At 45.0% G+C, this 72,089-nt stretch overlaps 1 long non-coding RNA gene across 1 annotated transcript; it reads left to right on the top strand.

The window, feature by feature from the left end:
* Nucleotides 1-24,228: 24,228 nt before the first annotated feature.
* On the top strand, nt 24,229-44,909 carry LOC121149366. The gene is made up of 4 exons (XR_005882643.1): nt 24,229-24,257; nt 29,685-29,688; nt 30,673-30,677; nt 44,842-44,909. It is a non-coding gene; the product is annotated as an uncharacterized LOC121149366 (long non-coding RNA).
* Nucleotides 44,910-72,089: the final 27,180 nt, after the last annotated feature.

Below are 72,089 nucleotides of genomic sequence, written 5' to 3'. Positions count from 1 at the left end.
AAATTTCAGACTATCCAATTCTTGATTGGAGTTTGGAAGGGATGTTCTTAAAGGTAGCTTATGCTCATATTGCACCTTTCCTCTGTAGTTTGATTCTAGCTATTTGACAAGGCAGAAGTATAGAAGCAAGTGTGTGTGTAACCGTCACTCATGGGGTACGTATGGAGGATGTAGATAACTGTATGAGGCAGCGTGACACAAAGCATCTGGCATGTCACAGTCGTGGAATGAATACCCCTTCAAAGTGTAAACCGAAGAAAATATACTGAGCTAGCAGGGTCCTACCTGACTCCCGCAGCCAAGGAGTCTGTGGGTGGTCTCATCAAATGGGGCCAAATGGGGCCTGGGGAAGGAGAACACCAAGACAGTCGGCAAGAATATGCTTTGTTCACTGGACACATCCTTATAAAGTGAAAGCAGCAGCCAAAGCATGCAGTGTGTGGGTTTAGCTTGTCTTTTATAAACTCCAAGCCGGCTGGGATTCAAGCCATCACCTCTCTCGGCTGTCAGGAATAGTCTGAGAGGCTGCCTGAGTGGTGTTGAATTGGCTCAGAGAGCCTCTTCTTTACTCTAAGTGTCAGGAAGGTGAACCTGTGAACCTACAGCCCGTGCAGTCTACAGCCTGGGAGGTGTTCTTGTTGCTGCTAGAGGCCACTGCCCGGGAACACAGAGCAGTGACAGGGCTCTGCCATTGTGAGCAGCAATCTCCACACTTCTAAAGATGGCAGACAGGTGTAGGAGCCTGCAGGACCCAGGGAGATAAAACCAGCCCCAAGAAATGACCAAAGATGTAACAACAGCCCAGGTCCATGAGGCTTTTGCTATCTGTCAACTCCTGCTGATCTCATAGTTGCCACGGCCCAGGGACAGGTAAATCCTGTACCTGCCTTCATCTTACAGTTTAGGAAACCATGCCCCCACAGAATAATGGAGCATCAATGAGAGGCAGAGCCTGTTTCAAATCCAAGTGACTCCAAAAAAGTGGGTCAGATGCTTCTGTATGTACAAGAAAAACCCTGTGTGATGCCTGCATCGCGCATCACAGTGCCTGGAAAAGCTTTGATGTACACCCCACTTTCCTGCTCCTGTGCTTGGGAAAGCAGAAGCAGATGGCCCAGGAACTTGGGCCCCTGTCATTCACATGGGATACCCAGATGAGGTTCCTGGCTCCTAGCCCAAGATACAGTAGATAAAATTCTCTGTCTTGCCCTTTCAAATTAATCTGAGAGATGGGCTGGAGGGAGTAAAGAGAAAAAGAACTATCTCCTAAGAGCTTACCGTTACTGTATGGCAATGGATTTCACCATCACCCCAAGTCCTTCTGAACCATGCCCTACAATAGGGTTCCATTGCAACTACTTGCATCACCCCAAGCAAACCCCAGATCCAGCACAACCTGGAGCAGTCCCTCCCTGGTACCTAGTGTTCTTACAGGAACCACTTATATCTCTAGACTATGTCCCTCCAAGACCCCGTGTTCATCTGCCTGTTGCCCTTGCATATGACATTGCACCAATTCCTCCCAGGACTGCCACTTTCCACGCTGCTCTTCATCTGGTAGATCTATACCTTTTTAAAAATGTGTATATTGTTTATTTTACTGGAAAGGCCAATATACAGCGAAGGAGAGATCTTCCATCCTCTGGTTCACTCCCCAGGTAGCCACAGTGGCTGGAGCTGAGCCAGTTTGAAGCAAGGAACCAGGAGCTTCTTCCAGGTCTGTGACATGGGTGCAGGGTCCCAAGGCTTTGGTGCATCCTCTGCTGCTTTCCCAGACCACAAGCAGGGAGCTGAATGGGAAGTGGAGCATCCAGGACATGAATTGGTGCCCATATGGGATCCCAGTGCATGTATGGCAAGGATTTAGCCATGAGGCTATTATGCTGGACCCGTACCTATACCTTCTTTGAAACCCACTAAGTCCATGCCAAGGATGACTGCTGGTTTTCCAGGCTCGCCCTCCTGCCTACTCATTAACAAATATTTATCAGTGTGCTGGCAGCATCCCCTATAGAGGTACAGAAAGAGCATCTTCAATTTGGTTCACATTACTGAAGGTCCATAGGCAGCATTTATATTGTTCCAGAAGCTTGGACTCTATTTTTTTAGTAGTTTTTTTTTTTTATGAATTGTTGACTTTGCCTTGTCTCTCTTCAGCTTTATGCTTCCTGACTCCTATAGAAAGAGGAACTAGGCAGAGTACCTTCTGCAAGCAGAAAACAGGACTTTCCCTGGCTCCCAGCAAGCTTTTATTGGTCAGATTTGGAGTTCATGCTTGGTCTTGAACCAGTCTCCAGAAAGTAGGGTAGAATTACCCATGTCCTGTTATGCCATAGTTGGAGCCAGGGAGTATCAGCAACTATGAGAACACATCAAGAATTTCACCAAAAATGACAGCAAGGGATACTTAATTTACTGCAAAAAAAGAACTTTGAAACCCATACACTATTTCAATGCACCTTATCCATGAACTTTTGAAGGACTTTGAATGACAGCTTTTAACTCCATACAGAATCTCTGAAATTACCTGACTCATAACTGAAGTGCATACATGCTCCGGTATCTTGTTCTTACCAGAGATCCTGCACTAAACAAATTCAGCTGGACTCTTGCTTGGTTTGCTTCTTTGTATGTGTGCACCTGACCCCACTGCCTGCATTTCTATTCTCACTGTGAATCCGAAGGACAGAGATTCCTGGATTGCCTTATCTCTCCCTTGTCATTTTCAGCCTCAGTGGTTGGCTAATGTAAGGAAGTAACATGACTAAGGAAAGCTATGGCCGGATCCCTTGGTCATCTGTACTTCATACGGTGCTGTTGCCACTTTAATGTTTGCAAAGCAAGTTTCTGGTTCAAATGCAAATGGAAACATGATCATGGAATTCCATGAGTGTCCCAATCCCTGCCCAGTGTTGGGAATAAAACAAGACTGAATGTGAGCACAAGGTAGGCTGGAGATGGGAGCTTTGAGCAGGGTGGCTAGGAGCAGCAGAGGGCTACATCATGTGTACCTTCTCTGCTCAGCGCCTGCTCCACTGGCCCTTTGGACTGCACTTGCAGATCGTAAGTTCAAAGAGAAAAGTACACAAAATGACGGTGACAGTAGAGCATTTATCTAAGCATGGGGCCCTCCTGAGGGATAGGACTGCCAGCCTTGGGTGGGCTGTTCCCTGCTGAGTGATTTCCCAGTCAGCATTGTCAACATCTTATTATGTAGATTAGAAATCAGGGGATCCTGGACATCATTTGTCTGGTTGTTATAAAGCTGATGTTCAAGCCAGAATCAATTTATGAAATGGGTATCACTCACACCACATCCTTCCAGCATGGACAAACCTAGAACAAGGAAATGTGTTTCTAGCTCCTATGCTTACACTCCAGTGACTTGTCACTAAGTAGGACCTATGGCCCTACTATCCAAGAAAGTCACTGGAATTTTGCATAAGCAGATACTTCCTAATGGTTTCTGGGGAGAATCACTTAAGTGGGCTTGTTCATTCGATGTTTTCCACTGTTGCTATTGCTGGGGGGTGTGAATGAAAGGGAGGTAGACTCAGATGTGACATCAAGGAATGTTCTTTGTCTACTTTCCAAGCAAGAGGAGTCAGATGCCAACTCTTGGGATGGCTCAGTTTTTGAAACATGCTTCCTTGCTAAAGTAGCTGAGCCTGAGAGCCCGAGAGTCTGCCTTTCCCACTCCATGCTCGTGGTTTTCCCGATGTACTCTGGTAGAGACGCAAGTGGAAGAATGGCATGCTAGTCTTGGAAAGTCAGTGATGAATGAGCACACATTATTTGGGCAAAGCACTTTCCAGACAGGGACTGTGAGACAATATATTTTTGGGTGCTTCCAATGGTGTTTAACTTGGAGACTGTAAATACAATAAATCAGGAAGGCCAATAATATGGTGCATAAAGGATGTTTTATGTCTGGTTCTGACAATGTACAATGCTTGCCTTAGCAGGAGGGGGTGTGCATTTACGATTCCACATTTGCAGGTGGTGGCAGCTAATGTGTAGCATGGTTCTCTATCCACATCTGGGAGTACTGATTTTTTGGTTCACCTGAGGCAAAGGAAAAATGTAAAGCAAACTATGAGCTTTTCGAAACAAGAAATACAACCTGCACAGTGAATGCATGGCTTTTGAAGAGGGGAGAGTATAATACAAAGCACCTGCTCATGATTCTTTGCAAAGTCATTTTCCTGGTGCAAAATCATACAGTAAAGCTCAGCTTCCTGAGATCGCAGTGGGTCATCATTTCATCTCTGTGGCAGAGCTGACTTTGCCAATAGGTACAGGAAACATAGTGCTGGGCCTGTCATGCTTTAAGAACTCATGGATGGGCCCTGGCGTGATAGCCTAGCAGCTAAATCCTTGCCTTGCACACATCAGGATCCCACATGGGCACTGGTTCTAATCCCAGCAGTCCTGCTTCTCATCCAGCTCCCTGCTTATGGCCTGGGGAAGCAGTCAAGGATGGTCCAAAGCCGTGGAACCAGCTACTATGTGCGAGATTTGGCCGAAGCTCTGGGTCCCTGGCTTTGGATCAGTGCAGCTCTGGCCATTGCGGTCACTTGGGGAGTGAATCAGCAGACAGAAGATCTTCCTCTCTGTCTCTTCTCCTTTCTGCGTATCTGACTTTCCCATAAAAATCAATAAAATCTTTTTTAAAAATTTAAAGCCCATGAATGTATTCAAATTTCTTTAAAATAAAAAAAAAAAACGAATGCAACAATGAGTGCACAATGATGGATTCAGCATATATTATACCTGTCGTTACACCAAGGCAGTCATAAAAGAGTTTCAAGGCATTTGCTAAGGCAGGAAGAATCTCACAAAGACCCAAGGTCCTTGAAAGCCACAAGTCTCTGCCAAGATCACAGGAAGCTGAAAATATAACTTGTTGCCTATCTTCCCAGGCATGCGTGAGACTGCCCATAGCATCAGGGGTTTGCTGAAGGTGAATGGTTTCTGATCTTGCTCTTTCTCCACAGAATTCACAGAGGGTTTGCTGTTGCTTTTGAACCTGTATCAACGTGTCATCTGTCTTGACAGTACTGTGTTCTCTTGACTCTGTTGTACCCTATTTCTGCATGAAACTGGGCGGAGCTTCTGGGCAACTCTGTGGAGCCCTTCTCCATCTAGCAGCTTTCTAGGGCTGTCCTAACAGAGTACCCTATGCTGGGAGCTCACACAAGGACTGGAGGCTGGAAGCTGCAGCCGAGGTGTAGGTAGAGCGGGCCCCTCTGGGGTGGTGGCTGAGAATCTGTTCCATGTTGATGATGGCTGACATCTGTGGCTTGTAGAGGAGCACCCTGCCCCTTCATCTTCACACAGTGTCTGTGTCCAAGGCTCCCCCCGGCACAAGGACACACATTAAACTGAGTTAGGGGCCCCTCTGCCAGGACCTCATGCCATGGTTTGGAGGCAGCTTGTGTGCACCTGGAACACAGGGTGGCATTTGATCGTTACCACATGGTGTGGAGAGGTGGACTTATTAAGCTGTCATTTGAGACACCCGTGGTCCAGTTCAGAGTAGCTGGGTTTGAGTCATGCCTTTATTTCCAACCCAGCTTCCTGTTCACGTGCATCTGGGGAGGCAGCACGTGAGGATTCAAGCACTTGCGTCCCTGCTACACACCTGGGCTTTGGCCTAGCCCAGTGCTAGCTGGTGCAGGCATTTGGGGATGAACCAGGAGGTAGAAGCTCACTCTCACTTGCTCTCTGTTCTCTCTCACTCTCCCTTTCTGGAACTCTACTTTTCAATACTTAGATCAATGTCAAGGATACATAAGGGATTAATGTTTTTCTCAATGGAGTGAGTTAATCCAGGATTAGCTTCCTGCAAAGCAAGTTTCTATGAAGCCAGGAAGCCCCTTGCATTGGTCTCTTTCCCACAGCATTGTTTGCGGTTCTGCTTGTCCTTCTGAGCTGAGGCTGCCCAGTTCCTCACTGGGTGCTAGGACCGTGACCCCGGACTCTCCCCTTCCATATCTGTCCAATCCATTGCCAAAGTCACCCTCTGGGTTTTATAAACTAGCCAGCATGTAGCATTTTGTGATATCAACTGCAAACAGATGCCTCATCTTAACTACTTGTATCTATCCTGTTTCCAGATGAGATCATGGACATTTTGAGATGTGGAAAACGGGGTTGCAACATAGGAATTTTAGGGGATGAGGGAGGAGGCATGCTTACACCTGTAACAGTGCTTGTTAACCCTGTGATCTTGGTGAGTCCCCTCAGCCGAATGCTATGGAAGATGAGCCACCTGCCCATCTCTCATTTTGTTCTCCAAGCTTCCATCATGTGGGAAGGATTTGTATCCACACTACCTGAGTAGAATCAGGGGTCCCTGTTCACAAGGTCAGCAGGAGTTTAAAGGAGAAAGGAAAGGAGCCACCCTCATGCTCAAAACCCTGCTTTCTTTAAAAAAAAAAGTTTTCTTTCCTTATTTAAAAGATAGAATTATAGACAGAGAAAGAGACAAAGAGATATCCATCTGCTAGTTCCCTCCCCTAAATGGCTGCAGTGGCTGCAGGTGGAAGCCAAGTGGCTGGAACTCCCGTGGGTCTCCCATAATGGGTAGCAGGATTGCTACTCCTTGACAGCTTGGGTCATCTTCCACTACATTCCTAGATGCATTACCTGGAAGATTAATGGGAAGCAGAGCAGCCAGGACATAAACTGGCACTCATTTGGGATGCTGATGTCACAGGTGGTGATTTAGCCTGATGTGCCACAATGCTGTCCCCCACTCACAAAGTCTGCTTTCTAGCAACAAGAGTGAAACATGCGCAGAAGAGACAGAGTGAAACTGAAGGTCAAGAGGCGTGAGAACAGAGTGGGAGGTGGCAGACGGGTGGGGACGAAGCCAGCAGGCTTTATCTGATTATCTCTGCATTCCTACACAACACTGTTCACTGTGAGGAGGAGTCAGCACAGGCCAGGGTCAGAACACAGATGCTGACTCTGAAGGGTGCATGTGAGTGGGGTGAGGGTGGGAGACAGTGCGATTTGTTTGGCTGGCATTGGGCCCAGGATGTGTGGGCAGAGCAGAGCAGTCCAGAAAAGCTGCTGTGGGCATGAACTGAGTTACTACATCAGCAGTGCAAGCCCCCATGGTTCAAGTCATCTTTGGGCAGACATCACAATGAGTGAGAGTGGGTGCAGAGGGAAGAGAGTGGATTTGGAAATCACCAGACCTGAATATAAATTCCAGATGCTGACTCTAGTTGGCCCTGAGAAAATCACTTTATCTTTCTGTCTTCCAGTTCCCATACCTATAAAAAAGGAATAAGAGTAGGAATCCCTATCTCATAAGATTCTTGTGAAGGCCCAAGGGTCCTGGCATGCAGGTGATGCATAGGAGAGATTCTTATACCAAGCAAGCTCTCAGGGTGTGTGTATGGTCAGAACCAAAGCTTAAACTTCCAGGAGCTGTTATTTAGGTGTTGGGCTTAAAATTAAGACACAAGGTCTGGAACATTGTCCCTGGCTTAAAATTCTTGTGAAAATCAATGCCATTCATCTCTAGAAGCTACAAGGAAGAGAGAAGGATTGTATTGAAAAGTTCGATGATTTCTATCATCACACCTGCTTTTTTGATCGAATCTATATCTTACAAATGAGAAAGGTTAGGGTGTACAAACACAGATAGCAAAGTCTGGTTCCAGGGCACTCCATGTCTGCGTCATTGTGCTCACTGCCCACTGTGATTCTCCTTAAGTGAAAAGCATCATGTATGAGTTTATACACCCATGTGTGGGCTGGGCTAGCCATGGGCACCCAGCCCTACCCTCACTACCCAGCGCCTGTGCAGAAGATGGGGAGTGGGCTATTTCATTCCAGCTGTCCTCTCTGCTTCTCCTAGAACCTGTTGTCGCTTGCAGGATATGAATGTCGGAAGCCAACAAGGATTTCAAAACAAAACTGTGACCTATTCTCAGGACTCTTAGATAAATAAACTGGTACAGCAATTCTCCAGTAGCAGGCTACTCTCTCTGGAACATTTGGTATTCCAGGACACACTAAAGAGCAGCAATGCGATGTATTTCCCAGATTGTGTTGTGGCCACCTGCTCACACACCTCCCTTCCTTTGCCCTGATCAGGGTATAACAACTGTAAGCACTGTTAGATCACCATGTATAATGGTAATGAAAAATTAATTTAAAAATATATAACCATAGAAAGAAATACTAAAAGGCTGGGGTAAGGGGTGTGTTGTGGCATAGCATGTTGGGCTGTTACCTGGGATGCTTACATCCTGTATTCAAGTGGTGTGAGTCCTGCCTGTGACCCTGTACCGGCTTCCTGCTAATGTACCGAGAGGGTTGTAGATGGTGGGTTGAGACCTTGGCTTCCTGCCACCCTTGTGGGAAACCCAGATGGAGTTACTAGCTCCTGGATTTGGTAATGCCTACTGTGGACATCTGGAGGAGTGAATCAGCAGATACATGATCTCTGTGTGTGTGTCTTTCGAATAAATAAGGACCTTTAAAAGTGTTTAACAGTGTGGGAAGCTTCTACAATATAATGTTGAGCAGAATAATTGTGCCTGGGTATGGGCATGGGCACGGGTATAAAATAAATCTGCAGGAGGATGAGGCTCTGGGAGAACACAGAAAAAGTTTTTTAAAAATTGGAGAATCCTTTTTCACACTTTTGTAGTTACATTTAAAATAGAAAAGAAAGCAAGTTATTTATTTGTGCCGCTTTTATTGGCCTCCTTGCATACATAATACATGCATGTAGACTGAGCTTTTGGGGAGGCCTCTAAGATTTTTTTTTAATGGCTGTTAAACTGGTAAGATATAGGGGATGTTGGAAGACCAATCTCAGGCTAAGGAGTGCTCTCTGCTGATCTTGTCTGGAGCGCCTGAATGGCTGGTGAACTTGTGAGGCGGGCAGTGATGAAGGTGAAGAGGTGATCTCTTCTTTCTCATGTCACCTTGCACAAGCCAAGGAGAATAAATGAGCAGCTTCACTCTCTTTCGGGAAAGAGGCAAGCCATAAATAACTAAAGGCGGATATGCCAAGTGTCACTAAAGCCATCTGCTTCAGGTACATTTTTTAATGACCCTAAAATCTATTGGGCATTTTTAGTTCTTCATTTTCTTTACTAACGTGCAGTTGTATTTGTCCTTGTTGCTTCGTTCTACCTTTGGTTTACTCACTGAATCATCTGTTCTCATCCTTGGACATTGGAGCTGCTTGGAGTGTAATGATGTTTTTATTCTTCTCTGTTACTGTAGCTTCTTAAAGTAGGTACCACACACACGCATACATATACTTTTTAATCACTTACTACAAGGTCAATGTTACAATGGGAGCTGTACTTTATTTGCTCTGCTGTGGTTTGGGGTTAACTAAGATTTCAGTGCCCCCCTGCACTGATGCATCAAAAACTAAAGAGAAATTTAATCAACTGCATCCTAGAATGGAATCTTAGGAAGCATGAAATCATTACCAAAAGAGACTTTTCCCAATTCCAAATGATGGCACATAGAAAGGAGAATGTACATGAAATGGCTCAGAGTAGTTCGGTCCATGGCTAATTTCCATTCGAAATAAACACATGGTTTAGGTTAGAACCAGACACATGAAATTATCTTCTGATCCTGGGAGGCCCAAGCCAGACACATTCATGAGCAGTCATATTGACCAAGTCCCTGGGACCAGGGCTGTGTGCAGAGTCTCCTGAAAGACTTCAGTATGAAGGGTTTCGTCTGGGCAAGTGGTATAAATGATGTGTGATATTGGAGTGAAAATCAAGGAGAAAGTTAACTTGCTGAGAAACAGCAAAAAAACCCTTTTTTCAGATTCTTGCGTTCCTCAATAAAAAAGACCCCCAGACTATTGTAGTAAAGAAACAGGGTTCCAATGGGGAAGAATAACAGAGTTTAGACAGGTGTATTGGTGTAGCACATAGCAGCATCCTACCAGTTGACATCTGTCGCTGCTCTGATCCTCTTGGAGAGTTTGAGGTTGGTGGCACATGCAGATTGCTTGTAAGCACTGTGAGTGGCTTTTGTGTGCTTACTTGCACATCATAATGCCTTGAACAGTGTCTGGTGCACAAAATTCCTGGGCGGTTGAATTTTCAAACCCAATCCAAAAATCATTGAAATAAAATATCTGATGTAACACCATGAGTCTAGGCTTTTCTGGGACGCCCAGGTGGTTCCTAGACACAGCTGAGTGCGAGAATAATTGCCCTATTGTGTGCGGGTACTGACAGTACCCCAGTACCAAAAGCTTTAATACTTCCCCTGAGTGCATCAGAAAATTAAAAGCTTGAAAATGAAAGACTCCCCTTCCCCGATCCCTACTGTGAAGATAACGACTGCTCCCCAGAATTGCATGAGGATACTTTAAAAAGTTCTTGGGAGAGAGAGTAAAATATATATATATGTTAATTTTGGTACCAAAAAAACCCTTGAAATCCGTGTATAATGCAGTTTTATTTCATGATGCTCATTTTCTATGAACTTTAAGACACCTCATGTAAAACCGCTATTATCTCTTAGATGTCATGCTGAATGGTTATACTCATTTTACAGTTGGAAGAATTTGGAAATATGCAAGGTCAAATAATTAACAAACTAATCATGGAAACCTGTTGCATTAGAGAATATACTTTTAGTTTCTTGGGCAAAAGGCATTACATGCACCCAACATTATTATTCCTAGCACTCTGCACCATCTTAGATCACTTTCCTCTAATCATTCCATCCTTTTTTATGAGTCTTGAGTTTTAATTGGAAGGTCCAATAAGAGATTTTATGTGTTTAATGGATTTGGGTATAATCGTCAGTCTGTAGTGCCAGTTGGAAGGCCAGCTGACTTCTAATGAAGCTGCACTTTGAACAGTAGGTTTTCGAAAATATTTTCCTAGTCTACACCGCAGAAGTAGGCATGGAAATGTTCAGGAAATTCTGTAAGGTGTCTAGTTACTTCTTTTTTTTTTTCTTTTAAAGATCCATTTATCTTTATTGGAAAGGCTTATTTACAGAGAGAAGGAGAGAGAAAAAAAGATCTTCTGCCATCTGGTTTATTCCCTAAGTGCTTACAATGGCTGGACTGAGCTGATCAGAAGCTAGGAGCCAGGAGCCTCTTCCAGGTCTCCCACGTGGGTGCAGGGTCCCAAGGCTTTGGGCCATCCTCTACTGCTTTCCACAGAAAGGTCACAAGCAGGGAGCTGGATGGAAGTGCTGCAGCCAGGATACAACCTGGCACCGATATGGGATCTGGCATACGCCAGGCGAGGATTTAGTCACTAGGCTATTATGCCAGGCCCATCTAGTTAGTTACTGCTAATCCTTGAGTTCTGACAAGTGTGTCTATTCCAACATGTACCATCCAGTAGAGTACCCAGTGCTGGACAGACATTTCAACTTTTCATTGGGCATCTCAATCTTTGGCAAAAATGGTGATGGCAATAGAACACTTCTCCCATTGTCCGCTTCTTGGACTGGAGTTTCTTTTCCCAGGATCCCCCATCCCAACGCTGCCCTCCCACCCTCTTCTTTCAGAATGGAGCTGACTGTCCAGGCCCTGTAACATCATCCCTTCCCTACTCTCTCCAAATTACACACCCACTGTAGTCTTTTATTTTTTCATTATTTAAGGAATCTTTAAAACTGGGCACTGAAATATAAATGGGATTAACAAGAAGAACCTGGAATGAGGGAATTAAATATTTGGGGAAATATTATATTTATAGCTACTCCAGAGCAATTTCCTCTGGAAATTTCATAGTGTATTGCTGGGTAGGCATTTTCTAACTCTCCTGGCACCTTTGGGAACATTTTAAATACCAGACAAGCACTCAGAGCACAGAGAAATATTAAAGTTAATATACTTAAGATCCTATATGCTGAATCTCATTAGTTCTTAGCCCATCCATGGAAACCAACAGTTCATAGGGTTCTTGCTCAAAGCCAGGGACCCTTTGTCCTTTCCAGGGTGAGAATCTGACACCTGGGTCCTCTGTTTTTTCCATCCAGGCCACACAGCTCCGGCCCTTGAACTAGACTGATTTTCCCTGCCTCTTACTAGAACGTAAGTGGCACTCACCAGTCTTTTTGATCCCTTTTCTAGACCTAGTGGCCAGTGAGTCTGAATGTGAGTGTGTATGAGGCACAGTTAAGATAAGTCTTCTAATACAAGTTTAGATGTTTGGTCTCCATTCTTCGTTGAGCAAAACTGAGAGGGGCTCGGGTATTTGCATTTGTATCTCCTTTGGTGATTCTGAGTACTGCTCCTAGGGACCCTAAAGTCCAGAGTGTGCCTAGAGAGGCACAGCATCCCTCCTTAGGGCCCCATTCAGTTCATTGGCTTCTCAAGTTCTCTGGGGTTGAGCTTTGGTGTTATGGATGAAGAGTTCTTCCATGTATGCAATATCCAAGGCTCTTTCTCTGTGGTTTGTACAACACTATGTAAATGAGGTATACTAATTAAGTTACTTTGTCCATCCTAAGGAGTCTTAGCTGTTTCAGTAGATTATTTAGTTTGCCAGCAACATTTGGCTCATAGTTTCAGGCTCTGGAACTTAATTTCTTCTCAGCTGTCGTTCTAGTACTTCTCTAAATTGGATGATGTATTAGCACACTTTTCATCATTTTAACCAAAAGAGGTGAGAGGAACTTCTTTGGAAAATAAGGGCTTGACTTCAGCAGCCCACAATTGGAGGTTTCAAGATTGGATGGCTCCTTAGTCCAGAGTGTGATGGAAGCTGATCGTGGTAACTGCAGAGGCATGATCACATGGTGGGGCAGGGATGAGAAGAAAGAAAGAGAACCTAGGCAGAACTGGGACTCAAATGGTCAAATCTCTCATGAGAACCACCCTTCCAAGCAATCCAAAGAGCTTCCACCAGCTCCACCTCCCCAGTGTCATCGTTTTATCAACTCTCTGCCCTCACTAGTTAACTGTTGACATTAAGACACCAGTGTGTGCAAACATTCACGTGAATTTCGTAGAGACAAGTGCTGCCATGCTCAGAACATATGGGAACCAGAATCACCTGCAGAGTTCATTGAACATGGGATGCCAAGCTCACCACAGGTCTGCAAGACCAAAATTCCCAGTGTGTGTATGCCAGGCATTCTGTGGCAACTGGGGGTTCTGATGCCACCAAGTATCAGGACCCATTTAAGCTGCTGATTCTCCAGTGTCCAAGTCAATCAGGGTTGCCTAGGGGATTTATATAACCATATGATGAGGACCTAGTCCCAAAGTGTCTCCATCAGTAGATCTGAGTAGATCTGCCTGGGAACTGATATTTAAGGATCAGGGTTCACACTTAGAAAATCACTAAGTTAATAACTAGAACCAGTTGTACTTGCAAGCATGTGTTTCCATCATACCAAACATCAGGTGGCCTTAAAATGGCTTCCTAGCAACACATACTTTTCCCTTGAGACACATTAAACCCTGCTTTTAGCCCCAGGGGCCCTTTTGCTCTCATATCTCCAGTGAGATAGCAGAGAGCGTATGTTCTGGGTTCCTTGTAATCTCTTCCCTTTGACTCACTTGGGAAGCAGCCCCGTCTCCTTAAAATTACCTCGGCCCTAAGTCTATCAGATCTATATGAAGCACGCCCCTCACTCCTTTAAAAAATTTCTTGGCATGTTCAGTTCGGGTGTAGCCCATTGGGCAATCCTTGCTCCTTGTACCTCCTCAAACACCTCCTTGCTCCTTGTACCTCCTCAAACACTTCTTGGACTGCATCTCCCCCATCCCAACAGAAACATCAAAAACATTATTTTTTGAGCTTGATTTTTTCCCCTGCTGTTTCATAAGATGATGGAAAAGACGTTGTACCACGCACTGCCTAGTGAAACTTCATCCCTTCTCTTCCTTCTTACTGCCCTCCCCTATCTCCCCACTCCCTAGCATGTAGAACAGTTTAGGTGTCATCCCTCTTTACCATGCATCCCTTTGCATCCCACCACCTGCATCAAACCAGCACTTCTGTCTTCCCCAGCTATAGACGGGCTCTTGTTTTGGGACCCTTGCCTGTCAGAAATCAGAAAGAGGTTGTGAAGCTGTCCTTTTTAGCTACAACCCCCCCCCCCCTTCATCACCACTCCAGCAGAGGGAGCAAACAGCTTCTCTTTGGTGGAGGAAGTTCACTTCTGGAGAGAGTGGTCCACTTCTATGTGCCCACCTTCCTTCTTCATGCACAGTTGGACCAGGGGCAGGTGGAACAGGAGATGGCCCCTTTTGTCTTGTGTGAGTTCTCTGAGGTTAGCATGCCTTTCTAGTGGGGGATGCATTTGATAATGCAATGAAAACACCTAGTCTTGGGATGGAAAGCACATTGGAGAGCAATCTACAATACCCCAGCTGTGTCCCTCACCACCCTCCCCCTTCAGGTGCTGGTTACCCCAGGTAACAGGCCATCACCTCATCACCCTCAATGGGGTTCTTGGGTGTGAACTTGAGTGAACCTGCAGGGCAGCCACAGAGGGTTGAGAGCTGCTGCAGACTTTACTGCTGCCACACAGAGTTCCATGCCACAGCATGGGATGACTCAGCCATGTCAAATGAGGGCAGATAAGGCAATCAAAGGGAACCCTTTTGGTTAGAATGATGATGAACTAAGGGTGTTATTAGAGAGCACCCACAGGGCTCCCATTGCCAGAGACCGCAGTGCCACCTGCAGGCAGAGAGCCCCTTTGAGTTACTATCATGTTGGTTCCAACTTGGAAGCTCTTCTACAAAAGATGGCTGGGGGTCCTTGAGATTACTGGAAATACCTGGCTGTCCCTTTGTGACTCTGTAACAGGTTATTCTATGTGTCTCTCACACCCTCCTTAGGGATCCTGGATCATCTAAAATATCAGAAAGATCTAAAACTGTTTAAAGGTATTAGAGGGGTTAATAGGAAAGAAAAAAATGTACTCTTTTGGATGTTTTGTGTGTGTTTAACATTCTTGAAGACATCATAAAATGATTCCCCAGCCAGACTGCTGATGTGACTGAGTAGCTGCTGCTGTCCTGCTCCCATGCCCCTGTTTATTATGGACCAGCACAACTATGGCTTTGAGAGATGGAAAGTGTCTCCCTAGGTTTTTTTCTGACTATATAAGTGACCTTTAAATTTGCTAATGCACATGGACCCCAGATTCCTTGAGGTTATCATTTTTGGTCAGTTATTTAGCAATGTTTCAAGCAGGGATTGATTCCAGGATCATAAAGAAAAGAGAAATGCAAGCACCTACTCGGAATGTGTTCCAAAATTCCAGACCCTTGATCTGAAGACTTTGCTGTTAGCTCCCTTCCTCTGCTGGATGAACCAGATACATTTCTGCTGGCACTAAGGCTCTGTTGCTTCTTTCTCAGCTCCCCGAAGTGTTAAGCCGCTGGACCTTGGTTTAACAGCTTCTGTAGAGCATGATGCTCTGACAACTCGCCTGATGGATGGAGCCATCAGCACATGCCCAGTGCAGAGAGGAGGTGAGCACTGCCCTATCAACACTGTGAATCAGACAAATAAAACATACCAAGCTAGGCCCAGGGATCCTTTCTTATTTCCACGTTCATTGTGGATTCTAATCTGTAGATTATGCACCAGGCTTGGAGAAGGGCATGGAAAGTAAGATCTTGATATTGTTTTACTCTCAAGAATTAGCATTGAGTTGCTCTGCTGGGAGGACTGCCTCTGAGCAAAACATCTGGAAAACAGTCTGCTATGCATGAGCCTGTCTTCTATGGTCGGAGGGCTGAGCCAGAAGTGCAATGAGGGAGATGGGAGAGATAATTTTAAACATCTGTCAACATTAAAGGGGCACTAGGCAAGTGGGCAGGGCTAAGTTACGAGACAACAGGAATTGATGAAGAGGGAGAAACCCAAAATGCTCATCAGTGGTTCTTTCCAGCGCTTGCAGGAGAGAGAGAGAGAGAGAGAGGGTGGGGGGCAGCGCAGGTCTACTGATTTCCATGCCCAGGTAGGTGCTGAACCCCTTGGCCTAGGAATTGAGACTTGCTCATCATTGTGTCCCCAGAATCCCAACCCCCTACCCTGCAGTGGGAACTCAATGTAAAAATCTATGAATGAATGAGGACCTGGCACAGTAGCCTATTTAAAGTCCTCACCTTACATGTGCCAGGATCCCATATAGGTGCCAGTTTGTGTCCTGGATGCTCTGCTTCCCATCCAGCTCCCTGCTTGTGGCCTGGCAAAGAAGTAGAGGATGGACCAAAGTTTTGGAACCCTGAACCCATTCTGGGAGGCCCAGAAGAAGCTCCTGGCTCCAGATTGGCTTCACTTTGCCATTGTGGCCACTTGGGGAGTGAAGCAGTAGATGGAAGATCTTTCTTTCTGTGTCTCCTTCTCTCTGCAAATCTGATTTTCCAATAAAAATAAATTTTAAAAATATCTAGGATGTGAGGGAGTGGCTCAGGGGTGTAAGCAAAATCATTAGAGCAACTCCTAGACCAGGAAAGAACATCAGAGTCCAGTAGGACAATGAAGAAAAAATTCCCACATCACAGATATGGAAGAACTGCACCAAGAAGCATGGGGCTGTGTTCTTCATTCTCAGCTAAGCAAACCAACTCCTTATCCTACAGGCAGATGCCACCCTGAGTACCATGTATCAAGTTCTTCATCCAGGAAGATAGGCTCTTCGGTTTCCTTGGTTACCATATTGACATTTTTCCCTGTTGCAGTCTTTCTCATCTTTTTTTCCCCCAACGAGTCCTGTGCCTCGAATGGGACTAGGGACAGTTTGAAGTCCACTGTGGAGGGGTTTTCAGTTCTGCCTGGTCCCACTGTGCTCCTGTAACTTGGGTTCCAGAGTCTCGGCTTCTCCATCTGTGAAATGTAAGTGGCAACACTCATACCTAGGCTAAGAAGGACTAGGATGAAAAGGAAGATGTTGTCAGGGTAGCCTGCACCTACCAGGCAACCCCATGGCACAGGGGCCATTCTAGCCAAAAGGCAGATAAAAACAGTCAAGGATTTTGTCATTTGCTTTACCTTAGCGTTTTCATGGAAAGGAAAAGATACCCTTTTGCAGTGGGACAGCTGCTAGGTGACCACAGGAAGCTGCTGTCTGCCACTGATAAACAAGTGGCAAGGTCCCTCCTGAATGAGTCCATATATTGCCTGCAGCAGACTTATGATTAATTTTTGCTGGCACTTTTTTTTAACCACTGAGAAACAGCTGGCTGTAATGGGTATATTTCCCTTTTGACCAAATCCTTTTAGGTGTTTTGAAAACTTTCCAAGTGAAAAAAATGAACCTTTTACCCAGCTTGAGTCAGATGCTCTAAATAGGAGATAGAAATAGCTGCCGGGAAAGCTGTTTCAGTGCTTTGCTCTGACCCCAGGACTTGAGCGGTACAGCAGATCTTCTAAGCACAAGAATGATCTCCCTACTGGCTGTGGCTAGAATTGATCCTTGCTTTTCATTTGGAATGTCCTTGTCATGATCCACGTGAAGTTGTGACCATGGACAGGGAAAAGGATCCAGATGCTCCAGAACTCTTTCCACCTTGTCTGCACCAGGAGCTGCCCTTCCACTGAGATGATCAGCTTTGGGACTTCGCCTCCCTTTCCTTCTAATGGCAGCCAGGCATTTCCTCTCTGTTTCCTGGACCATTAAGTGAAGCTGGTTCATGCATGTGTCATTTCTCATAACAACAGAAATGGCACTGCTGATATTAAAAGCTAGCGCTCAATGAATATACCCAGGTACTTTAGGCAAATGTTAACCATCACTTCGTGTCATCCCTGTAATAGATTAATGCATTAATAGGTTCCATTGTACAGATGGGGAAAATAAGATTTGAGGAAAAGCTAGGGGACTTGCCCCAAATCTCATAGCTCAAAAATGGAAGGCAAGAGTTTAGACTAAGGGCCATCTGCTCACCATCTGAGCCATCTGCCGGAGGGCCAGGCTGAGTGAGTGGTGTCGAGATTTGTCTGCTGGGACTATCCGCAAAGCAGCTCCAGATGCCAGCCTCTTCCAGCAGAACCTTCAGCTGTGGATTAGCTCAGCAACAGCTCAGCCCAGGCTGGGGCTTGAATGGATGCTGAGGTAGTGATGACTGGCTGTGACAGGTGTGAGTGGGAGGTGGCTTGATGTCTGTAACCCAGGCTTTTTGGAGTGTTGAGAGTCACCGCTGGGCTTCAGAAGTGTCAGTCAATAAGAAGAATGTGAGCCTGGGAGTCCCCATTGTGAGGGAGGTTTTACTGATGGTTTGGAAGTTTTTAGTGCCTTTTGGGTATTCATCCAATATCATTGGAGTTTCATCTGTTCCTGAAATGGGGATTGAGGGTGAGGATTAATCAAGTGGCCCAGTGGGAAGGAAAATTACAGCCTAGAAGAGGAAATAAAGTGCCAGGATATTTAATGGCAACAAGTTCCATAGCAGCCAGGACGCAGGGTGGTTTTTCCTCAGACATCTTCAGAATCAGTCCTTGCAGTACTTTTTTTTTTTTTTTTTGAAAATCTGAGTAACAGGGTAGGTAAAAAGCCAAAAAAGGCTGGGAATTAGTTTTCAGTCATCCAAGGCTGATCCGAGTGGATGGAGATGGATGGGTGCATGCGTGGAAGGGGGCATTCCTGCAGCTTGGAAACCATGAGACCCAGTGAATTGCTGAGCATGCACTGGGGACCAATTCACACACTTGGGAAGCAACCATGGTGACATCCCGGAGTCATGGTTGTACTCGGTGAGACCCTGGAAAAAGTTGGGTCTTTTCAGGATTCCAGGAATAAAACATGCCATGGGGTCCACCTGAAGCATCTGATTTAAATTTTGAAAGTGAAACTAGAAATCATATACTTAACTGATGCTCATAGAAGTGCTGTGATTATGAATGGAAAGCACGGAACACTGAGGGTTATCCTGCATGGGCCCGACTTGCCCATTTCCCCTCGTGAGCCCTGTAGTGCCATTGCCCGTGCAGTCAAATGTTAATCAGATTTTATGGTACCTCTTCTCTTGCCTTGATAAAATTCCAGATTTTAGGTCTGCAAGTGCTTTCCTCTGTGTGTGCAAATAAGAAAACTCAGTGTGTGCTACTACTGCTGGTCAACTTTAAATATCACTTACCAGCTTCCTGCCATATCAGATGGGTTGTTGACACTCTTAAACCTCCCCCTAACTTCCTCCCAATACTACTATGCTGTTTTTGTAAAGTTATGTCTCGGATATCTTTTCCATTCTGAATAATATGGTCAAACCTCTACTCCTAACTCCATTAGTAGCAGATAATTTTTCTTGCCCTTCTCACTTTAAAGTATGAAGGTGATGGAGTTGCATTTCATCCCTGTGGATGTTGCTAAATTCAGTCTGGTTTAAGAAGCTGGAGAGGAGGCAGAGGAAGAAGCAGGCTTGAAGGAGTGTGGACAATCACCTGACACAGTGACAGTCGTTTCACCTGCACTTGCATTTATAACCTTTCCTTTTCTGTACAGTGCAGCAGTACTTCTAACTGCATACTATCTGCCTATTCCTCGTCTGTCTTGTAGGAAGTCTGACAGCCTTCTTCCATTTCTTCCTCCCTAACTTTTTCATCTAAGATGGCAGCGTTTGTTTTTTGTTTGTTTGTTTGGTTTTGGGTTTTTGTTTTTTGGGGTTTTTGTTTGTTTGTTTGTTTTTTGCTGGCATGGGATTCTCAAAAAGCTAGATCTCTTGAAAATTTTCTTGGCATTTCTTTGAAAATACTTACTTCTCTCTGATTTTTTTTCCATCTTCATTTTCTTAACCTCTCAGTAGAATGTTGACAGTCCTTCATTAACATGTTTTCTGGGTTATCACTCATATTTTACATTTCTTTGCACGTTGATTGTATTTCAGGTGGTGTCCTTCCCAATCTTCTAACGCGTTATTTCAGTAATAACATTCTTAATTGATAGGATTAATAGTTGTTCTATCGTTACTTGTGTTTCATTACAGGATGTTCTTGTTTTACAGATGCAAGATTCTACCGACGTTAAGAGTATTTGAATTTGACTTTTCAAATACTTCATCTGTGTTCAATAAGATCTATGTTTTTTCCAAAAGAAAATGATCTTCTAAAGAAAGTGAATATTTTCCCTTAACACATGCTATTGTTTTTCTCAAATGTCTGTGGGTGAAGGCCATGAGCGTAGGTTGGGCATCCTTGCTTTGTCTCCTCTCCGGCTTCTCAGCGGAGTGGCCAGGCTGACTCTGGGTTCCATGAAAGTGGAGGTTGTGTCAACATATGGCCTCCATTTAGGGTGCCTGAGTGGAGAACATTGACAACTGTCAAAGCCCATTTCGCCTTGCACTGTGTGAGTGTGTGTCCATGGAGGAAGGTGGCGGTTCCTTTGTGTCTCCCTCTGCAGAATTGCCTTGCCTTTCCTCTTGGCTGTGGAGGCCTGAAGTCCCCTGGGGACCTGCTCTGCCCCTAGCAAGGGACCCTTCCAGGCAGAATCCCCATTCTGTTTCTTATCACTGCCTGCAGGTGGGGGCAGATGACCACAAGTAGGAAGAACGGTGTCTGCCTGATAGCCCTGATGTGGACACCTTGTCCTTACACACCAAGTGACCTTTCAGGCTGCATTCCAACTTCTTTCCTTCTCCTCTGATGCACCCATTCCCAAGAAAATCCTCCAACATCTAATCTGCTCGTGGCTCTTTGTCAGCTCAGGCTGCTATCACAAACTGTCACAGGCTGGGAAATTCACAGCCACTAGAGCTTCCTCACAGTTCTGATGGTGAAGAAGTGCAAGTTCAAGGCACCCATAGACTCCATGTCTGCTGTCTGTTCCTCTAAGCTGGTGCTCCCTGTGCATTTACAGGGCAGAAGGAAATAAAAGGATGCCCAGCTCCTGCACATCTGTTTCCCAAGAGTCACGACTCCTTGTATGTGAGGGCTTTGCGGTAGGAAGCCCCACCTCTCAACACCATTGCACTGGCAACTAAGTGTCAGCATTTGGATCTGGGGACTCTGTATTGAGGCTGGAGCAAGACTTTCTCTTCCTTTTACTCTTTCCTTTTCAATAGAACTTTCTGGAAGACGGCAGAGACTCACAGATGCTCTATTCACCATCTGGACATGAGTGGTTTCACCCAAATGCTTCATAATCTTGGGGTTTTTAAATCTGGGGCCAAGAGGAACCATAGTCCACATTTTGATTTAGGAACCTGAGCAAGACTTCTCCACTTGACCCTTGATTCGAATTCCTTGCAGGGAGCTGCCACTGAGCCTGCTACACTGCTACACTGCTACACTGAGCCTGCTAACACTGGATAGATGACTGTTTTCTGCCCTCCCCACTTTCTTTATTAGATAGAAGAAAGGGAAATGTTCTCCTCGCTCTGGGAGTGTTTGAAGATTAGTCCCACTATGTCTGTGGAGAAAGGATTGTTTTTCATTGATAGGTTGCTAGTAATTTGGGCTCTACTGATGAAAGAAAAGCAGGGATAAAGATAGAATAAAACTAGCAATTGGGAAAGGCTTGAAAGAGGTAGGGACCTTGGAGAGAATGAGATGACTTTATGGCAGGGCCTGAAAGGTGATACTAGAATGTCTAGGAATTAATATTGGGAGAGAGAGAGAGAGAGAGAGAGAGAGAGAGATATCCTTCTTCCAGGGAGGAGCTATGTGAGTAAAGGCATTTAATGTTCAGGGGATGCCTACATTTCGATAGCATAATAAAAGTTAAAATCACCACATAAATGGGGAGCATTTATGCGTTTCCCATGGTTTACCCATATCCCCTCATATGGCTCTAACAATGGGTCAGTGTGGCAGGTAGGTATCACACACTGCACATTGTTCATTGATACTTGGTATTCATTTGTACTCATTCCTATGAATGGTCTATGTTGATGGTCTTGGAAATCTAAAAAGTAGGTTCCCTCAAATCTAGGTTGCTAGGTACAAGAAAGCTTCACCAGTAAGAGGCAATGGCTCAAAAGTTGAAAAATAGTAGTAAAGCCTATTTGCTTTCCATCATGGGTGCTAGAACATATAAGTGGTCTTTAAAATGTACACAGAGAATGTGCAAGCTTATAAAATTTCGTTTTCCACAGATTTTAGAAGTGCCTCATCAGGTCAGATGGATGTTGAGTGCTTTCACTGGAAAATTCCACATTCCAACGCTGCTCGCCAGCCTTTGAGGGGTGAGGAGGCAGAGGCCATTGCAGCCCCAGCAGCTATGAGACCTGTGGAATTGAGGGAAAATCTCTTTGATGTGTACGGTCTTTGGTGGCTCTGTTGGCTGTCAGTACACCAGCTCTTCCAGGCATGTTCTACACATCCTTTCCTGGAAGTAGTGCTCAAACTACTTCCACTTGAAATACCTGGCATGCTTTTCTGCATTCAAACTCATGTACATGCTTGCCATTTGCATGTTACAGAGGAAGCAAGTAAGGCACAAAGAAGTGAACATGCCAAAGGTCACCAGCTGTCTCATAGTGATGAAGGTCTCAATGCAGACTTACCAAAGTGACAGGGTTGTACAGTTAGCCTCTATGCTTTATTGTCTTGTCTTTTTTTTTCTACTTGAAGTTGGCCCATGACAGTGCAGGTTGATCAACTCTTATTATGGAAAGGGTGTCATAAAATGGACCACCAACAATAAGCTGTAGACTTCCATGCTGAACGGCTTAAATATGGGCAATGGACTCCCTGGTCTCAAATTTTTATCTTGATCTCAAGATATCTGAATAAGGCAACACAGTCCCATTCAAACCACTCCATAGATCTTAAGAGTCCACTCAGTTTTAATCATTATATGAAGATGTAAGTGGAAGCCTGATAACCCTGAAATGAGATAATGTGTATATTATTGATTTCCAACAGAAAACTTCATTGTTTTGATATTCCCATAATTCACCCCAATGATCATTTATCAAAAAGGCAGAATGCACCAGAGGCAAATCAGGTTACAGCTTGTTACCATTAAGATATTTATCGTTTTAAGAGAAAGAATTTCTGAATAGTGGCAATTACACATTTTTTGGACTCAAATGTAGCAATGGTTAGGTTGTTCAGCATCACTTAAAGGGATTTGAGATTCATCAAGTCAGTTCACTTTCCGCCTGTGTTTTCTAGTCCTGCTGAGAGGAGGAGGTGCTGTGAGGATGTGCTAATGCGTGTTTCATTTTAAATGGAAATGCTTAGTTCCTGCAATAATGAATGACCTCATGATCCTGTGTGCATTTGAGTTCCTGGGCACAGAAAAGCCCAGGGATTATGTCGCTGGTGCCCTTAAGCCACACATCCATTCTCTGTGTATACAGTAAAATCACATACGCTGCACTTCTCTTTGCAAGAAGCAAGGTAAGCCCATTTTAATTGAGAAAAGCACTGATGTCATAGAATCACCAGTGTATTGTGGGGGAGATTTGATGAATTCTGATTATTTACAAACACCTGCTATTGATCTAATCTGGGTGGGCTTGAGGATTCCAAAGCTCTAATTGTAAGAAGGTGTGGCTGAGGATATGCGATTACTATACAGAGGACCTGAGTTGTGCTGAGTCACGCAATGACAGAGAGGGGAAGAGTGAGGGTGACAGGAGACAGGGTGAGATTCATGCAGGGCAGAAGGTCGAAGTAATGCACTTCAGGACCATCAGCCTCACAGGCTTACCCTAACTACATCCAAGTATTATCTCAACTGAGCTGAGAAAACTCTGATGAGTACATCATTCAAGAGAATTAAATACTCATGTTACCACCAGTCATTTCTATGTGAAGAAACCCTAATGTCTTCTTTTTTATCTTAGATTTTTTTCCTTAATTATTATCATATGATTATCATTTTATGATACAGTTCCATAGACCCTGGGATTTTCCCTACTCCCTCCCTCAATCTCACCCACCACCACTGAGTTCTCCCGTATCATTGCAACAGTATAGTTCCTCATAAACAATCGAAAGTCCATCATTGCAGGCATGGACAATGGCAGAGAGTTCAGCATCCTATTGTCAAGATATAGTTAATATTTTCACTGGAAGTCCATCCTCTATCAAGAAGTAGAGATGCACACTGCACCTTATCCTCACATCTGAACATGTAGGTCTCCACTACACAGTCACTATAAATCCCATCCAAGTGAAAAGCCACAAAGAAGAACCTACAACAGGAAGAAAAACAGAAATTTATGATGCTATGAAGTTAAACAACATGCAACTGGATATGATAGTATCCACTACACAGTTAATATACATCCCCTTAAATGAAAAGCCATAAAACAAAATCAACAACAGGAAGAAAAAATAGAAACTTACAATGCCATGAAGTTAAATAACGTTGTACTGAATGTGTCACTGAAGAAGTGAAAAAGGAAATCAAGAACCTTCTTAAAGAATATGACACTACTGTGTGATCTATGAGTCATTGAAGAATTTAATGAGAAAAAACATGTTTTAAAGAGATGAAACTGAAAACAAAACCATCAAAATCCATGAGATATAGATTCCACATATCTTTGTTGGTGAGATGTATCTTCTGTAGGCAACAAATAGATGGTTTTGCATTTTTAATCCAGTCTACTAATCTATGACATTTGATTGATGAGTTTAATCCATTTACATTCAGGATTAATACAAATAAGTGGTAATTTGGTCCTGTCATTTTAGTAATGGATTGTTCATCGATTAGTCTTCTGTTATTTTACTGGGATGTTCTTCACATTTGCCTTTGGTTTTGGTGGACACTATTCCTTTTCTCTGTCAAGAGAACATCTTCGGGCCCAGCGCGGTGGCGCAAGTGGTTAAGGTCCTTGCCTTGCACGCCTGGGATCCCATATGGGCGCCAGTTCTAATCCCGGCAGCCCCGCTTCCCTTCCAGCTCCCTGCCTGTGGCCCAGGAAAGCAGTTGAGGACGGCCCAAAGCTTTGGGACCCTGCACCCGCGTGGGAGACCCGGAAGAGGCTCCTGGCTTCGGATCGGCATAGTATCGGCCCGTTGCACTCACTTGGGGAGTGAATCATCAGATGGAAGATCTTCCTCTCTGTCTCTCCTCTCTGTATATCCGCCTTTCCAATAAGAAAATAATAAAAATAAATCTTTAAAAAAAGAAAACATCTTCAAGTATCATTTGTAGGGCAGGTTTGGAGGAGGCATAATCTTCTAACTTTTTTTTATTGTGAAAGAATTTTATTTCATTTTCAAAGACAATGGAAAGCTTTGCCAGGTACGTTATTCTGGGCAGACAATTTTTTGCTTTTAGAATCTGGAATATGTTGCTCCATTCTCTTGTGGCCTGTAGAATTTCCTTCATAAATTAATTTTGATAGGGCTCTGGATTGATCAGTGAATTTATTCAAACAAGAGCTAAAAAAATTATCCAATCTGTTCTTGCTTTAAAAAGGTTACTTTAAATCTGAGTTTGGGTTCCTGTGAGAGTACAGAGGTGCATTGCGAACTTAAGAAGAGCAGTATCCACTTTTCAGTGGGACTGAGTCATGTCTCCCTAACAGGAGTTACTGGAAGAGTCTGACTCAAGTCCACTCCACAGACACATTTTTTATCTTGTGTTTCTAAACCATCATTATTATTATTTTTTTGCCAGTATCTTTCACTCCTGTGAAGCACAGCTAATCATCTGAAAGACAATCAAAAATACCTCTTAGCAGCAAAGTCATGTTCACAAAGTGCAGCCGTCACGTGACGTGCCAAAGCTCACACAGGAAGCTGCTCAGGAAGACCTCTTCGCTCTCATGCTTTGCTCGCAAACCTACAAGCTTCATTCTCCAGTTGTAAGGCAAATTGGAAGCAGCGATGGAGAGGAATGACCGAGTGGCTACTAGAGATGCCAGGTAAAACACAGAAATTGAAAGAAAAACTTATATAATGCAGAAATAAGAATTCAAAAAGTGTTGCAGGCTGAACACATGGCACAGGTTGGAAAAGAGCTGATACTGTGTATTCCTCGAATTGGCCCCAGGGGCATGTACCAACTACATCCTGGCATTACCAGTGTCCAGAGTGTGGGCAACAAAGTGCCAGGGAACACGAGATCTAATGGCTGTCTTCAGAAGAGAAGGGGAGAGCACATTTAAGAAAGAATACTTTCCAGAAATGCAAAAACTCCAATTGGTGCTTAAAGAGGTCAAATCTTGACTTAGCAGGTCTCCTGTGCATCCATTGGGATTGTCGAATAGCCAGTGTTTTTCTGTGGGGAAAGTTGCCCAGGGGAGAGAATTCTATAGGATCATGATCTATTCATGCCTATGAGGTATGTGTGTATATGAACATATGCTAGTAAATTATATCAACGTGTGTGTACATAAAGAAACGTATAACATTGTCATACTGTTTAAGGTGAATGCATGTGGGCGTATGGAAGTAGCTATGGAAAATCTCTGCAAGAATTTTTCTTGTGTTTTGTGAAGATTTAAGAATGAGATAACCAAGTCTCACTGGACTCGTAGTTTTGCTGTTGACAGATGACTTCTGCACTTTGTTCTTTCTCTGAAGAAACAATGTTTTCTTCACCCTTTGGATAAAGTTTTTTTATTCTAGGCATGAAATTTAGAAAACAAAGGATAATATTTGACCAAGCCTCTGGTGAAGGGGGGTCTTCGCTAACTCCTCCTTAACCCTATGGCTTCTGTACTTATTGCTTCCCTTTGGTTCATGTCTTTAATGATCTCATTTGACTTTCTCTAAGAGTACACACGTCAGGCTCCAGTTGATCCTGAGTCAGGGCTTGCAACCAATCCCTCTGCATGATATAACCAATCTTCTGGAGTGTGCAAGGCAATTTTCATCCCCAGGCTACCTCCAAATACTTACAGCAAAAGAAGAATTTTTTTAAGCAGCTCTATACCCATAGATCAACTCTGAAGAAAATATGGAAGATGAACCATCAGCCATGTTTCTCCCCTAAAATTGTGGGTTACGTTTGCTTGAGCGGCAGAAGGTTAAGGTAGATAGATAATTATGAATGTATGTGTGTACAGGGGCAGAAGAAAAATGGGACTTTCTTTGTGACGAAACAAGGAAGCAAGCGTTGGAGGTAAGCCAGCATTTACATATCTTATATGTAAACAATACCTTATCATTGCTGAGTTCCTAGTTGGGTAGGTCCCAGTGCTCTCCCTGGGGGAGGCTTAGGGGAATTCCATCTACCCTTCACCAAAAGAACTATTTTGAAGTTTCAGGGTGTATTCCACACATAGAAATCCCCACACCAGAATATTCCAGAAAAATGTGAGGGGAGATTTCCACACAACATCCCTAAAAACTCAAGCTTGAGCATGCAGACTGGACTCTTAATTCTTTAAAATTTATCCATTTTACTTGGAAGTCAGAATTACAGAGAGGAGAAAGAGAGAGATCTGACATGTGTTGGTTGACTCTCCAAATGGCTGCCATGACCAGAATTGGACCAGTTTGAACCTGGGAGCCAAGAGCTTCTTCAAGGTCTTCCCGTGTGGTCATGAGGGTGCAATGCTGTGAGCCCTCCTCTGCTGCCTTCCCAGGCCATCAGCAGGGAGCTGAATCAGAAACAGAGTAGCTTGGTGTGTGGATCTCAAGTCTGGGCTGGTGGCTTGAGTGCTTTCCTTTCCTGGTTGCGTGACTGCAGTCAGGGGATTTCAGGCTGGGTCAGGCTTGAGGCTTGGGATTCCAGCTTTGTCCACTGGTGCCATGTGGTGGGCGGATCTTGAGCTAGTCCTGACTTGAGGCTCAGGAAATTTCTCCATCCATGGCCACAATGCTGTGGGCAGATCCCAAATGGATCCAGGCTTCACACTCAAGATTTTGGCTCAACCTACCAGTGCTATGCTATGGGTGGATCTCAAGTAAATCTAGCTTGTGGCTTGAGTGCTTTACGCACCCGGCTGTGTGGCTGCAGCCAGGGCAACTTGGGCTGGGTGATCCAGGCACTAATGGTGCTGGAAAAACCCTCAGACTACCTAATAGTGTGCTCTGCAGACTTGGAGACTGGATAACGGCCCAGGGAGGGGGCAGGAAGAAACCTGAGGGTTCATGTCCAGGTGAGGAATAACTTCTGAGGGACTTTCATGGACAAGGCCACACTTGATCCATCCATCATAAAATATCCTATGAAAAATGTACCTAGTGCTTTAAATTCTTTTTTTAATTTCAATATTTACATAGTGGAGAGGGATACACATCTATATGGGCTGCTGATAGGGAGAGGAGGGTCAGGATATGGAGGAAGGTGGGTGAGACAAATGTTTCCAATTTTTCTTTTTTTCCTATATCTGCAAGGGTGGGAAAGGGGAGAGGCTGCTCCTTGCTGTCAAACTACATCAGCAAGGGGGGAATGGGGGATGGTCATTTGGTGATACCTTAGGGGCCATGGTGTGAGGAAGAATGTTCCAAGGGAGTTACTTGAGTGATTTTGATATTTCTAAGATGTCAGTTTCATTGCACCAGGGTTAAGAAAATCTTTCCAAGGTCTATTGGTTGACAAAGTCCATCTTAGTGTATCCACAGATATGCAAAGCTTGACCAGGAGGATTGTCCAACCTGTCCTGCTAGCCGTCTTTTGTCATGGCACTCTGCTGGCCTAGATAAACCAGCTGTCGTGTCCTCCATGTGCATCTGTTTATGCTTTCCACTGCACAGGCATCAGCAACTAAGGAGGCCCAGTCTTAATATGTGCACTTCAAGGTTGGATCACATATCTCGTAATTTTCCTTGTGCTGGAGTTTGAGTCTAGTGATCCAGTTGGAGAATCCCTCAAGAAACCTTGCCTGAGATGACTTCAGACTTGACTCTTGTGGATGCCAGCTAATACAGGGTCAGGTTCAGTCTGTTACCTGCACCAGCCAACGCACAGACTGGTGGATGAAGCTGCCTGTTCAGTTCTGCTCCCAGCCCTGTCTCTCACACAAACCGATGGTTGCTGTGGCCTAGCCCAACCCAGTCTGCCACAGACTCGGCCCCCTTACACACTCCAGCAGAAACTGCAGCCTAGTTGGGGCAACCCCTGAAAACTCCCACCAGCCACAGTTTTCGCATATGCTAGCAACACCAGGCCTATTATGCATCCCATCTGACTCATGTACATCCATAAGTGCTGCAGTTTAGTGAACCTGACCTGTCCCCAGACCTGGCTCAAAGGTACACCAGGTGGATGCTGTCATCCAGCCTTGCCCATCGCCTTTCCTGGTTTTCTTGCTTACCAGCAGGAGTTGCAGCTTAGCAAAGGAGTGCCCATAATTCCCCTACCAGGCCCACCCCAGGCTTGCCAGGAGGTATTGTGGTCCAGCCTGACATGACTTGCATCCAGTTCTGGCATTTGTCACCAAATGCTATGGCAGAGCCTGGCTGGCCTGCACTTATTCTGGCTTTTTCATGCGCTAGCATGTGAGATGGACCTCCCGCAGACCCAGCCCACATGCAGGCTGACAGGTGCTACAGCCCTACCCAGCGCAGTCTGCTCCTAGTCCCAGCTCTCATGCTCACCAGTGGAAGCAGCAGCCTAACAGGGGGTCCCTGAAGCTCCCCTATTATCTGTGCTTTGAACAGTCATTGATAATTGATTAAAATAACCCATTGTTTCACTGGGCTTTCCAAAACAATAATGTTCTAATTCCATAATTTTGTGTGACTTCATTGGCCATAGCTCCATAAGAACTTGCCCTTTTTAACTAGGTGTAAGAGTTAAAAAAAAAAAAAAAAAAAAAGACCATTGAATGCAAGAAAGAGAAGTGAGCCATCAAGTCCCAGCTTTCACCACCATGTTATCTTGGAAAGATGTGTGCCTTCCTACATGTGTGATCTGTCAGGTTGAACCGACAGAGAACAAGGTTCTGGTTCATGGAATGCCTCATCCTTAGGTCCCAAGAGATTCAATCAGATCAAAGTAGCACTCCTGCTGGAAGATGGAGTGAAAAAACAGAGCCAAGAACTGAGTAGGGAAGAAGGGGCAAATTTCAGCAAGTTTTCAGGTCCCAACCTAGGAAGCCAAAACAGGCACAAAGCTGGAGTTTGATGAAGAAACAAAACAGACCCTGGAGTATGGACCAGACAGACACACTGGGTGAAGGTAAAGGAGGGAAGGGGAAGAACTGCACTAGGGATGAGCAAGTTGAACCTCTTAACTCTAGGAAAAGTACCTAAAACGTAGCTGAGTTCTTTGAGGAAAACGGAACTGAGGAGTGAAAGCAGAGCTTAGCCATGGAATGATTGTCTGAAGGTGCTTGCAAGGACCTGGGCTTCAGTGAATGAATGGTTGTTGCCCCACCTGGGCCTGGAAATGATAACGTCTCAACTGTTTTATCACCAGCCTGTTCCAAATGAAACTGAATTAGAAACTCCTCTTGTTTTTAGGACTGAACAGACATTGAATGCAGAGAGCATGCCCAGATGCACATGGAGGACATGACAGCCTGCACATCTAGGCCAATATGGCATGTCAACTGCCTCAACAGAGGATGGAAAACAGAACAGGTGAAGTAATTCTGGCCAAGCTTTGCAGCATGTTCCTGGGTCTGTAGATGTACTAAGGTAAACTTTATCAACCAATAGACATTGGAAAGATTTTCTCAACCCTGAAGCAATGAAGGCAACAACTTCTCGTAACAATCAAAACCACTCAAGTAACACCCTCGGATGCTCCCCCCCATTGGGGTCCCCCCCATTGGGGTCATCACAGGACTGTCCCCTATCCCTGGGTGTGATATAATTTGAGAGCAAGGAGCAGCCTCTCCCTCTCTTCCCTTGCTACACAGAAGAAAATAAGAAAATGTTGTCCCACCCACCTTCCTCCATACCTGACCCTCCTTACCCTAGTCAGAGGCCCACATGCATGTGCATTCTTCTCAGTTATGTAGATAATATTAAATAACTTTTTTTTTTCAAATGGCCTGCTTTCAAAAGGGACAGAGCCAGAGGAAAGAGGCCAGTGCTGAGCTAAATGGCCAATACATCCACCATCAGTTCAAACTAGTTCCCATCCAGTGATTCCTCCATTCTTTGTGTCTATGTATTCCTGTACTCTCATTCCAATCACATCAATTCCTTAGAAATAAAAGTTTGAGTATTCCTCATTCTAGCCAGGCCAGAGCAACTAAGTGCTGGCAAAGCAAAGACTTGCCAGCACTTCTGCCCAGCCCCACAGCCTCTGCTCTCCACAAGGGCTCCAGGTCCATACTCGCTGTGATAAGCAGGAGTTGACTGCTAGGAATCAATCTACCCCAACCGATTAAACTAAAATTTCTCTTCTTCCTGCTGTATTATAAGGGGACAAAGAATTATTTTTAGACTTAAAAAATAGCAGTTTCCAGGCGCTTGCCATCCAATTTGTAACAGATTTCCAGAGATTAACACTTGCTAGGTTTTTGGCCACATTTAATCACAAAAGCAATTCTGCATTCCATCAGTATGCTCAGCTCCAAGGATAAAAATAGCAGGGCGGTCTGGTTTGGGTGAGTTTCAGCCATGGGACTCTGCTTCCCCTGTGCTGCTTTCACGCTGTGATGAAGTCACTGTCCACCTTCAGGGGGGTGACCTACAAGGGAGGGATGCTATGTGCTGTCAGGCTCTTACTATGCTAGAAAAGAGATCTTTTCTAAGAGCAAAAGCACCAAGTAATTGCATCTAATTATCTGGCCAGATTTGCCACTGAAAAAAAGTGTATGCTTTTTTTTTTTTTTAATGACTTTTGATAAGAAATATCTTCAGTGAGTGAACACTACTGGATGACAGCCTGACACAGACTGGTCATTAACCCCCACCTTCCCAACCAGGGAAAGACTCCCCAGTGTGAAGTGTAAAGAGAAAACTGCACGTATCCGCACCCATTTGGATCTGTGGTTTTCCTGTGTAAATGCACCTGTTCAGACTTGTCCACAGGAAACTGTGGTGATCACAGGACAGAAATGCCACTGCAATGAATTTATGAGTTGCCCAGTGAAGGTTTGTTTCTGCAGCCACTTGGGGAGTGAATCAGTAGATGGAAGATCTTCCCCTCTATCTCTCCTCCTCTCTGTATATCTGACTTTTTGATAAAAATAAAATAAATCTTTAAAAACGTTACTTATCTTCCTGTTTCCACCATTAAGTTTATTTCACAATTTTAAAAAAATTACTTCTAGAATGAGAAATTGGGTAGTCTTTTAATTCCCTTTCTATGGAGAGCACTGTATCAAGAAACAAATGTTACCATGAAAGTGGCCTTTGACCTCCATCTTCTCTCCACCCAAAGAACTCTGCCACTGTTCTTGCCGTTCCCCACCTGCCAACTCCTAGCTAATTTGTATTAAATTCTCATAGGGCATAGTTTATAAACGCTAACCCTACTTATCACCCACCTAACAAATGAGTAAAGGGAGGCTCAGAGACTCCAGTGACTGGGGTCAGATAAGTTTGCCAAGAGCTAGAAGATACTAAGCTCTTACCATGGTAGCTCCAATCTCAGCACTAAGGTGCATTTCAAGGAACCCTATCCAAGAAGGAATTTTATCTCCTTAAATCTGTTTAGGGAAAACCTTAGATATTCCTCCCTCAGTTTCCCCACTGTGTGGCACATCAGATTCCTAGGAGCTTGTCAGTTACGCATGACCTCACTGCAAAAACACCTCCACCTGCCTAGGTCATGAAGCCACCATGGTCTCTCCTCTCACTCTTGTCCAGCTCTGCATGATGTATGATCTAGGCAGAGGTGCAAACCTCACTCTGATATTAATGATGTAAGGCATTAGCAATGGGGCAAACTGGTGTGGAAGAAATGGAAACTCCCTTATTTTCCATCTCCCCCGTCATTCCGAGTGACTAGTTCTGATCCAACATCTGAAACACCAGAAGAACTTGTGCTTCTCCCTCCAGTCCTGTTCTCTTGACTGTGGCCGAGCACTCTATGCATTGTAAGAGGAAATTTCGAGACTGCTTCTAATTATTTCAGGAATGAGTAATAGTGTGTTCACTAAAAAACAAACAAAAAAGCTTAGAAGTCCTCTTTTAATAGTGAACCAAATATTCCAAGTAGGAGCAAAGAACAGGAAACAGGTGATTTCACACATTTTTCTCCTGCTTATATTCCACCTTGCAAATTTGACAACTCCACGTAATACATTATCCTAAAGGAATCCTAAGCTAGAAAAATAGACAATTGGTAAAAACAAAAGAAGTCTGAATGAGGTATGGACTTCGGCTAACAAGATTATCAACATTGGCTCATTAACTGTGATGAACGTACCCCAGTAATCAAGTAAGATATTAAAAGGAGACTGAATGTGGGGTACAAAGGAACTCCCTGTACTTAATAATTTTCCTATAAACCTAAAACTATTCTAAAATTACAATGTTATTTTTAAAAAATCTTCTTGCACCAGATTGGAATTTGGAACCAGTAACAAGTCAACATGTGGCTGTTCTCAGAGCCCTGTCCCGGAGGGGTGACATGCACACCCCATCCCAGAGACACATGTCCTTATCTGAACTCCCCAAAGCTGAAGCTTGCCTGTACCGCGTGCCTGGATGAGGCTGAGGGTCTTGGGGCTCAATGCTTTCTGGGCACAAGGTCTGGAAACATTGGGAAGACTCCTATCTAGATTTCCTTGATGTGAATCTCCTTGAAGCATCTCTGAAAAAGGCCTGCAGCTGCCTCACTATCTCCCAATCATCTCTTCTCTGTTGTCACATGTCACTTTGTCATCATGGAAACCCCCATTGCTCATGTTGGAGTGGGGACTCCCTTGGTTGGTTCCCTGGAGGAATGGTCCCACCTCTCAGATCCCACACTTACTGATTCCATTCACCTCACAGCCAATGACACATCAGACATGGTGATCATTTGTAGTAGCATGTCTTCCTGGGGTGGCAATGTCAAAGATGTCATTGGTTCTGACAAATTCAGTGAGAGTGGATAGAAAGCTTATGCCATGGCAGGCCCTAGATAGGCTGCTCATTGAAGTCATAGCTTATAGGAGCAAAAGTTTAAGCCAAAGATGGCAAATGCTGAGTGATAGCAGCTGTCACAGTCTGGTCTGGACCATGCTCTGCTGTTTACTGGACACGGGACTTTATAAGCAGTTGGCCTCATCAAAGAGCAGCATTGCATTTTGGGGCACCACATGGGTTCATTCCTGCCCCTCCTGCTTCATGCCCGTGGCTCCGAGGGACTCTTGAACTTTTAATCTTATCTTCTCTTCCCAGCCTTTTGCTCTGGTGGTAGGACTGGTCTCACCTCTTCTTTTTTGGCAATGCCCTCAAACATGGTGTGCCCTCTTTTTCTGGTTCCTTCTATTTACACTTTGCCCCCAACAGACCCCAGCCCTGGGTGGCCTCACTTGCTGAAAGAACTTCTCCTAAGGGCAGGAATAAGACTCCTGGAGTTTGAAGTCTGGAGTGCTCTCCCTTTTCTATGCCCCAAAGAATTTCCACTTGGGCTTTCACAGGGATCCCTAAGCTATTGAGCTGCTTCTCTTGACATCTGGGCTGGTGGCTGTGAAAGGCTTTGGAGAGAAAAGATCTCCAGCAATGAAGGTGTAAGGACCCAGCTTACCAGGGTGCTCTGCTCAAGCCCACAGGGAAAATCCAACAGAGCCTGCACGTGAAGATGTGCAAGTAGATAATGTTGTGCCCAGAAGGCTTTCTTCTGCTCTTCCTGTTAATGTAGATATGAAATGCCACATAAATACACTTGAAAATAATCCGAAAAAGAATTAAATCAGCTTTAGGAAGCCGCATTACACACACACACAGAATCAGAAAGCAACAGAATGCATTGTTGGCTCCAAAAAGAAACCAGTCCAGCTTGTCCCCAGTGATTTTTGCTGCAGACGTTACTGATTTGTGATTGTAATGGGCTTTCCAAAATCGGCTGTGGTGCTCATTATTCTTGCATCATGGTTTAGTTCTTGGATTTCTTTTGCAAACAAGGGAGTCAGGGGACCTTGCATGCTAATCAGTCCACAGCCCTGGTGTCGCGACAGCAGGCATCTCACCTCCCATGTGGCAATGGTGGCAAAAATACAGTGCCGTTGCCCGACAGAAGTTTCTCTTGGTCACCACATAAACACGAAAAACATGCCGTGCCTATATTTAGATACATTCTGCAGCTGAAGATTGTGTTTGCTGCTCTGCTGTGCAGAGCTGGGTCTGCAGGAGCAGATTCCAGGGTGCCACCCCCTTTTAGTTATTAATTCAGTCTTTTTCATTGATTAATTGTAACTACATCCTTCACTCAGGACTGTGACTATTGTTCTAAGAAATCCAAGGGCACTTCATAAGTTCCTGGAGAGTGGAAGCAAAAAATAAATATATGGGATGAGCATTGTGGCACAGCAGGTAAGAACTGCTGCCTGTGGTGCCAGCATTCTTTGTGGAAGTCTGAATCCTGGCTGTTGCACTCCCGTTTTGGCTCCCTACTACTATACCTGAGGAAAGCAGAGCCAGGTGGCCCAAATGCTTGGGTCCCCAGAAGCCGTATCAGAGACCTAGCTGAAGTTCCTGGAGTCAGCCTGGCTCAGTCCTGGCTGTGTCAGGCCACTTGGCGGGTGAAACAACAGAAAGAAAGATTCTTTTTCTCTCTTTCTTTCCTACTTTCCGTGAAACTCTTACAGTCAAGTAAATAATTTTTTTAAGAAGTTTATTTTAGTGTAAAATAACTTGAAATCAATGTAGTCTTCAAAAAGTTTATGGAAAACATGCCTTATGAGAAAACTGTATAAGCATTTCAAAATGTTAAAGTTAGTATTGAAATAAGTATCTTTTAATTCTACTTTGTCATGAACATTTTCAAGTATCTACATAACTCACAATTTTCAGTATGTTGGGTCCCCTCCCCCATCTTCTCAGATTGATCAATGGCTACCTCTGTCCCTTGCATCACATTTGCACTACCCCCTTTGTATCCAGCCAGTCCTGGTGGGAGAGATTACTGATGTGCATTGAAGTTAGGCCAACATCCAACATCTAAAGGAAGCACCTGCAGCATGCAGGAGGCTCTTGGCAAAGCTGCTTGGACCATCCCTAACAGGAGGGGGCCTGTGTACTGAACAGAACCTGGAGAAATGAGCTATGAGGGACATTGAAGAGTTCAGGTCCCTTCCCAGCTCTCTGCAGCCACTGATGTTATTCTTCCCTCCTCTAATTTCCTGTCTCCCCCTTGCTTGCTCTACCCTCCTAAGCCCTGAATTCCCATTGTCCTTATTCAGCAAGCTGTTTATGTTTTTGTCTATCATTCTTAAACATGGCCCTCAATCAGTCCATGCAATTTAAGTTGTAACTTATCCATCAGCTGCAGAGAAGGGATTAAAAAAAAACAGCAGGGAAGAGCAAGGATGCTCCTCCACTGCGGGGCTGTGACCCAAACAGCCAGGGAGACCTGGACTCAGAGCCCTGTGCTGCGATTGAGTAGCTCATGAGGCTGGCAAGGTTCTGTATATCTCTAAGTCCTGGCTACCTCATTTGCACTATGAACCCCAAAAAAGCCTAAGCTTCAGAGTTGCCATAGGACTGTTAATACTTCACATAGAGTTTTACTATAGAGGCAGGGACTCCAAAATGTTCACAGGAAATGTGTATTAAGAAAAAGCTATGCTTGGGTTTCCAAAAGTTTTTATCAAAAATTATTTTTTTAAGATTTTTTTTTATTGTAAAGGCAGATTTAAAGTGAGAAGCAGCTGCTGATTCACTCCCCAAATGGCCACAATGGCCTGAGCTGAGCTCATCCAAAGCCAAGAGCCACCTCTGAGTCTCTCATGTAGGCGCAGGGTCCCAAGATTGTAAGCCATCCTCCACTGCTTTCCTAGGTCATGAGCTGAGTGGGACTGGAGCCACTGGGACATGAACTACTGCCAGTGTGGAATCCCAGCGCTTGCAGGCTGAGGATTAGCCAATTCAGCCTGAAATCATGCTGAACCCTAAAAAATTAATTTTTAAAATTTTATTTTCCATGCTTTCTTCTTCTTTTTTTTTTTAAAAACATTATAATGTTTTCCTGTACTTTTAAAAACCCTTTGTAAGCATCATTCTAAAAACTAGTATAGTGCACCAAAAGGATGAGCTGTACTTTGTGTGTTCAACTCCTTTCCCACTGCTGGATCTTCTAAGTCCTCTCCCTGTTCCTGTCACTCTTTCTCTCGCCTCCTCCTTTTTCTAATAAAGGTGCTATGGCGAACTGCTTTGAGCACACAACCTTATTGGCCTTTAGGTACATTCCCACAGACTTTGCTCCTAGAAGTGGAGTTAATGATGCCAAGGGACCTGTGCCTTTTAAGTATCTTGATCTAGAGTACGAATCTACTGTCCAGAATACCTCCCCATTGCATGTATGTCCCATTTTGTGATACCTTGGAATCAGAGGGGATCCCACAGGTTGGCTACCCAAGAGTCACAAATTCTGCTCTACTGTATGACACAGCCTTGGTTTTTCTTTTTCTTTTCTTTTCTTTTCTTTTTTTTTTTTCTTCTCAGACCTGCGTGCTTCTACTGAGCAGAAATCCTGATTAGCTCAGGCTGAGCTCAGAAATCTTGCTTTCCAACTTCCCAAGTCAGAGGCTGCTTCATAAGAGACAGGGTGACCCTTTCTGGCTAACAAGATTCAATGGGAGCTTCACTAAGTTATTTCTTATCACAAAGAAACAAGAAAGGACCTGTCTCTCCTCTTTCCCTGGATGCCATCCCATCTGCGTGTCGCTCATGGGGGACACCAGAACCAGAGGAGCATGGGAGTTTGCCAATTGCATCTACCTGGGAGCTGCCCTTGCCAAGGATGTCTTTGTAACTGCGGTCACAGATAATACACACTGTTTAAGAAGCTTGATCCTGGTGCTGTTATTGCATCTGAAAACATTCTGACTGGAACTTCTGCATTAAAGTTAGAAAAAAACTTTTCTAGAAGGAATCCATACACATATGAAAGCATCTTAATTTTGTCTTATTTGGTGCTGTTTAATGGCTTCTGAGAGCGCATATTTATTCTGTTTGTTATGCAGTCGTTTGTTAAGAATTGACGTTATCTTTTCCTAAACTCTAGGAAAGCTTTTCTCAGTCCCCAGAAGATGATCACGGCAGCTGGATGGAGCAAGGGGCGTGGGCTTGAAGGTGCAGTCAAGGTCCTGTTGGAACTCAGCCTGAGATGTCCGAGGACTTCTGTTGCTTGTCTTCAAGCAAATCCCTCTACCAAGCATCCTCAGCTCCCTGAAATGGGCTTCTATCCAAAATACGGTAATAGAGGAAGTCAACCTTTCAGGACTGCTTCTAGCAAGCTAAGCCTTGGATATGCTGTCTCTTACTAGGAGTCAGGAAGTCTGGTGGGTGAAAGAGAAGTCGGATGTGTGAAAGCCATGGAAAGGTTGAGTGAGAACAAATACTCACCCGGGACCTGCTGCAGGGGACACACATGAGGATAGCATTTCTCTGATTGATCTTGTTTTATTCCTGGTTTCAGATCACTGTTATCCCCCCACCACTGACCCCATTAAGCTTACTCATGCTTCGGTGGTAGCATAAAAATGTTTGCATTAGATTTTTCACATCGAGAACTGCTTTTCAATTATTCTGGTTTTGAAATACATTCCGAACACTTGCATTGGAGCACAGCCTCTGATTCATCGCCCAGAAAAGAAAACATGTGAAAATGATTCACCTCTTTTTATTAGCACATGACAGGGCCCTGAGTCATCAGTGTTAAACTAAGGTATCATGATCAGATCGTTAGAAATTTAAGCAGCCTGCGCTAAATAGGAGGTTTTCAACATTATGAATAGTTGGTGAATTCAGGCTTGATTGTGATATACCCTGCTGAGCTCTTGCCAATAAGTAGATAAATAATACATGGATAGGATTGTTTTATTAAAGGCTTACTGATTTTATGGTGAAAGCTCTAACAGCTTCATCAAAGTCTTGTTCCAAACCATCATAAATTAGCAGATCAATAGTTAATGGTCCTGCTAGTCAAGTTTAAAGCCAAATAACTCAGATCCAAAGACAACTGTATTTTGGTCATTTGTAACCCAAAGACACTTTGGTAGACAAATGCACAACGCTTGTTTGGCCAATTAACATATTCAAGGTCTTCCACCCGAACCTGCTTTCGTTAAGCCCACAAAGACCAGCTGCACAGGGGTGTCTCACGGGTCTCTCTTCCTTGTGTTGAAAGCTTCAGTTGCCTCAGTTCCTCTGTTAGTGGCAACTCCTATGGTGAAATCTGATGGTCAGATTTCTGGCTCAAACAGAAGGTGGACTCCATCATAACGTTGGGAGAAAAGAGCATGAGGATGCATATGGGAGAAGAAAGGCTGTGGTGTTTTGTGATGTGCACCTGCCAAGGGGCCTGTGTGTGGGTGCTGGTCCGGGCCATTTATGTTACCTTAAGTTACCTGTCAATTGCCCCCACTACATGGTGATTTTTAAAAATCACTGTAGTTTTAATGCAAACTCTGTGGGAAGAAGAGAGTTGAGGATTATAAAAATAGATCGTTGGTGTTTCTGGCTGCCTAATCTTTTATGGAAAATTATAAAATAAACAAAATCCAAAAATAGTATTGTCTCCTCTCGCAAAGAGATCTTCCATTCAGCTGTGAATAATAAATTCTCCATTTTCTTAATTAGGCTTCTGTAGGAAGGATCCAGAAGCAGAAAGCAAGGGCCACTTGCAGGATGAGGTCAGCATCCACGGAGGGTGTTGATGTGCACTGGGGCAGGGGATAGCTCCTTCCTGGGGTGAATGATGCTTGCTTCTTAGAATGCATTCCCCAAACATGTGGTCCTATGCTTTTCTTTTCTTTCCTTAGTCACACTCTGAATGGTCAGTACCACTGCTGCTGCCCATGTACTTACCAAACCAGTCCATTATGTCAGACAGATTGCCAGCTCCCTGGTAGGGCATGGCCATCAAGGCTTTGACCTCAGGGTCCCAGAATGCAGCATCTTCTTTCTCCTCCAGTCTGCAATGATATGAGTTTTCATTTGGTATTTGAGCCCCAGAGCCAGATTCCTGGGCCCAAGTGCAGAATCAGCACATCCGTATCCACGGGTTCCTGGGCCCGAGTGCAGAACTGGTACCTCCGAATCCACGGGTAGAGTGTGGGAATCTACTTTTCTGACTTGGGCCCTGCTGAGCTCTACATTGCTTTGCAGTGTTATTATGCTTCAAGTTTGTGAATCACACATTTTTACTTTCATTACTTTTCTTTTCCATTAGAAATATTTTTTATATTCTTATTTTAAAAGAGCATTTGTGGGGGAGAGAGAATAAAGAACATTCTGACCCGATTCTAGAAGCACTGGTTTATTGGTAGCATGTGGGCTGTAGTGGGCCATGACTCAGTTTGGGAGGTCTTGGTTTGCTCAGATTAGACGCCCCAGATGCTGGTCACTTTTTTTCTTAATTTTATTTTTGATAATATTTACATAGTTGATTGTGGCGGGAAGGATCCAGAGATAGGAAACAGTGGATGTGATCATTGTTTCCAAATTTTCTATTTCTTCTTCCTGTTTCTGGAGGAAGGAAGGAGATAAGGCGATGAGCCATACCCAGCCTCCCAACTGCCCCAGTACCCAGGGATGGGGAATGGCCACCCAATAGCAGCCCAGGATCCCACTGTGGCACACATTCCAAGAGTTCTGCCCAGGTGGATGTGATATTTCTGAACTGCTCTCCATTTCACCAGACCAAAGATGAGGGAACTTTTTCAATGCCCATTGACTGACAGTCAACCTTACAGTTTCCATTCAACCAGATGTTTGCTGTCATCACTTGGCTGGGGTAGTTGTCCTATTTTTTTCTGTTCTCTACCCTCTGTTATAATAGCAGATGTCCTCTGCATGCCTCAGTGGGCTGCCACATCCTCCATGTGCACAAGGGCCTGCCATCCCCTGCTCTGTCTTTTCCACTGAGGAGGACCACTTCTCACAGGCAAACCCAAGGGCCCAGGCCAGGCAACCCAGGCCCCATCAGATCCCCTGCCCCTGGGGCTCATGGACCTGGCACCCACCACACCCAGACTGGCATGGCTCACCTTACCTCAGTATCCACCAGCAGGTACTCCAGCCTGACTCAACCCAGCCTGCTCTCAGTTCCAGTTCTTCCTGGTGGGTGATGCAGCCTAGCTCAACCCATCCAGTACAGCCCGTACCCAGTCCCAGCCCTAATGTGGACTGGCTGGAGTTGCACTCCTACCTGGCCCCTTCTGCACCCTGTCTTGGTCCTCAGATCTGCCAGTGGGTGTTATCAACTGGCCAGCCCAGACTAGCTCCAGACCTGACTCACATGTATGCTGGTGGGTACAATAACCTGGCCTGATGTGGGCTTCCCCTTGTCTTAGTTCTTGCACTCACCTGCAGAAACTGCTCTATCAGGTCTCCTTCCAGTGGCAGATCTCACACACACTGGCAGGTCCTTGGCCTGGGTTAACTTAGTCCACCTCTTGTCCTGCCAGGTACAGTGTCATTGCCCAGACGGCCTACACCCATTCCAGTTGTTACTCTTGGGAGTTACAGCTCAGCCATACCTTGTCCATGCTCTTATGTGGTTCCATGCTGGTCATTTCTACAATAACTGTCAGTAGTAGGTTACATGGAAGTCTTCTTCATTCTCTCCTTTTAAGTCATGGGTAGTGGAGAAAATAATGTCAAGACAAAGCAAGAACCCAGTGCAATGGCCAAATGCTAAATCCTTGCTTTGCACACTCCGAGATCCGATCCCATATGGCTGATGGTTCAAGTCCCGACTGCTCCACTTCCCATCCAGCTCCCTGCTTGTGGCCTGGGAAAGCAACAGAGGGTGGTCCAAAACCTTGGGACCCTGCAACTGCATGGGAGATGTGGAAGAAGCTCCTGATTTCATATTGGCTTATTGCCTGCATATTCATTTAGTCTCTGATTTAGATACAACTGGAAATTTCCCTTTAACATTAATAACAATTTATTTTGCCTAGTCTAGATGTATCCTTTCACTTGAAAGATAATGAGCTTAATATATAGCAAATTCTTAATGATTCACTCTGTGGGCTTACTAAGGTGAATTCTTTATCCCAAGGTCATTGTCTTCAGGGTCCAGAATTCTGTCACATTGCTACTTCCCAGATAGTGTAAGCTGAAAGACATACCTGCCACCTAAGTATGGATTCCAGACCTCTTATAATTTCAGTTCAAATATGTGGTTTTCACTTAAGGGCTGTTGATTATAATCATTGTTTACGTGTGTTGAATGGAAGTTCTGATTTTTTCACACGTTGTTCTGTTTTTATTGTTCTCCCTGTTTTAGGGAGATAACAAGTTATGATGGCTAGAGGGCAGCTCCTAAGTCAGGGAGTTACGTAAGTTACACAAAAGAGTTTTGTTTTCCTGAAAGCATTTTTGCAAACCTCAGCCAGCATGAAAGAGGCAGCCATAGAAAAGAGCCAAAGCTAGTTTCAAACACTGCAGTGTTTGGCACTGTGGTGAAGATACCCACGTCCTATACCTAACTTCAGGCCTCATCTCCACCTCTGATTCCAGTTCCCTGCTAACGTGCACCCTGGGAGGCAGCAGGTGACAGCTCAATTGGTTCAGTCTGTGACACCCATATTGGGGCCTAGCTTCAGTGGAGTCTAGCCTTGGCTGTTTGCTGACATTTGATGAATGAATTGGCAGATGCTCTTCCCTTTTCTGTCTCAAAGGAAGATCTTCCCTGTATTATCAACTAGGAAGACAGCTGCTCAGCCAAAACTTTCCATTTTGGCTCCAGCTCTATTTCTGAACGACCTGACAGCTACCAAAGTTCCAGACTCGAAACACTTCAACATTCTCTTCTTCATTTTCCCACCCTCACTCCCAGATTCAGATTCAGGCGAGTGAGCAGGCTTGCAGGCTTAACCTCCTGGCAGCAGGGCTTTCTCGCCACAGTCCCAGGATCAAGGTTTCCCAGGTAACCCTGTGGCTTCCAGCACGATTTTACCATGTCTTCTCTTTGATCTTCTCCCAATGTATATTATCAGCCCTATGCCAAATTCTGATTTTTGGGGGGCACACTGTGAACAGTAGATTTGTGTGCTTGTGGAAATGTTCAAGTGTTAAAAAAAAATTCTTGTCAGTCGAGACTGAACACCTTCAGGGATAAGCTGATCTGTAATGGCCAGAGCGGCCATGTGCATCCACATTCAGATCTGAACACCACTGAATGCAAAAGGAAGGGCTAGCTGGGCGGGACTCTCAGGTTACAGATGGCAAGCAGAATAACCCTGCAGAAGAGAGGCAGACAAGAGTGTTCTGGAATCATGTCCTCCGAGTGTCCTTTGAGGAAGAGAAGGCAGAGAAGAGTGGATGAAAAAAACTGAGAAGAGGAAGAAGGAGACAGGAGGAAACGTGAAGGAAATGAGAGAAGGATGTACTCATTTCAACCTGATGTCTGATGAAGTCCTAGTCTCTAAAATTCACCTGCTGGGCCCTCTCCAAGAGTGAATGAAAGAATCTAAGGTAAGATCCCCTGCTAAGTCCTTCTGCCACAATGTTGCATTTATTCCCAGCATCCCTTATGGTTTGTGGCTACTTTCAACAAACAGGCTGTGGAAACAGAGTACTACGCTTGCGGCTGCATGTATACACAGCTTTCTGTCCTGTTAACTCTCTTGGGTTGAGTCAGACTCTTGCCTCTGGTACAAAGCAAATGACACAAAGGAAGCTAATTCCTATCTTTCTTCATTTTTAAAGACATGTCCTTGTGGGAACAGAAAAACCTGCAGCATTTGTAATGGATGTAGGAGAAGTGAAGAGTAACAGCCAAGAAGCTTGACCAATCAATGTTTCAACCCAGGCCAAAGTGTTCACATTCCTTCTACCAATCAGAAAAGCAGAGGAGGCTAGGCGGGAGGAGAGAACTGAGACAGTGATGAGTCCTGCTCACAGATCCCTTGCCAGGGTGTTGCAGGGAAGAGGGGCTGAGTATGGAGAAAGTATTCTGCATCAGACCCTCTCGATGTGTTTGAGAATTACAGCAGAGGAAGCCTGTGTTGCCTTTCCCCAGTAGAACCTAGTGAGAAGGCAAGAGCCATGAGTAAGGGTGCCGTTAGGCTGCTTTGTCTTGGCAAATGGGCTTGCAAATGCCCCTCAATAGACCTGTGGATAAGGGGTTTGGAAGTGTTGGGGCCATGTGTTGCGTCTTATATTCCAAAGATGTTCCAAGGAAGTGACAAATGGCTGTGGGTGGCCTAACCAAGTTTTCTATGTTTGTAGAATAGCCTGGAAGCATCAAACTGATCTGGTCCAGTGTGCACAGGGAGGTGGTTGGCGTTAGCTGACCCAGGGTAAGACCAAAGTTCTGTGATGACGCCTGATCGGGATGAGTTGGCAGTGACCAGCAGGTGTCCATAGCCGTCTCAGTAACTGCCAGTGAAGAGTGATGCCAGCTCAGGCAAGGCACCCTTCAGATATGCTGAAATAACTGAAATTAGGTTGCTACTGCCTAGAAAAGAGCTAGCCATTATACAAGGCAGTCTTCAAAAAGTGTATAGAAAATACATGTTATTAAAAAGCATGCATGGGTTATCAAAACTTTTTTGATTTTTAAAATTATTTTTATTTTACAATACAATTCCATAGGCTCTGGGATTTCTCTTACCTCATGCAAAAACTCCCACCCCCAACTGATTTCTCCTATATTATTTCTAGAGTATAGTCCTTCATAAACAGTCATAAGTCCATCTTTGTGGACATGGACAATGGCAAAGAGTCCAGCATCCTATTGTTAAGATATATTTAACAATTTCACTGGGAGTCCATCTTTGATCTGGAAATACAGATGTGTACAGTATTGTATCCTCACATCTGGATATGATAGTCTCTATTACACAGTTACTATACATCCCCTTAAATGAAAAACCGCAATACAAAATCAACAACAGGTAGAAAAATGGAAATTTGCAATGCCATAAAGTTAAATAATACACTGCCAAATGATTAATGTGCCACTGAATAACTGAAAAAGAAAATAAAGAAGCTTCTTGAAGAAAATGCTGCTACTGTATGACTTACGAGTCAGTGAAGACTTTACTGTGAGAAAAAAGCTGCTTTGGAGAAATGAAAATAGAAACAAAAATATCAAAATCCATGAGGTATAGTTTCCACATATCTTTGTTGGTGAGATGCGTCTCTGGTAGGTAACAGATTTTTTTTTTTTAAATTCAGGCTACTAATCTATGACGTTTGATTGGTGAATGTAAGCCCTTTACATTCAGGGTTAATATGACTAGGTGGTAATTTGATCCTGTCTTTTTAAAAATGAGTTGCTGAATGTTTGATTTAGTCTGTTGTTTTATTGAGACGCTCTTCACATTTGCCTTTGATTTTTGATGGGTGCTGTTCCTTTTCTCTCAACAGAACATCATTTGTAGGGCAGGTTTGGAAGAAGCATATTCTTTTAACTTTTCCTTGCTGTGGAAGAATTGTATTTCATTCCAAAGACTGCTGGGTACTTTACTCTATACTGACAATTTTGTTTGTTTGTTTTAGAATCTGGAATATGTCACTCCTTTCTCTTCTGGCCTGTAGAGTTTCCTGTGAGAGGTCTCCTGTGAGTTTAACTGGCATTCCTTTCTATGTCAGTTGACTTTTTTTCACATGCACATTTAAGGATCTTTTCCTTATGTTTGATGGAAGAGAGCCTGATGATCATGTGTCAAGGCAAAGATCACTTTTGGTCAAGCCTGTTGGAAGTTCTGTGCCTCTCCTGAACGTTTCCCAGTCCTTTCTCCAAGTAAGGGAAGTTTTTCTTTGTTATTTTATCAAATATATTTTTAAACCCAGCTTCTCTTTCTGTGCCTTCTGGAACTCCCGTAACGCTTGCATTTGGCCTTTTCATAGTATCCCTTAGTCCTTGAATACTTTTCTTAGTTTGACTCAGTTTCTCTTCCAGGTTTTTAATTTTTTATGCATTGTTGAGGGAAATACTTTCCAATTCTGAGATTCTTTCTTCTGCCTTGCTCATTCTATTACTAGGAGTGTCCATTGAATGTTTAATTTTCTTCATTGTGTCCTTCATTCCTAATAAAGCAGCTTGATTTTGTTTCAGTGTTGCTATTTCCTGCGTGACGTATTCTTGAATTTCCTGCATGTTCTCCTCATTGTTGATAAGAAGCTTTATAACAAGCTTTTCAAGTGCCTTATCCCCCATTTCCTCGATGTCTTTCTCAGTTAATTCTGACATTGGCAAAGGCTTTTACTCCTTTGCAGCGGAGTCTTCAGGAATATTCATTGTGCCTCTGTCTCATTTTTGCTCTTGGTCATTGTACTTCTGGTTAGCAGATTCTTCTCTTTTGGGCTGGTTTCTAAGTTGTGTTGACCGCTGGTCTACAGGTCGGTTTTACTAATTACATTTGGTATCCAGTTCTTCTTTTGTAGTCATTTGTGCCATTCCCTTCAGCGAGTTTCAGTCCCAGCCTCTTGTGTTAGGTCTCTGAAGCCCCAGCTCCTGGCTCACCACTTCTGCTCCCTATGAACCTGTGCTGTGACTGCACTATTGTTTGCATAGCCTTTCTCCTACTCTCAGTTTGAGCAGTGCCCGGGATTTGGGAAATACCTGTTGTCTTAAATTGCGGCATTATCAGTAGTGCTGATCTTGCTGGAACCTGCTGGCCTTCAGGTCTGAAGGTCACCTGGGCCTATTTTGGGTGGAACTCATAGGATACCAAGTCAGCGCAATGCTTTGAGCTGGACATGGGTTCTCTCCCACCTTAGTGCAGTGGAGTTCACTATCATTCCACGCCCCCTCACCTCACCATCACAGCCCTTTCTTAGTACACAAAATGGCACTTGATGTGCCACTGGTGGGGGTCTGGGGCTGCTAATCATTAGGTCAGGGACCACCTGGACCTATCAAAGGTGGAACCTGTAGGAGGCCAAGCTGTTACTGTGGGACAAGGGCAATGTGATGTGCTAGAAATGAGCTCGCTCCTGGCTTAGCACATGCGCGGCTTGCTGTTGTCCCCCCAGCCCCACAGCCTTTTCCTCAGTACACAAAATGGTGCCTGATGTCCTCTGGTGGAGTCTGAGCCATGAAATTCACCCTGTTCCTGCACCTGCCTGCTTGGGCTCTGCCATTGTGTTTCTGCTTGTGGTCGAATCAAGCAAATCAGCAGAGGGGGCAGTTTTCTGCCTGGGTTCACCTCCTGAGCTCCCAGCGAGCTCCCTTTCCATCTGACCCCTAGTGGAACGCTGATCACCCATTGTCGATCTGGTCATTGCAACACTGCACTGCTGTCTCTGCTGTTTCCCCAAGTCCACAGGTCCTCGGATACCCCTCTGCCAGGACAAAGTCCTTAACATCTCTCAGCTTCATTTTCCTCAATGGTTAGTTTCACAGAATTATGGGAAGGATTCAATGAGTAAACACACCAGTTCTGGAGACCCAGCTCTAGTACTGATCATTAGTGACAGGCCCTGATGCTGTGCCAGGAATTTGCAAAGCTGAGCTCCTTGCATTCTCACAACCACAGCTCACCATCAGTCAGTACACTGAGGCTTGCACTCAACAGTTTTCATAGCCAAGGTCTGATGCCTCTGGCCCTGACTGTACTTTTGATTGGTTGGTGCCCAGAGTGATCATGGTTTTTGTCACCACTTCTCTCAGAGTTTGTAATCAGTGGTGTGTGAATGAGCAGGTGGGGGCTCAAGTTAAATAACTTATCTGAGCTCATGTGACTTACAGGTAGACGCTCCTTAACTGTTTATGTCATCACCTCCAGAAAAGTATAGGAAATAAAAGCAAGTTCTATTAACATTTAATGTTCTTTTCTTCTATATCTAAATTTGCCTGCCATTCAAGAAGTCAATAATTTTGTGAGGCTCTGCAGTTATAATAAAAATGACCAGAAACCATTGAGGATGGGGAGAAAAACAGAACCCTTGTACAGTATTGATGGGAAAGTAGATTGGCACAGCCATGGTGAAAAACAGTATTAGGGTCTCTCAAACACTTAAATATTGATCTGCCAGCTATCCTGTTACTGGATATACTTCCAAAGGAGATTAAATCAGCATATCAAACAACTCTCTGTCTCCCAAGTTTATTGAAGCTCTGCTCACAATAACCAATAGAATGAAATCTCTGTGTCCATTGGCAGATGAATGGGTAAAGAAAAAAGTAGGATTCATTTCCTAAATGTTCACAATACCCTGGCCTTGGTCCGGGCCAAAGCCAGAAGCCAGAAACTCAGTCCAGGTCAGCCGTGTGGGTGGCAGTGTCCCAAACACTTGAGAGTCCCAACTGTTTTTAACTTATTATTGGGTCTTCAGAGCTGTTCGAATATTTGGGATAAGAGTCCTTTATATGTGTCATCTTCCTACATTTTCTTCCAGCTTCTAGCTTGACTTCTCATTCTCCTGGCACTGTTGTTAACCAAACAGATGTTTTTCATTTTAATAAAGTGAACTTTATTCTTTCATGGATCACACCTGTGGATGTTCAGGGTTAACAGTATCATTTGTTGAAAAGACTGATTTTCTCCATTGTATCCTTTGCCCCTTGGTCAACGATAAGTACAGCAAATACATGTGGGTCTAGTTCTGGGCTCTCTTCTGTGCACTGATCTCTCTTCACTCACCCACATCACATTATCTCGGTGACTGCAGATATGTATTTGAGATTTTTTTTCCAATTTGAAAGGCAGCATCACAGAGATAGAGAAGGAGAAACAGAGAGATTTTTCCATCAGGTGGTTCACTCCCCAGATGACTAAGTTGGCCAGAGGTAGGACTAAAGCCAGAAGCTTCTTCCAGGTCTTACATAGGTACAGGGGTCCAATCTCTTGGGTCATCCTTTGCTGCTTTCCCAGGCCATAAGCAGGGAGTTGGATTGGAAGTGGAACAGCCAGGACACAAATCAGTGTTCATATGCAATGCCAGCACAGTAGGCAATGGCTTTGCCTTCTATACCATAGCTCCAATGCCAGAATAAAATAGACTTTTAAGTTAACATGTAATTGTATGTATTTATGGGCTACAGTGTGACCATTCAATATTTACAAAGAAAGCATACTGATCAAATCAGGGAAACTGGCATCCATAATTATAATTTCTGGATATTAAGAGCATTCAAAATCCTCTCAACAAGATATTTTGAAAGGCAAGTAATTGTTAACCATGGTTGTCCTGCTGTGTCATGCCACATTAGCAATCACTGCTGGGAACTGCATCCCCGTATGTTAACCACCTTCTCTCCAGCCCATCTTCCCCCACACCTCTCCCAGACATTGGTAACAGTACTTCTATTGACCACTCCTATGAGATCAGATTTTTATCTTCCATATTTGAGTGGTAGCATGTCCTTTCTGTGCCTGATTCATTTCATTCAACATAATATCCATCTCATGGCCAGATGATATTGCATTGCATACGAATGCCATGTTTTCTTTATCCACTCACCCATGAACGGACACCCTGGTCGAGCCCATAATTTGGTTGCTGTGAACAGTGCAGCAGTACACTTGTCTCCTCGGCAGATTGATTTCTTTTTTCTTTTGGAGAGATACCCAGTACTGGGATTGTCAGATCATACAGCAGTCCTCTTTTACGGAGGAACACCTTGTTTTCAATAATGGTTGCACAAATGTGCATTCCCACCAAAAGTGTGTGAAGCTCCTCTTTTTCTGCATCCTGGTTAACATTTAGAATTTGTCTTTTGGATGAAACCCCTTTCAACTGGGGTGAGATGATAACTCAGTGTGGTTTTCATTTGCATTCCTCTGATGATTCGTGATATTGAGTGACTTTTCATATACTTGTTGGCTTGAGTGTCTTCTTTTCTAAATATGCCTGTTTGGATAATGTACTCGGTTTTAATTGGATTTTGTTGTTTGCTTTCAAGTTGAGCTCCTTACATATTCTGGATATTAATCCCTTGTCAGATGAGTTGTTCGCAAATATTCTCCCTCATTCTGTAGATGTCTCTTCACTCTGATGGCTATGTGGAAGCTTTTTGGTTTCATGTAATCTCATTTGTCAATGTTTCCTTTCATTGGCTGCACTTTTGAGGTCGAATTTAAAATGTCTTTGCCCAAGCAAAGGACAATACATCTTTTTATTTGTTTGTTTATTTTTACTTCTTTTTAAATTATTATCAACATTCTGTGATACAGTTCCATAGGCCCTGGGATTTCTCCTGCATTCTCCTCAAGTCCCCTCCACCCCCCCCCCCCGAATTCCCCTATATTTTATTATTATAGCATAGCTCTTTATAAACAGTCACATGTTCATCACTGTGGGCAGGGACAATGGCAGAGAGTCCAGCCTCCCATTGTCAAGATACAGCTAATAGTTTTATTAGTGGTCCATCTTTGACCTGGAAGTAGAGATGCACACTGCATTGCATCCTCACCTCTGGACATGACAGTCTCCATTACACAGTCACCTCACTTCCCTCTTAAATGAAAAGCCACAATACAAAACCAACAACAGGAAGAAAACTAGAAATTTACAACACCATGAAGTTCTCCAGGGATTTTGATAGTTCAACGGTCCTGAATTGCTGGCGATCCCACCTCTCCAATAGCAATGAAATCTCTGCAGAATCCACTGGCTGCTATAGTCCACCTTATAGTATCTGTCTGCCAGATCTTCACTGCCAACGACCTGGCTGGTGTAGTTGATCAATTTGTTCTGTCCTCCATCCACTGCCATGGTACCAGGTGTCCTCTGAAGGCTCCAGTGTACTGCCGTATCCTCCATGCGCACCTAGCTATGCTGTCCACTGCTCCATGTGTCAGGCCCAGCTCTGACACATGCTGAGCCACCGGACTCAGAACCCCAACAACAGAGAGAATTGCAGGTTCCATGGTCTGACCATGGAGGACAATACATCTTAAAAGACTATTGCACTTGGCACTGGCAGTGGGTGCAGCAAATTAAGCCACTGCCTGCAGTGCTGCTATCCCTTATGGTTCAATTCCCCAGTGTTGCATTTCCAGTCCAGTCCTGCTAAAGCACCTGGGAAAGCATCAGAGAATGGGCCCCTACACTCATGTGGGAGACCCAGATGAGGCTCTTGGTTCCTGGCTTTGGCCAGAAACAGCTTTGGTTTTTGTCGCCATCTGGACTGTGAACCAACAAATAGAACTTCCTCTTTTTCTTCGCCTTTCTTTCTCTCTCTCTGGCTCTGCCATTCAATATTTTTTCAAGAACACTGTACTCACCTGGATGGTCTTTTTAAAGGCAGCCTAGCAGGAAGCTGCAGCAAAACACAGGACACCTGATGAGGAGCCAGAGGATGCTCCTGATTCCTGCACATCATCAGGGTGGTGCTTGCCTTTCTCCTGAGAGTTTCAGGAGGAAGGTATTGAGAAGGCCAGTGGGTCCAAACGGGGTGTCAGCTAGGATGAGGAGTAAACAAGTATGTGCACATGGAACTCTGATGCCATAGAAGGACTGCAGACCACTGGGCTGTGAGCAAAAGCCACATTGCATGATGTCCAAAAATCAGATGATGCAAGATGGCCCGGCGCAGCAGCCTAGTGGCTAAAGTCCTTGCCTTGTACACATCAGGATCCTCTATGGGTGCAAGATCTAATCCTGGAAGCCCCACTTCCCATCCAGCTCCCTTCCTGCAACCTGAAAAAGCAGTTGAGGATGGCCCAAAGCCTTGGCACTCTGCATCCGTGTGGGAGACCTAGTGTAGGTTCTGGGCTCCTGGCTTCAGATTGGCATAGCCCCGGCTATTGCGGCCACTTGGGGAATGAATCAGTGGACGGAAGATCTTCCTCTCTGATCTCCTCCTCTCTGTATATCTAACTTTCCAATAAAAATAAAATAAAATTTAAAAAAAGAAATAGCTCAGTGACATCAGTGCACATTACACCCAATCACACATTCTCTTTGCTAGAAGGTCCAGCCTTTCCCGTAACTTAGAGCATCCATGGAGAAAAAGGCACAGGAGATGGAAAGTTACAGAAAAACAAAAATAACTTCTGTTTTAGCATCCTTGACAACTTGGGATTTGAAAACCTTACCTTGCTACAATAATTGTAAAACTAATGTTCAAATATCAAACTTACACTGGATGAGGTTGATTGTTTAAGTTCAGACTTCTAAAAGCATAAAGGGCAGCTGAGTTCTCTTACAAAGCCGTAGAACCTTCTCTTTGACCTCTTTGAACCAAGAAAGCCCCGCCGTCACCTCCACCCCAGGTGCTTTATTTGAAGTAATTTGCTCCCGTGGTGCTGGGACATGGCCCATTAGATAAGCACAGTTTCCTTCACTTCGTACAGATATCACGAGTCCACATCATCTAAGGCCAACTCTCCAATAAAAGGGACATGGAGGTGATGCGTTTATCCTGGTGTCAGAGCAGATGGTTGTTTGCAGAGGGAAATGGTGCAGAAAACACAGATACAAGGGAAGACTTGAGACATTCTACACGGTCGTGACTATAACATCAACACAAAAGGGCTAATTCTCAGAATCGGTGCAATGTTGAAATGCGATAGGGAAAGCCAGGGCAGCTGATCCCTGATGAGGAAAGAACTAGGCAGAGGAAGGCGTGGAATAGGGTTCAGGGATGAATGTTTCTATAGTATTGTACATAAATCACATTTCATAAGCCCAGCTGTCACCCATGAAGGTTGTTTTTCTATCTTTACGATCAATATTCATACAGTGCTTCTGGACCTATGGGAAAATGGAATTAAAAGACAAGCTTCAGGGTAGGCCATTGTTTGGGAGCTCTATATCCAGTGTCAAAGTGCCTAGTTCAAGTCTCAGCTTTCCTACTTCCAACCCACTTTCCTGCCAATGCATCCTGGAAAGCCAGGGGTGGTGGCCAGAGTGCTTGAGTCCCTAATATTCCCATGGGAAATATGCTACAGTTCCGGCTCCTAAGTTTGGCCTGGCCCAGTGCTGGCTCTTTTATCTGTCCTAACAGTTTTATAGGGGATTCCTCAGGATTATCTATGCAAGACCATTCCATCCATGAAGATATTTTTTTCTTTCAATTTTTTTAAAGACTTCTTTTGAAGGGGCCGGCACATTGGCTCAGTTGGTTGATCTTCCACCTCTAGGCACCATTGGGTGCCAGTCCATGTCCCAGCTCCTCCACTTCAGATTCAGCTCCCTGCTTGTGGCCTGTGCCATAAGCAGAGGATACAGCAGCTTATGGCCCAAGGCCTTGGGACCCTGTACCCCAGCAGGAGACCCAGGGGAAGCTCCTGGCTCCTAGCTTTGGATTAATTCAGTTCCGGCCGTTATTCAAGGTGTGTGAACCACAAGATGAAAGATCTTTCTGTTTCTCCTCTCCAGAAATGTGATCTACCATTCAAATAAAAATAAATAAATCTTTTAAAAATTACAGTTGCAGAGAGGGAGAAGAGACAGAACAATTGTTCCATTTGCTGGTTTGCTCCCCAAATGGTGGCAACAGCTAGCATTGGGCTGATCTGAAGCCAGAAGGCAGGAGCTTCGATCAGGTCTCTCACATTAATGCCAGGGACTGAAGTACTTGGGCCATATTCCATTGCTTTTCCCAGACCACTGGCACGGAGCTGGATCAGAAATGGAGCAACTGGGACATGAACCGGTATGGCAGCTTTATCTGCTATGCCATCACGCCTGACCCAATTTTCTCTTTTTCTTAATTTGGGTTCCTTGAATTTCTTCTTTTTTAATTAATTTTTTTCCTTTTTAAAATTATTTTTTAATAATCTTACTTAGTTGATTAGGGTACAAAGGGTCAAGGGCTACAGGGTGAAAGTGGGTAATACCATTGTTTCCACACCAATATTATCATTTTTCCCTGTATCTGGGGTTTGAGGAGTAACAAAGGGAAAAGTCCCACCCAACCTCCTACCCATCCCAGATCCCCAACAGGAGGCACGCTCCGAGGGTCCTGCTCAAACAGTTTTGATAGTTCATCAGTTCTGGATTGCTGCCAATCTTGCAGTTCCAATCGCAATGAAACTTATTCAGAGTCCACTGGCTGACAGTCTCTTCATGGTTGGGATTCTAAGATGAGCAGTTCAGTTGGAGGGATCTCCAAAGAAACTTCATCTGAGATGATCCCAGACCTGATTCCTAAGTGAGTTTGCTAGTACAGAGTCCAACACCGTCCATCACACCAATCAGCTTATGCACATGCTGGTTGCTGCTGTTGCTGGGTCAGTTCTCTTTCCAGCCCTGTCTTCCTTGTGAACAACGGGTGTTGTAGTCCAGTTCGATCCTACCCACTTCATACTTGGTCCTCATGCAAACCAGTTGGAGCTGCTGCCTAGTTGGGGCGACTCCCCAAAACCCCCACCAGTTCTGCCCCCTACCCTGGTTTCCATGCTTGCCAGTATGTACCACAGGCTTATCCAGTCTGTCCCACATCCCATTTAGCTCTCGTACATGTCAATGGGCATTGAAGGCTAGTTCAACCCAACCAACCTACTATTCAGCCCATACACCTACTGGCAGGTGCCTTTCTGTCTAGCCACCCCTGTCCCTGTCCTGATTTTCATGCTGTCCAGTGAGAGGGGTAACCCTGAGGGAGGTGCCCACTATTTCCCTTCTAGGCCACACCCACTCCCAGATTATGCACTCTCCAGGTGGTTTTAGCATTTGACTTGACAGAATTAGCTCCCAGTGCCAGCCTCTGCCAGCTAATGCTGCAGCTAAGCCCAGCCAACCCTCACCCACTCTGATTTTTGCTTGCACCAGTCAGAACAGTCAGCCCTCCGTGGCCCTTCCCTTATGTAGCTCACATGAGGCCCACAGGTGTTATAGTCCTGCCTAGTCTGATCTGTCCCCATCCCAACTCACGCTTTCCAATGGAAGTAGTTGTCCAGCAGGAGAGCCCACATTCCCCTGTCGGCTTTGCCTCCTCCCACTGATTATCACATGGGCTGTTTGGGCACTGCAACCACATCTGGTACGGCTCATCTCACCTTGGCATTCCTTATTGTGCACTGGTATGTGTCACAACTGAACCTGGCTTGACTCACACTCTGTTCTCGTGCTCGGATTCTCCAGTGGGTGATGTGAACAGGTTCAGCCTGGTCTGCCCCCAACCCATGCCAAGTGTATGCCAGTGGGATAATTTCCATTGCCTGTTCTGTTTCCTATTGTGCTTCATGTGCTTACCTGCAGGGACTGTGTCCTGCCAGAGAAGTTGTCCAGGCTCCTCCATCAGAAACTCTCCCAGTGCCAGATTTTGTGCATACCAGTGGGTCCATGAGCCAGCCCTACTCTGGCGGCTGGGCGAGTTTGGGAGGGGTTCAGGTCTTGGGGCTGGGGGCATCTGCCACTCCCTGCAGTGTGGCGGTTTTGGGGGGTGCCCCTGCCGGGTCGGACCCATTGCTGGGACTCACGCCAAAGACACTGCCACAAGGCAGTGAACAAGTCCTCGGCCTCCCCCAGGACCCAGGAGAGCTCTTCCCTCATGGTAAGTCCGCCATGAGGGAACTTGGGAATTTATTATTTTTTATTGATTTTCATTTTTTTTATTTTTTATTTTTTTTAAATTTTACTTTTTTCTTCTCCTTCTTCTTCTTCTTAGTATTATTATTATTATCATTTTCCATAGGCGCTGAGATTTCCCTTGATACTGAGTTCCCCTATATTATTACTAGAGTATAGTCCTTCACAAACAGTCTTACGTCCATCATTGCAGGCATGGGCAATGGCAGAGTCCAGCATACTATTGTCAAGATAGAGTAAACCATTTCATTGGAAGTCCATCTTTAGTCTGAAAGTAGAGATGCATACTGCATTGTATCTTCACATCTGGATATCACAGTCTCTATTACAAAGTTACTACACATCCCCTGAAACGAAAAGCCAAAATAGAAAATCAACAACAGGAAGAAAAATGGAAATGTACAATGCCATGAAGTTAAATAACATGTTATTAGATATGGTAGTCTCCATTACTTAGTTACTATACATCCCCTGAATGTAAATGGCTTAAACTTACCAATCAAACATCACAGATTAGTAGACTGAATTAAAAAAAATCTATTTGTTGCCTTCAGGAGACACATCTCAGCGAAAACTATATCTCGTGGGTTTGGTTTTTTTTGTTGTTGTTGTTAGTTTCAACTCTTCAAAACACTTTCTTCTCATTAAATTCTTCAGTGACTCATAGATTATATAGTAGCATCATTTTCTTCAAGAAGGTTCTTGATTTTCTTTTTCATTTCTTCAGCAACATATTAGTCATTCAGTAGCATGTTATTTAACTTCATGGTACTGTTCATTTCGTTTCCTGTTGTTGATGTGGTTTTGTGGCTTTTCATTTAAGAGGAAACCACTCCCCCTTGAATATCAAAATCTGGGGATACTCAAGTCCTCTATAAACAATAACAGCACATTCACTTTTAACCCTCCCAGTCCTCCTGTATACTCTAAACATCTCTAGACCCTGTATAATAGCTAGTAGAATGTGATGCTATGTACATAATTAATCCCTTGTTTTTAAGGAATATTGACAAAGGAGAAAAGTCTTTCCTACTCAGTACAGATAGAGTTATTTTCTTTAAATACTTTCAACATGTGGTTGGTTGAACCCACAGGTGCAGAAATCACATCTACAGTGACCAGCAATACCCACCCACTGTCCTGTAGGCAACCTGTCTTTCATGACAGCTCAAACCAAACCGCCTCTCTCCTGGCTTTGATTTGTTTCCTGAAAGATCTGTTATGTTTCAAGGGTGAAAAAGGGAAGAAAGTTTACTTCCTTGCGTGCTACCGTTCTCTGGCTGGTCAGGGTGTAAGGAGGAGGAGAGGCCACACACTGAAGGAAGCAAGGCCTGGTTGGTTTTTCTTCCTACCACTTCTACTCATCTTCTTACACCTGCTTTGTTCTTGCTCTTTCTTCCTACCCTCTCCCTCTTGGTCTTATTCAGTAAGAACTCGCTTGTTAGCCAGCATACATGATTCTCTGCTTTTCAGATAAATATTGGTGCTAAAATTAATTTCTTTCACTGGTAGTGGTTCTCTATGTCATTTCTGGCCCTACCTGACTTTCCTGACAGGATCCTTTCCCCCCACTCTTTCCAACATCTCTAAGTTAAAAACTTATGTGGAGTGGGGCAGGCGTTTGGTGCCATGGTTAAGATGCTATTTGGAGATGCCTGCATCCCGTGTCAGCCTGGCTGTGTTGTGTTGCTCGGCTCTGCTTCTGAACCATCCTCCTGCTCATGCACATCCTGGGAGGCAGCAGAGGATGATGGCCCAAGCACTTGAGTTCCTCCATCTCTGTGGGAATTGGAGACTGAGTCTCAGGCTTGTTGGCTTTGGCCAGCTCCCACGGTTGTGACCATTCAAGGGGTGAGGCAGCAGCCAGCTCCCATGGTCGTGACCATTCAAGGGGTGAGGCAGCAGCAGATGGAAGATCTCTCTCACACTGCCTGTCCAATAAAAAATGACAATACATTTAAAAACATCTTTTTGTAATTAGGATGAGAACAATTCTCTCTCTTTGGATGTGGACATGCAGAATAAACTTTTCATGTCCATCCTCCATGACCTGGCCACTTTGCATTAGGGAAGCAGCCACTTGTTTGAATGTAGAAGAGAAGGGATGATGCTCCAGCAGGCTGACACACACCGGCTTGGCTTTCATGTGTCTTCAGCTGTTAACAACGCAAGTGCGGGCAGGACATTCAGCACCACATTAGCTTCGTGCCTCCACCTTACAGCAGAGCCAAGATGAGGCAGCGTGTTCTATCCCTGCACCTCTCAGTGCCTGCCAGAAAGAATAAAAAAAAAAAAAACCCTCATGTCGTTAGGGGTCGGCATAAGATCTGTTTAAAAATTGATTGCTGCTTTAATCGCTCTTGAAGCTTCATTATTCCAAGTATTAGTATGAAAGACCACTGATCCAGCAGGCTCATTTGTTAATGCCCCCATAGTAGCAACAGATGTGCTGGTTTCTGTCCACAACCTGATCTGCTAGCTGATTCATCTGCTTCCATTTTCATCTGCCTGTCTTTGATTTATTAATGACGTCTTACTTATCTGTGGCTCTTCCACGGGGCGGACTTCCTCTGGCATGGTCTCAAGAGGGACGTGCTGCACCTATCCCCAGTAGCAGAAGCCCAGCCCCTTCTCTGGTATTTTTGCTCACCTCTCCAGAGATTAGAGACTTTAATCATTCAGTAGCTGAAATAACTTCCCTGGCTTGCAGAGTTTATGGCCTATTTGTCTCCAGCAGACAGAATTCAACTGCTTTTCTTTGCAAAGGAATGGGCTGTGCTTATTATTCTGCTGTTCCACACCAGCGGTGATCAATGTGCTGTCTGCAGATCCAGTGCATGTAGCTGATGGCTGCAGGTAGCTCAGAACCACCACTGCACGCATGGCTCAGCATGGTCCAGAGAACACACATGTGTGTTCCATGGGACAATGACGGGTTGCTTGCAGGACTGGTGATGGGTTTTAGTTCCAGGTGAAAAAGAAGGGAGAGCTAGCTGGTGGTCTTGTCTAATCCAAATGCCAAATGGGACCACTTTATTATCTATCCTAAAAACAAGTACACAACAAACAAAAACCCACTTGGAATAAGCTAAGACCTTAGTTAATGTAAGATACTGTATAGTTGGTGCTCACAAAGACACAATCACTATTAAGCTTCACCAAGGATCAGCAAGCAATGCCCTTTCTGTACATGTCCCATGATGTCAGCAGGCAGGTGAGGTGGTAGATGTCATGAGACCCTCCTATCTGGATTCCCCTAGAGGACTTGAACAGCTCTCAGCCAACTCCTTATCTGGAGTTTACTCTGGTCTGAAGTGAGACAGTCATCTTGCACAAATTCACTTTCTTCCCATGGGTAGCCCTTACCAGGTGACTATTTATTGCCCGGCCCTGCCACCCCAATTGGGAAGCACACTTTGGGCCAACCCAGCTCCAGAGATCCTCGTGGGGTCAACAAGGCCTTTGTTGAGTCACATCACACTACCTCTCCTCGCTCAGCCATGCTCTGTTCCTCTACTCAGAGCAAGCACTGTTCTCCTTGGCCTGCAGACAGTGCAAACGTCTGCGCTCTGCAGGACAACTTGCTCTTCCTCCTGGACACCGCACCTTCCGACGTCCTTGCCAATAAACAAAAGAGAAGGGTTGAGTTACATTGTAGCTTGGCAAGAATGGGGCCAGCTCTGATAAAAGAGAAAAGGACCATCCTCAGAGGCAGCTACAGGATCTAGCTGGCATGGACCAGCATGGGCTAGGTTACTACTACTAGAACTGGGCCCTGAAACTGCCAGATCAACAGGGGCAGAAAAGAAAGTTGAACAGGGCTGTGTTCATGAATATGAGAAGACACTCCCATGAAGTACTATGTAGGATCACACTCCAACAAGGGCCCCAGGGAAGCAGTTTAACACACTGCTAGGCTGGCTCGTGGAGCTTGGAGAAATTTCTGACTCTTGCTATACAAAATGGAGATGCCGGTATTACCATGGCGGATGGCAGAAAGCAAAAGATTTAGACAAGCAGGTGTGCAGAGGTAGGTACCCTGTAGATGGCCAGAAAGTGCTTGGAATATGCTACCTCCTGAACTTGATGACTCACAACAATGGGAAAAGGGAATGTCTGACTATTTGAGAGTCTATAGGACATGGAGTCTGAGCTGATACTGATGTCTGGGGAACTGGAGTGTATTCTGAGTCCTCTAGTGGAGAACTGGCACATGGAGGCCAGCGAAGAAATGAGGTCTTGGTCAGGTCCAACTTCAGGGCATCCCCTGGGTACACAGACCACCTGGGATCTCCTCATCAGACATAAATGTGTACTTGGAACAGACACTGAGTGACAACAGGACATCCACGTTCGCTCCTCAGCTGTGAGAGCAAGAGTTATCACTGCAAAGAAGGCCCGATGGCAACTACCCTCTTTCCCCCTGGCCAGGATGCCAGATAAAAACAGATGGCGGATGTATTAACCAGATTTCTCCAGGGAGACAGAAGCAGGACATCCATGCAGGTATACAAGAGGGGACTCTAGGGGGGATCGGCTCCCACAATCATGAAGATTCAACCCACAATGCATTGCCTGCAACCTGGAGAACCAAGCAAACCAGCAGCATGGCTCAATTCAGCTCTATTGGCCTCAGAACCAGGGCAGCCAGTGCTGTGACTCAGTCCCAGGCAAAATGTCTGAGAACCTGCCCATGCAAGTTCCAAATACACAGCTCCCTGGAGGCTGTCCATGCACAGAACCTGGAGTTCTGATGTCTAAGGTAAGGAGAAGGGTCTCTGGCTCCGAGAGACAGGGAGAGAGAACTTGATTTTCCTCTGCCATTCTGTTTCATCAGGGTCCATGGCCATTGATGTTGCTCACCCAGAAAGGGTGAGGGTGGATCTTCCCTACTCAATCAGCTGGTTCAAATGCCAATGTCTTCCAGAAATACCCTCACAGACATGTGCAGAGATGATGTTGTATCAGCTATCAGGGTATCCCTTAATCCTGGCCACAGTTAATGGCCACAGCCTACGGGGAGTGGCTGAGATGGCTGCTCTCCATGGAGACCGAAATCACTCCTTTTCTGACAAGATTCAGTCCCACCGGAGACAACCGACATGTCTGTTCCTGGAACTCACATTTGCGTTTACGAAGTCCAGGACCACTTTTAATCCAATGGAGAGGCTAATGCCAACAAAGTCAAGAAGGGAACTGACAAAAGGGAAGGAGCTACTGTTTGGCCCATCCCTTAGTAAGTCAACACTCATGTTGCATGGACATGTGTCCTGTCCATCCTCAAAATCAAAACTGTGTCCCTGTGGGTCTCACTCCGACCATGTTAACAAGGTCATCCAGTGTTGTCCCTACTTCTTTTCTCCTAATGCCACCTCCCCACCCCCACTCCATCACTGTCAGGGCTGTGGGAAAGAATGAAAAAGTCACCTACAAAACAGCAGCAATAAGAGGCTAACAAGGTTGCTCATCAGCTCCAGGTGCTTGGGACCAGGATGCTTGCACCTCTCTGCAGCACCCAAGGACATACCTCCTGGAGATCTCTGCTCCAGTGCCTCCTGTCACTGTGAGGTGTCCATTCAGCCCCTTGTGTTTAAGAATAAAACCTGGGCCCGGTGCGGTAGCCTAGTGACTAAAGTCCTCTCCTTGGACGTACCAGGATCCCATATGGGCTACCAGGATTAGAACTTGATCCCGTCCAGCTCCCTGCTTGTGGCCCGGGAAAGCAGTCGAGGGTGACCCAAAACCTTGAGAACCTGCACCCACATGCGAGACCTGGAAGAAGCTCCTGGCTTCATATCGGCTCAGCTCTTCTGGTCGTTGCAGTCACTTGGGGTATGAATCAACAGACAGAAGATTTTCCTCTGTCTCTTTCTCCTCTCTGTGTATCTGACTTTCCAATAAATAAATAAATCTTAAAAACAAAGAATTAAACCTAAAAAGTATCTGAGGTGAACCCAAACCTTTTCTCTGGGTGCCAGGAAATGACACGTTGCTTTCAGATGCTTTCCTGCTCTGGCTGCAAAGGCAGGTGCTGTTGGTGGAGAAAGCAAGTGCTTGACGACTCAGGAGAGCTGGGCCATTGAATGACCTGCTCTCCGGGGCTAGGGTTTCTGTAGGGGAGAGCCCGGAGCAGTAATGGCTCTTCCTCTCTATCAGAGTGTTCTTATCCTGAACTTTGACTCCATCGCTCTGATTCAAGTTCAAGAGTTCTGTCTCTTTCCTCCCTGCCTGGCTCCTACCTCCTCGGGTCTGCCTCCTCCTGTTGGGCTAAGCAGATGCAAGGCAGAATCCGTGGAGGAAATGTTGCAGCCACTTGTTTTCACTTATTCCGTTTTTAACTTCACGTGCAGCTCACGGAATTGTGATTCTCCTATCCAGGCGATGGGAACAGCGAAGGTTTTCGATTGGAAAGATGGACGTGAAATTCAAGTCCTTGCAGCAAGCTTCTTACTGAAAACAGTCATGATCCACCTGGTTGAAGCTGCTGCTGCTGCTGCAGAACATGCCACTCCCGCCCCGCCCCCAGGCTTGCAGCCAGTGAGGGCTGATGACCCCCAGCTGCAAGACCCAGCTGCAGTCAGTCCCTCAGCCCGTCAGATCCCAGCCGAGAGGGCTCTCAGGTAATTCATACCCATCAGGCATGCGCTTTAGAATTCAGTTGTCCTAAGCTTGCTGGTCACTGCTCAAGAAACTTTGAGAAGTGCTCTGTGTGTAGAGTGGTCATAGCAGGGAGACTTGGTCTTGCTTCATGAGCTCTTTGTTCCTCCGTGGCCTAAAGCTGCCCAGGAACCCCAGCCCCGTCATTCAATGCACCTGTTTCCAAGGTCACTGAGGCACAGGAGCCAGGCTCACAGTGACCTGGGTGAAGCCTGCAGACCTATTTCTGTCTGCCCTAGACTTCATGTGCCTTAGGATTCATGAAAATCCTTTGCTCTGGATTTACCAACCACGGAATGTAACTGAAGTCGGATATTCATCTCAATCCTGAGAGGAGACACAGACAAAATAGTGTTCTCTGAGATGGAAGTTGAAATAATTTATAGATATTGGTTTATAAACTAAATATTGCCAGGGGGGTCTGTTCTAAACAATACATACATTTTGAATTCTAATTGGGAATATGCAACTTTCTAGCTAGACTTCTGTTCTCACTGAATTCTGGTTCTCTTAGTTTCTTATTGCTGCTGTAACATTTTCACCAGCTTGGTGACTAAAGACACATGTTTGTCCTACAGTTCTAGCAGACAGAAGGCCCACATGGGACTTGCTCAGCCAATGTCAAGGTATCATTAGGGCCATGGGCCTTTCTGGAAACTCTGGTAAACTGTGTCTTTGTCTTTTCCAGCTTCTATAGTCCCCCACATTCCTGGATTCATGAGCCCCTTCCCTTTCCAAGGTCGACAGCATGAGTTGGGTCTTTCTCATACCCCATTGCTGGCATTCACAGACTTTTCTCCTTTCACTCGGCATGGCATCAGAGCCACCCAGGCAACTCAGGAGCATCTTCTGGTCTCATCCTTAGGCACATATACAAAGTCCTTTTACTATACAAGGTATTGTGGACACACATGTGGGGAGTGGGATATAGGTATTTTGTGGCAGGGGGATCTTATTCTGCCTAAAGGTGCTGAAGCATAGAGTTTTGAAGTTGCTCTGTAACTATTGTCATCACTTGGACGAATCTGAAGTTACAGCGCAGGTGGTTTTGGAAAACTCTAGCGTATCTCTCGCTGCCTTGTTACATCACAACTCATCCAGTGTGTCCGGGAGAGAGCCACGTGCTTTGGATCTGAGGCAGAGGTGACTGTGTACATTTCCCCTTGCCAACTTCCCTCCACCAGTCCTTCACTTTATTTAATTCTATAGAGACCTGGCAGATTGCCCTTGGAACCAGGCCACCCCCTAGGATACTCCCAAATTGGAGTTAGATGTGGGGAAGAAAAGGACGAGACGGTTGGTTGAGATGCTGCAACTTCATGGACGGAAGATTTTACAGTAAAACTGGAAAATAATAGGGAAGGGAGGGATTTTTTTTTTAACCATGTGTATCAGGCTTTTGTTTAAAACAACTTTCTTCTTTATTGCTCTAACCTGGTGATTCTCTTCATTTTGATCACTGCATTTTGTTCTTCACTTTGACTGGCAGCTGTGCATACATGCTAGCTGATGCAATGCAGCCAGCAGCCTCCCCCACGTGTTAGAAATGTCCGGGAGCTTTGCTATGGAGAATCAGGCCTTCATTCATTTACCCTCACTCCTTTGTTCCTTTCTCTGCAGCTGAGCTCCTCCGTCAAGAAACCTGGCGAGCATCCCAGCTGGAAGCTACCTGCCAACACTTTCCTGAGACCCAGCCAGGGGAGGGAAGCACAGGAGGGCAGGGGGCTGAGGAGGGACGGGAGAGAAGATGCAGATCTAATTGCATTGGCTTCCAGCTGCTTCCCAAGGTGATGACATGGCCCAGTGCTCAACATGCACGCTAGTGGGGTAGGAACTCACTTTCCTAAAGACTGACATTTTACAAGGACCTTAAACTTGCTCTTCTGTTTGCAGGTATGCAGAGCCAAAAACCAAACTTCCTCCTCCCACCCGCTGCCCCAGTCTGGAATGAAGGTCTCTTTGGCACAAGAAAGGTGAGCTGACATTCTTAATTGACTTTGCTCTTGTATTCATTCAATAAAGTGCCGCCTCCGCTCGCCTGCACAGTGAGCTACAGTAACGTAGTGCGATCTCTTTAGAAGGAAGACCCCTTGTTCATGCCAAACTCGAAAGCTCGCTCTCCCGTGGTAGCAGTAAGTCAGACTTTCAGTATTTATTGATTTGAAAAATTACATGATAAAAAGCAGCTGCCTTCAGTCGACTTTTGGACAAATTTGTGCTTTCTGAATCCCAATAATATCTAGTTACCTTTAAAACCCGGTGATGACAGGAGGGCTGCAGAACCTGACCCAGAGGACAAGGGAACTTCAAAAAGCTTGTAGAAAAATGGAATTAAATAACTTTATTTGAATGCAAAAGAAAAATTGAAATCCATGCATAGTTTTATTTCCCCTGGTACACTTTTCCCTTGTATGTGCTCTAAATATTGTAGGATGAGGAAAGCCAGTGCTTGCTGTGAATCTGGGCTCATAAGATTCCTTGCACCAGGAAGGGAGTGGCTTCCAGGATGCCACTGGAGAGAAACAGGGACCAAATTTATCTGCTTTTGTTGGGGAGGCGGGCTGGGAGCAGCTCTGTGAATTCTTTCCAGGCAGTGTCTGTTCCCCAGAGCAAGATGATACTGAGATCTGACCCACCCCCAGGAAGCCACACTGCTGGAACCCCTCCTTTTAGGGTTCAGAAACCTTCTAAACAAGCAAAGCTGCCCTGCAGGCTGAGACCTCAGCCGGGCCCTTGGAGTGCCCGTTTCAAAGCTCACAAGGAAAGATGACCTCACTGCCGGCAGCTGGAGCTGAGAGAAGGAAGTCAGGACAGCAGCCAGGACAGGCAGCTCTCATCCACCAAACGGACGTCCCAAGGGGAGGGTGATTTCAAGGTCTCTGCTATCCCATAAATCAACTGGGAATGAGCAAAGAGGTGCAGGAAGATGGGCCTGGACAGGAACAGAGGGAATGTTGCAAGTGTACATCGGAAAGGAGAGCTAGCCAGAGCTCGACACCGTCCATCCCCAAGCCTGGTACTGGGGCAAAGGAAAGCTTCCCAGGTGAAGGGGTAAGAAAGGATTTCTGTACTTAGCAACTATAGCAACCTAGAGCTGTACCACTGCATTTATCTGCCCAAGTTTCTGCTCAGAACTTGAAAGTGATTCAGAATGCACATTAGAGCCAGGAGAGCAAATATTGATCAGACCACGCTCTGCATTTATTAACCTATTAAAAACCAGTGGGTCTTCCCCTGTGGGAATGAGACTTTGGTTGGAAGCCTCTTGCTCAGGTAGGAAGGGAGCTGACTGTGTGCTGAGCGTCTGCTCTGGGCCAGCCCTGGGCTGGTTCCCTTTGCCCTCTGAACCCCTAGCTGAGTGTGTGTCATTGTCACTCCTGTCTCAGAGGAGGAGCCTGATGCTGTTGGCCACACATCCAGGAAAGGGGAGATCTGCAATTTCCCCCAAATCAACCTGACTTCTGAGTCAGTTTCTGTTCTTTCTCCCACTTCAGTCTACAACTTTGAAGATTTTGTTAGAAATCAGGAACATAGCCCTCTAGGTGGGCATTAATGCCGGGTGTCTTACTATAAACGCCATTGTATTCTCATTAACCCTACCCCTTGTGTCATGCATCTTAATTCTATTTCCATTTACTAACTCAGAACCACACCACTTCTGGTGGGGCCATGAATGAAGCCACCTCCACCGTCTTTGAAGCACATGTTGACTGTGTGTAACAAGGCTTTGCGCTTTGCCTTTATTCACCCAGACCCTGTTGTAAACAAATGTAAGAAATTGCTCAATTAAAAAGACATGCACATGCATAAGCATTCCTCAAAAGATGCCATTATAGCAGTTCTTTTTTGTTGAATCACGTTCATTGAAATGTACACTTACGTGCAATGTGTGTGCCCGGTTGAGTTTTACCTCCACCATTATCTGTGTAACTATTATCATCAGGATGGTAGAGAAAGATCCCATTACCCAGGAACTGGTCAATATCCAGTCTCCATCCCTGATTCCATTTATGGGAAAATCTAGAAAAAAACAAATTTTAGAGACAAACAGAAGATTATGACTTCCTGGAACCAGAGCTGAGGACCAGCCGTTGCAACAGTTCTCCAGGACTCCATTGCATGTTTATCTGAACAGCGTTTCCCACAGACAATAATTTCATGGACTTTCTCATGTGAGCAAGTGCCTCTTGACAGAGACTACATCTGCCGCGGGATGCTTCCAATCCCTATTACTCTTCTGCCTTTTCCACCATTTGTTGTGCGTACAGTGTTGTAAATAACCATCACCAACCAACCAGTCAGTTTGCGTAACGTCTGATTCACACCGGATTACTCAACAGTGGAGGCAGAAATGACTTTGAACCCACCCTCCTGCTCAGCGACTGAGTGTGACTTCATCTTCTACCTGAAAATGCAGAGGCCCTGGGTTCCCCTCTTGGTCTGTTGGGAAGAAAATATGTGAATGAAAGAGCTTTGAAAGGGTGAATGTCCATTACATGCAAAAAGGACTAAAGCTGTAACTTTCAGTTCCATTGGATCTAAGGAAGGGAAAGTATGGGCCATTTTTCTTGTTTGGGGATTTGGCTCAACAGCTGACAAATTGCATTTCTTTTACCTGAGACAAGCATTTAAACATCGTACACCTGGGATGGGATAAAGTATCTTTTCTGTACTTCTTATGAACACATAATTCTTCAGTTCTCATATTTATCAGGTTTCAAAAAGTATCCTTCCTGTCCTGCCTCAATAACTTTTTCTATAATGTAATTTTATTTTAAAATATATTCTGAAATATTTAAGGCATATAAGAAAAGGATGAGAAAAAAATATATCAAATGGCTATATCTGCCACTCAGCTCAAGAAATAAAATGTTGGGGACACATTTCAACCTATTTTATGTTCAATTACTTCTTGATTTCATTTCTTTCTAGAGATAGCTTGCTGAAACACTGGGGGCTGGCCTCTTGGCTCTACCCTTGTTTGTAAGGTCCTGGAAATGCCCTCGTACCTCTGACCAATGCGTTGACTTCCATTGTGTTGACTCAAAGGCAGTGTATTAGCCTTGCCATGTTTGGATCTTGACTATGAGTTTTGGGTCCTTTTTCTCTAAGCTGGCCATCAGATGGATGAGCACACAGCTTTCCAAGCCACGTCTCCCAGAGTGTTCAGGCAGATAAGCCAAAGTCCCCTGGTCTGAATTCTGCTTGATGGAGAGCCTGAAACGCCAAGGGCAGCTGAGCGGGTTTTTGACTCAGGGAGGAGAAGGGGCTTGGATTGCTTCCTGTCCTGTCAGCTCTGAGTGAAACTTTGCTAACAGGTGACCCCAGCTTGGGTTGATGCTGGAGATGCTGTGACTCCACTTGTCTCTTTCTGAACAAACTTCTCTTTCAACCATGACACTGTGCTGGCTGGAGAGCTGCAGCCAAGGCCTACCTGGACCGCCTCCTGAGTTCTGAAATGGTTTCAGTAAAGAGTGATCTCAAAGTGTTACATTCTTCTGGATAAAAATAACATTAAGGCACATGGGTTTTTTAAAAAGGGGGAGGGAAAATGCAGAAAATTCAAGGAGTCATTCAGCCTGTTGCTCCTGTATATTGTAGCCAAATAAACACATTCTCATATTTATTTATGTTACAGGCCATTTTTCCTTCCACAGGAATCTTATTAAAACAATAGATCAATGTTAACCTGGGTTTTAAATTGGTCCAATATGTTTGGAGAACTTGCTGGTTTAATTTTCCCATTTTTCATTTTTCAATTAGCTAATTTAGCTTTCCCAGTTGGGATACTACAAACCTTAACATGTGGATTTATCTGGAGCCCAGGAAAAAAGAAGGAAAAGAAAAAGCAAACCTAGTACTTGTCATAACAAGATAGCAGAAGAGCTCAGGGCCAGAAAAGACCAACCCTGAAAATCACAGACCACCTGCCCACCTGCAACTGTACAAATTCTCTAGAATATTCTATATTTTCTCCTTTAGCTGAAAATCTCCAGTGCACCTCTGTTGAAGGCTGTATAATTGTGCCCCTCCCCCAGCTAAATTCCTGTGATGAAACTCTAACCTCCCTGTGATGGTGCTTGGGGACAGGACCTGTATGGGCGTGATGAAAGTTAAATGAGATCCCATGAGTGGGTCCCTGGTCCAACAGGATTAGTATCTTCAAGAGATACTAGGCAGCTCATTCTCTCTGAGGACACAGAAAAAGGTCTTAGGAGCACAAAGGGAAAGAGAGGTCTCCTATGAGCCTGAATAAGTGGCCTTTGAGTAAAACCTGCCCCCATGACCTTGACTGTGGGCTTCTCAGCCTGCAGAGCTGTGAGAACATAGCTTTTTGTTCTTTGGGCCATGCAGTCTATGATGTTTATAAAAGCAATTCAAGTGACTAAGATAACTTCCCAGCAATGCTTCCCCAGGAACACGGTGACAATTGCTGGAGCATACCATCCCCTGGGAGAGTTTGATGTCCCAGCATTGTACAAAACATAGTAGATCACACCTGCACCCCTTAAATGTTCTGCACCACCACAGTGGGTAAGGAGTTACACTCAGATGCCAAGGGGAGCCCCATGAACCCCAGAAGGATTTTTCTGCATGAGTTCATGTCACGGTGAAGGCCGGCATTTGCCATGGGCCAGTGCCAGAAGGGCCCTTGACCCCATGTGACTTGCTCTATACTCCATGACCTGCCATTTGAGCTTATGGGTCTGGGTCCTAGGAAAACATGTGTCCAATGGGTGCAGTGTTTAGGGAAAGAGCCCTAGCTTTGGAGTCAGACAAATCTGGATTCAAATTCCAGCTTTTCACTACACTGATCAAAACACAAAAGCACTTCCAAAAGCTGGAGGAAGCATGCAAGTCTTTTCCATCCATGACTTCAGGAAGTGTTTGAAGTTCTCTTGTGGTACAAGCAAGGACTTGGCTGCCTCATTCAGCTATTCATCTCAGGGGGAAAAAAAGCCAGGGTTTTTGTTTTGGTTTCAGGTACACTATATCCAGGTACTCAAAGAGTGCCCTGACCAATCTGTCTCCTCTCTGCTCTGATGATTTTTCTGTGGGCCTCATCTCTGGAATAAGGCTTCCTCAGTGGCTCCAGGCGTATGGTCCTCACACGGAGGTGGGATGGAGCAAGGGGAGAGTCTTTGCAGGTCTTGCTAAGGTTGCTGGTGGGACAATTCTGTGTCCTGTGTCCTAAGAAGAGGTTGATGTGGGGCTGGAGTAGGAATCGCTGCTATTGAAACTCAGGAGAAAAGGCGCAGTTATTTCAGAAGCACAGAAAGATGCCAGGCAGGAGTCAGACTCGCAGAGACCCTCAGGTCAGAGAGTTCCTCTGTGACTCTGGGCAGGTGATGTAACCCCTCTGACTGACCCTTGGGCCCGCCTTTAGAAACTGACTAAACCAGCTCCTACCACTGGCCAAGTCAAGAATGATATATGCACGTCGCTTAGTTCAAGGCACAGAATGGGGTTTAAACACTGTTCACTCCTTCCTTCCTTTCCTTTTCCTGCCTCTGGCCCTCATCCAAAGTCCTTGGAAAGCCCAAGCAGTGTGGGTGACATTGGAGGTGCCATGATCTTTTGCTGGGGAGGCCTTGGACACCACAAAAACTGCATGATCATGCAGTGAGGGCCTTGTTTCTGCAGCTGATTCCGCTGGGGAGAGGTGCTCTGAAGGCCAAGCCTCCTGGTTGGGTACAGTCCTCAAACATCCTGGAGGGTAGGAGAGTCCTGTCCAATTGGAGGCAGTTTTCTGAACAAGAGAGCTTGGAACACCCAGCAGGCACCTTCCCATTATTCTCTGGAATGAAAACCAAACCTCTCACTGCATATGCAAGTCCCAGGAGCAACACATAGTCCCGGTCAGACCTGTGGGCTTGCTCACTGGGTCACCTCTGTACTACCTGGAATGAGCTGTGTGAGCTCATAGGATTCCTATTGAACACAGGTCACTACAACAGAAGAGTCGATTCTGCCTTGCAAACACACACCTGCCCAGCTGGTGCTGGGGTCACTGCCACATGGCAGCCATCCTCACATCGTGCCATGATCCCTTTATGCACGGGTGAAGAGAGCACGCGCCCCGGTGCCGCCCACTATGTCAGCCTTAGGACAGCAAGCAAGGAGCACGTGGCCCTCTGCCAGGCTCACTCATGCCCACTGGTGGGGAGCCTGGAAACTCAGGGGCTGACTTCTGCTTCCTCAAAGGTCACCCAAGAGCCCAATGAAATCTGAAACAGACTGAAAAAGAAGCATCTCTTCATGGGTTTCTTTAAGTCCTGTCATCCAGTGCCCTTGGCTCCTCCTTGGTTTATTCTGGTTCCTTGGCACAGAATCTAGTTTTCCTGGCTGTGCAGAGAATGTCAAGGTAACCTCCTCGAGTTTTTTCAGACTTTCTGTAATGCTTTTGCCACTCTGGGAAGCAGCAGAGGATGTAATGAGATGATATAACATGGGGGAGGGGGCACAGGGAGAGGTCCAGAAAGTTCACAGAATGAGAAATTCAAAGTTAAGGTTATTTGGGAACAAAAAAAATGTTGAAACTGATGCATAGTTGTTCATAATTTCCTGCACTTTCAGAAGGCCCCTAGATAAATTAAATTTAAAAGCAATTACAATGTGGTGAGTGTGACTGCCTTTCAGTAGGAGGCATGCTGTTTTCTTGCTGGCCAATCAGAGATTTCTGTGGGAGAGTGGCTACTGAGGGTCAACCGAAGGAGACTCTGATAATAACGCATGGACAAGTCCAAGCTGTAGAACGGGGAGAAGTGAAATCAGTAAGAGCACAGCTGGGACCAGCACTCGTGTCAATAGCCATGACTTACGTGTAGAACTGTGGAAGTTGGAACACTCAGAAAGGTCTTAGATAACTGGAGACACATCATGTGGCCTCACAAAGAGATTCTTAACTGCAGGCCTGATGTGACGCCTGCAAGGAGTCCCAACAGCTTCCAACTGGTGTCATTGGAGCGCTTCATGTAGAAATCCAGTCCCTTGGGACCATTTTATTATGTTTAGGACATATGTGGTTGCTCATATTTAAACTGCTTGTTTTGTGCCAGTGAAGTAAACCCCTCCCAGACACCTGTGAGGGCCTAAATCACTGCAGATTCTTTTGGAAGCACTTTCCCTTTCTCCAGTTCCCTGAGGGAAAAAAAGGGAAAACCCAGCAACACAGCAATCACCTTTTAGGAAATACCACACATATACTAATACATGGGCACATGCGGCTGTGTAACATGCTCAAGCAATGAGCTCAACCCAAAACCTCTTTGACAGAGAATGGTGGCAAAGCCTCTACAAAGTACTCTGCAACTGTTAAGGAGAGTGAGATCCATGTAAATGTGAGGATTTGGAGTTGGGGGAGAGGTGGGAACGGGCGGGGGGCAGGAAGATATGGAATACACCAGCCGAAATGAAGCAATGTATAACACACTGTGCATGGTATGCGTCTATTCATGTAAAAACCTGGTATAATGTGTGTACACAGAAAATTGCTGCAACTATTAGAGTATTAACAGGTGTTTAGGAAAGACTGATGTCTAGACTAAGAAAGAGTTCTCTCCTTCAGTCCACACATCCTGTTTGCATTTTCTTTTACTTTGTGCATTTCTTAATCAGGGAAAAATCACTAAAAAGCAAAAGTGAGTGCACTGATTTCAAAGGAGTCCCCACGAGCAAGGACAACGCTGCGCTGTCTTGAAGGAATGGATAGCTCTGGTCCTGGGGAACAGGAGTCATTTACCCTGCTGAACATGCTTCTTAGTCAGATTAGTCAAGTTTTTAAAGTTATCATGTCTAGGTATTGGCCAAGGTGTGAGAGCAAGAGGCAGGCTGGCTGAGGCAGCAGCTTCGGCGTGTACATGGACTCAATCCTGGAACAGGACAGTTTGGCAGTGTGGATGAATGTTAACTCAACTCAAATGCTTATTAGTAGTAATACATTAGACAGTCAAGATCCTTCGGCACTATGGGATGCTGTGGCGGTGGACAGAGAGCGACAATTCTGTCTGTGTCCACAGGGATGGGTGTGCATTCTTGAGATCCAAGTCAGAGCAGTGTAGAATGCCCTGATTTCCACGAACAGACACTAGGAAGATCTCTAATCGCATGTGTTGTAAAGATACATGGACCAAGACAAAC

Source organism: Ochotona curzoniae, unplaced genomic scaffold (genome assembly GCF_017591425.1).
Source record: "Ochotona curzoniae isolate NIBS_2020 unplaced genomic scaffold, NIBS_Ocur_1.0 scaffold_4701, whole genome shotgun sequence".
In the NCBI taxonomy this organism is placed as follows: domain Eukaryota; kingdom Metazoa; phylum Chordata; class Mammalia; order Lagomorpha; family Ochotonidae; genus Ochotona; species Ochotona curzoniae.
Note: the sequence above shows the minus strand (reverse complement) of the source record. Positions and strands in the feature narration are given on the sequence as shown.